Source organism: Melanostigma gelatinosum (assembly GCF_949748355.1).
Source record: "Melanostigma gelatinosum genome assembly, chromosome: 1".
Lineage (NCBI taxonomy): Eukaryota > Metazoa > Chordata > Actinopteri > Perciformes > Zoarcidae > Melanostigma > Melanostigma gelatinosum.
This window is the reverse complement of record NC_136634.1, coordinates 10,879,020-10,951,108: the sequence shown is the minus strand read 5'-3', so window position 1 is coordinate 10,951,108 and position 72,089 is coordinate 10,879,020. Positions and strand designations below refer to the sequence as shown.

The 72,089-nt window shown below is 40.3% G+C and overlaps 4 protein-coding genes across 6 annotated transcripts; 1 reads left to right on the top strand and 3 right to left on the bottom strand.

Moving 5' to 3' along the window:
• Positions 1–11,326: 11,326 nt before the first annotated feature.
• On the bottom strand, positions 11,327–13,159 carry foxb1a (forkhead box B1a). Its single transcript, XM_079277298.1, has one exon. It carries the CDS (start codon positions 12,973–12,975, stop codon positions 12,034–12,036), a length of 942 nt encoding a protein of 313 aa, XP_079133424.1. The 5' UTR covers positions 12,976–13,159; the 3' UTR covers positions 11,327–12,033.
• A 30,090-nt stretch (positions 13,160–43,249) lies between these two features.
• On the top strand, positions 43,250–52,465 carry bnip2 (BCL2 interacting protein 2; the record flags this gene model as incomplete). 3 transcript variants are annotated; one of them, XM_079280696.1, is made up of 11 exons in its annotated part: positions 43,250–44,256; positions 45,900–45,995; positions 46,132–46,199; positions 46,512–46,688; positions 48,114–48,296; positions 48,518–48,620; positions 48,703–48,834; positions 48,971–49,057; positions 49,141–49,239; positions 50,203–50,238; positions 51,824–52,465. In XM_079280696.1, the coding sequence occupies exons 1-11, from the start codon at positions 43,898–43,900 to the stop codon at positions 51,879–51,881; spliced, it is 1,398 nt and encodes a 465-aa protein (XP_079136822.1). In that variant the 5' UTR covers positions 43,250–43,897. The 3 variants fall into 3 exon arrangements, with proteins under 3 accessions (XP_079136822.1, XP_079136823.1, XP_079136824.1); XM_079280697.1 differs by lacking the exon at positions 50,203–50,238; XM_079280698.1 differs by lacking the exons at positions 50,203–50,238; positions 51,824–52,465 and having other exon boundaries at positions 49,141–49,243.
• Positions 52,466–52,951: 486 nt separating this feature from the next.
• gcnt3 (glucosaminyl (N-acetyl) transferase 3, mucin type) lies at positions 52,952–53,857 on the bottom strand (the record flags this gene model as incomplete). The annotated part of the gene is made up of 1 exon (XM_079277757.1): positions 52,952–53,857. The coding sequence occupies one exon, from the start codon at positions 53,855–53,857 to the stop codon at positions 52,952–52,954; it is 906 nt and encodes a 301-aa protein (XP_079133883.1).
• Positions 53,858–55,518: 1,661 nt separating this feature from the next.
• LOC306783954 (uncharacterized protein) lies at positions 55,519–58,544 on the bottom strand (the record flags this gene model as incomplete). The annotated part of the gene is made up of 4 exons (XM_079277756.1): positions 55,519–56,374; positions 56,451–56,622; positions 57,103–57,203; positions 58,325–58,544. 4 exons carry the CDS (start codon positions 58,542–58,544, stop codon positions 55,992–55,994), a joined length of 876 nt encoding a protein of 291 aa, XP_079133882.1. The 3' UTR covers positions 55,519–55,991.
• Positions 58,545–72,089: the final 13,545 nt, after the last annotated feature.

The window sequence follows — 72,089 nt, the reverse complement described above, 5'->3', positions numbered from 1 at the left end:
CTCTTATATTTGGCACTTACAACAATCATTTTGTAATACCACATTTTTCAGACATTTTATAAGATTTAGTGCTGAGTTGTATTAGTACTGTATATTCTGTGCTGCAAAAATGAAACAGAGTCTAAATTCAATATTTGATGAATCTCTGTTTGTTATGAACTTAGCTATTAACAAGATCTAATAAAGTATACTCAAGGTCCTCAGGAAATCCGTATCAACATACGCATGGATATCATCCGAAAAGAAAGATTGACGGTTGAAGCTTGCTTTCAGAGAGCCATAGAGTAACGTTAAAGAGTGGCACAATTGGATGAGCTGCAAACAGTATCAGAAAGGCCTGGAAAGGAATGAGCATGCAGGGAAGCTTCAAATCCCCTCTCAACCCTAAGTGGGTGGTCCTTTCACTGTGGGTAACTGTGCAGTCGCCAGGCATTCGCACGGAGGTTTTGAAGAGGACCGGCTCTCCAGACGCAACATTCACCGTCCCAGGCCCATACATCCACAGAATTAGATTCATGCTACACTGACTTTATTTAAGCTAGGAGTCCTGGCAGTGGCAGCATTAAATGACAGCCAGTTCTCGGGGTCTTTTCTCTGGATTAAAGGATGATTCAGGGGAGGAAGGCAGAATGGCTTAAGAAAGAATTCATTCAGGGAGAAAGAAGTCCATAGTTTATCTGAAAAAAGTAACTGAGACCTGCAGAGGTTGCCAAAGTGTATTGAACACTGTGGACATGTGTGAAGATTGACAGAGAAATATGCCACAGCACTCACTCCTCCCATCCAGCACTACAGAACACATACGTCTCACACACACATGTGCGCCAGTTTTAGTTGTGTGAAAGTATAGAAATTCACACAAACGTTGAAATATTCCAAAGTAAAATACAATGAGTGAAAGATCAGAGATGGCAATGCTTAAAAAAATACAGTTTTATCCCGAATGTTAAGTTTGTTTGGTTCAAAAATATAATTTATTGTTGATATTACATTTGTCATCCAGTCATATGATATTATAAGTAATTTCATTTTTTAGTCAAACGTCTTTTATTGCCTCTAAACCTTAACAGATGGTTAGCATCGACACAATTTATAAGAGGTTTACGCAAACAAATGGATCAATCAAAAGGTCAAAATATACAAATAATTGTACATTTGCTTTACTTCCTATCAATAATCACCAAAACATTTATGTCAGAAATGCACCTAACTGAGATATTCTAATGACGATGATAAACAACAAACATTATATTTAGATCACTTTTACTCGAATAGCCAATATCTGAGAGCCACCCAGGCCTGGGAATGAAAGCCAGCCACCCTCCAAGCCAAGAACTGTTTAAGTTGGCCCCACAAGTCATACATTTCAATGATTTCAAAGAGGCCTCCAATTAAAAGCTACAAACATGTCTTTGGAATGCGAACTAACACAATTAAAAGTGCTTCATGAGTGTATTAGAGGAATAAGTTGTGAATTAGCACTTTGAATACACAAGGCTGTTTTCATTCCCGAACTCCTTTCACTCATTCACGAAGCAGAGGTAAAGAGGTCTTTTTGAAGTCAGCCGGTTCCCTTTCTCTTTTTTCTCTCTCTCTCCGAGCAAAAGAAGATTGAGTCAGCCTAATCTGCTCCTTGTACATTTGAATGTCTTCTGCAAAGAGCTCATCCTGGCTGCTTGATAAAGGCCCAGGTGCAGAGACAGTGGCCGTGCCTAACTTTGTCTCAGTGGGGGCTGTAAATCACGGGGGGAGCCCACCCTTTGAAGATACAAGCTTGCCTCCCCGGCTGATTTGTGGCCAGAAGGGCAAGCTCTTTCTCCAGGCACTGCACAACGCTCTCGCCAAACCGGAGAGAGTGTCAGAAGGAGGTCGACTCATAATTTGCTGATATGCTTGAGGACTTTCAATCAAGCTGCACAACCCACACTTGATGCGGTTAAGAAGGACTCCTGACTGTCAAAGGTCAAGTGGAAGGAGACTAGGGATTAGGTCGCAGTCGGAAAATCATATGTGTTGTATTGACTGGGAAAGGACTGTATATTTTTACTGTGGTTCATTAAAAGTTGTGGCCACCAGGGGGCATCGATCAGAATGCACTCCAGACAAGATGTTCCCTTTGAGAGGTTTACTGACAATAGTCAAACAAGCAATTGTGTGTGGTTCTGAAACAGACATACATGAAATAATAATTAGTAAATGCCTCGATACAACATTGGTTTCTAATTAGGACATACAGGGACAGAATACAGGCCGTGATAAACAGGTCCGGGACTCCTACAGCCACCAATTAGCAAACAAGGAACGAGCTACTAACGTAACGATGGCCTGCCTCGGTCGGCGCTAGCTGCTCTTGGCCTGTCTCGAACGATTCCGTCGTGACGCCCTTGCCGGTCATTACGCTGTCATTTTCTTCGGCGATCGCCAACCAAACGTAAATAATATTAATTCATACATATCAAATAATCTATGTGTCAAATTTCATGAATATATATGGACGTTTATATGTCTAAATACTATAGGAAAGTGACTTTGATGAGAGAAAGCAGAAAGAACGCTCGGGCGACACTAAAACAGCTCAAACGGAAATTAAGGAGCTTTTATTGCATCATTTGGAGTTGTTGAAGCGTGATATCTTATTGTAAAGGACAGAACTACGGTCCCGGATGTGTTGACAGCATTGATGGTAATTTTTGCGACCCTGGAACAAGCGAATATCCCCGAAAAACCAGCAGCAGCCAGTGTTTACAACGAGGATAGATGTTTGTACGGATTAGGCCAAGAGCAGTGCACGGCTAATTCACCGGTGTTAGCATCGTTTTAACGACTCTGGTAAAGGCAAAGCTAACTGTAATAATTACAACAACATTTCGTTTGAAAGGTATGAAGTTTAACTTCAGTTTAACACCATTAAATCAACTGAAAACATTACACGATCATTTTTATCAACATTGTAAGTGAATTGTATTGAAACATTAGCTAAAAACTGTCCGGTTTGGGGTACAACTCCGTTAACTATCAGAATAGCTTGCCGTGCAAATGACACAATATAACACTTACATCTACTTACTGGTTGTTTGCACGCACACGGTCTTGAGAGTCAAACTCCGAACAGCAACATAAACTAATCTATTTACAGACACGGCCGTCATTTCGCGCCGCCTAGCTCGTTCAAGCCTTTTCACTTCCTTCACGCCGTTAATATTAGTCCGCGAGCAGCTGACTACCGTCCTCTTCCGCAACGGGCGTAGTGCGGTTCCTGCTCCGCTGCTTCTCCGAAACCCGTCTGAGGTCGTCCTTCCTCACAATATGCAAACAAAATAGTTTACTTTGCCCTCATTTGAAACATTAATAACGACTATTTACAAAGTTCCAGGTGTTGAGTGCTGCTGATGGCAGCAAGAAGAGCTTTTTGGACATGTCAAACACATGTCATAACTTCATTTTTGCAAGTCCTCAATTAAAGAATGAAACAAAAGACAAAGCTGTGAATCTTGCATGACCTTAACAAAACAAAAACAAAAGGCTTATAATTCATTCACTGCCGCAGGGCCCAGACATAGTGTCAGTCATTCTGAACTGAGGCATTCTTCACAAGATGTTCTTCATCAAACTGAAACAACATTGTTGGGGTGTGTTGGAAGGAAGGTGTTGAAATGACTTGCACGTTGCGAAATCAAGTTTGATTTACATTCACACTGTGAAACCACATGTAAGACACGACATCACTTTTAAACAACGTTACTTGAGCTCGTTTTCATTTCCAGCTCCTTGGTCTTTACAACAAGGCCAAAGCCAGTAATCCATGACACACACACACCCACACACACACGCACACATTGGCCATGCTTTTCATTTGTCCACTACAGTGCCATCTAATGATGCCAAAGAAAAGAAATTAGCCGACCATTGCACGCTCCCTTTGACCAAGTCATTAAGGTGGCCAGTGTGGAGCTAAAGCGGAGCCCTGTGAAGCTCACTGTGACACACTGGCTTGCATTCCTCTGTTTGTTATTTAGATCCTTATTTACACTTGTTGTCAGAGACAGGCTGGAAGCACAGCAGTGGCTTCCTCTATGGGCTGGATAACAATAAGCTGTAGGGAGCAGCCCAGCGAGGCATTTAGTCCAGCCCTGTCCCGTCTCGAGAAGAAGGGGAGAGGAAAGTTTACTGCCTGTGAATCAGATGCTTTCCCTCCCCACACACCGAGCCTTCCCGTCCTGCTGATCTCTGCCCGACAGCTCGGAGATCATACCGTCAAGTGGAAGAGACTGCAGTTGGAGTTCAGCTCTAAAATGTACCTTCAAGTAATTCTCTTGAAATTATTCCAAAATCAGAGATACGGGGACACAAAGCATAACTAAAATGGCTCATTCTTCTCATTTGCTCTACTTCTAAAGAATGATGTGTGCAGCAAGCAAGTGATGTTCATTTGTGGTTCTTAAAGTGCTGCCTGGCTCTTTCATCATATTTCATCACTCTACGCTTTAGCGAATGAATTTATTGACCCAAAAAAAGAAAATGAGAGGAACAATTTTCTCAGCGCATCATCACAAAAACGGACACAAAAACTTAGGCTTCTTTGCACAGAATTATGGAAAACTCAACTCTGTATGAAGATACAACATCAACTATTTGGGGAAACTAAGACCGTGTCAAGTTAAATCAGAGTTCAGTCCAATGGAAAATAGTCCGTAGCATGTTTTCTTTATTTTAATTTCAAGAAAAAACGATTCAACGCTGGATGAAATAATTGTAGCTAGAGGGACCACAGCACCTTGAAAGCTTATTTAAAGACAGTACATTGCATCATTCATAAAGAACCCATTTCCTAAGAGTATTGGCGACTTTATCGTCGCTACAATTTTGATGAATGAAGTGTGCGCCGCATGACGAGAGTACACAAAAATCACAGTTTAAAGCGAGTGTTATCTTGGCCTTGTATGGGTGTGTGCGCCCATTGTGACCTTTTTGTTTGGCGACTTCCTGAGAAGACAAGCAGTGAGAATGTGTTGGTTCGGAGGTATCAGCAGCTGTGTGCTACGTGCCTCTGATCCAGGCAGCTATTGACTTCCTGAGATTTGAATTAATTACTTGCTTCACAAGAGAAACTGGATTGCAGTGGAACCCCCTAAGAAGTCCACTCATTCTTAGGAAACTGCCCCATGGACTTGCAGATGGTTTCACTGAGATGTGCTTTCCCATAGAGAACAATTATACAGGGGATTGTGGCGCTGGCATAAACCTGGAGCACACAGTCTCCATTCTGAACATTTCAAAACAGCCATAGGGGAGGTTTGTGACTTAACATAAATTAGACCACCAGGGAATGGGGAGATCTGAAGTGGCGGAAGGGCAATATTACAGATAAATGCACTGTGCTGAGAGCTTCTGCACCATGCAGAAGAAACAGAAAATGACACTGTGACACATTGGAATCAGATAATAACCACATTAAATGCCTTTTAATGTTTGACAAATGTGATCACTGCAACCCTTTTCTGCAAATATAACTTGACGCAATGCTGGTTTAGTCAATTCCTCCTCTGTGTGTTTTCAGTCCAAGAAAGGAAACAATGATGAGAGCAATTAATGACATGGAAAAACCAATTACAGTTGATATTTTTGGGGCCTGTGTTTTAGTCTGAAAGGGATTAAGTTGCTGCTGCGTTTGTACTCTGCTTACTTTGAATTGGCTCAAGGCCTTGTGTTTGGTCTTGTTAGTGCCAGCGGCTCCAGTGAAGAGTACACTTCAGCTGTGATGAAGGATGCAGGAACGCAGCGGTTACCAGTGGCTGCTAATTAACCTCACATTGTGTTCGCTAACAAAGAAACAATGGAACAAAGTGGAATTTCAATGCAGGAGATTATCACAATCACAATGAGCGTAGTGCTGGATCATGCACTTGATAGGGATTTTCACACTGGCCATGACAACATGAGATTAGATCAAAGACAGATGAAGTTACATTAACAAAACAATGCAGCCTTGTTATGCAATAAGCAGCCGTGTGGGCCTTCCTCCGGTGTAGGAGATGACTCCAATTGCGCCGCTACGCCCGAATGATGCGTCCTCCTCTGCAACTTCTGCAAGATTGTGTTTGATTGTGGGAACTTTATTGCGGCTTTGTTCTGTCCGAGAGGAGGTAGCATCCTTCCTCAAACACATCAAGACAAAGAGGAAACAGGCTGTGTGTTCTTCGCTGGTTATTGTTGCCCCTGCTTCTGTCCCACTGGCTGAATGGCAATTACTGCTGACTTCCTATCCAGTGCAGAGCCCGGGCCTGCTGAGGGTGCCCCGACCCTGCAGTATCCAGAGGGGAGAGACAGAAGCTGTCAAATCTCGCACCTCTCCCTTCTCCCGTGGGGAGCGGTCCTCCAGCTGCTGCCCCCACGGGGCTTCACTGCACACTCCTGCTAATCAGCTCCATCTCATCTCTGGGAGGAACTAGCCCCAAGTGGATGTAGGCCTCTTTCTCACCTCTGCTACCTAGCGCACCTTTGAAGTCCTGTGCAAGTGTTAGTTTATGGCTGGAGATGGTACGACAAGATCCCAAGGAAAGGTGATAAATTAGCTTTTCGTCCCACGTTTAAAAGGGGGAAATAGCAGGCTGCTACAAATACACAGAATCTGTTACAGTTCTAACACTTAACAGCTAAAGCACTTGACAAGCAAAAACATTATAGCGTCAAATCTGTTAAGTACCTTCATTAAAGCAGCGTGTTTGTATTTAGCTTGCTTCCCACACTGAGGTTCTGCATCAACAAGCATTTGGTCAAACTGTAGCTGTGGGACTTCTTTGAATTGAATCGCAGAAGTATATTATCTAATACGGTGCAAGTGCAACAGATTTAGACAGGACAAGCTGGGACAGAGCACCTTTTGCTCTGAGAACACACCCTTCACAGGCATGCCAAATAAAACTCTGCGGAACACAAATAGATTCATCAGCAATAATATAATTCAACATTATCAACCATGTGGACACGACAACAACAAAAAGTCCAAGCCATTGTGATTTTCGCCCGACTTTATTGATGATGAAATGAAGAAGAGACGTGAGTCAGATCTCAGATGTAATGGCCCGAGGTGGACAGGGTTGGAGCCTGAAGTTTGATGAATGAGTTTCTGTTGGTTGTCTGTCTCACCTTGTCTCAACCCGTCCAACACTTGCACACATTCAGGAGCGAATAACAAGAGATCCATCTGTACACTTGCACAAGGATGGCGATGTGTTGCATCACATATTGTAAACTGAAATATATGTCAGCAACTGTGCCCTACTGAATTAATACCACATATAATGTTATTAGTAGCCTAAAATCAAGTTAAGTCAGTTTATTTATACAGCTGAAAATCACAAATTTGCCTCTAAATGTTTTACAATCTGCACAACATGTATTCTCTGTTCAAAGACGCTCTATTCAGTTTGGGAAACAGCCACAGAAACAGTGAATAAAAGGATTAAGAGCATCAGAGGAAGGATTACTGTTTGCAAAATGTATTTCCACTTAACATTACATTTCAAAGAATTGTAATGTTTCCTGCATTTGGAGTTATATGAGCCTTGTTTTTCTGCTGACACTGGTAGAGTAGGAGCTCTTTCATTACACCTCACACGCTGCCTGCAACAATGTGAATCCTTATCTTGTAGAAAATTATCACCCCATTTCCTGGAACCAGGCTTCTTTACGACGCCCACTTCCATCAGATAACTTCAATTTCACCGTCTGCAGCTCAATAATCCATTGAAAACACATTAAAAGAGATTAAAAAATATATTTTTTGATGAGCTGGAGCGTTGAGCTGAGAGCCTTGAACTTTATCACGTAAAAAAGTTCCATCACAGTTTATGAAATAGAATCCACGTAGCCACCGTCAGTGGAATTTCGCCGCAGCCACCCGCTGACATAATTTGTTTCACAGTCACCACCCAGCAGCATGAATCAGATGTTGACACTCTAATTTCATGCACACATGGGTGTTTGGCTGAGCCAGCCCTGAATGCTGCTGCATCCCCCTGCCTCTCCCTCCAGCCCGCTATACCTGCCCTTTGCCCTCTGACACGGCCATGTAACCTGGGGGTCACACATTATGACTGATGATTAAACCATGTAGTCTCATAATGATGATGTGCACCGTGAGGATTTCACTTGTGGAATATTATTCCCACACTGTACCATTTTTTTGTGATATCAAGTAAAACAGAGTTATGATCTCTGACGAAACCTTACAATGGTAAGATTTACTGGTATGATTATATTGTGTATGGTTTGTATGAACAGACTTAAAAGAATGATAGTATCTCAGAAGATAGCTCCTCTCCCACCTGTCAGGAGAGCACCAAGCTGCTCTATTTACCACTAAGATAAATCTGTTTACCATGGTCCACAGCTCCATCTGAAAATATTTGTTTTACTTTGTTGTTTTTGTAAAAAAAGAAAAGAAAAAAGTACTTGCAACAAATAATAAAATACAGCCACGGGCCATGTTTCAAAATGTCAAAAGGCTTGTCAAGGATTGACACATTTGCGGAGCATAATTAATGCAAGTTTTGTCTATCACTGATTATTTTGCTTCCTCTAAAAGTCAGCGTTGACAGTCTGTCTGCTTGTGGTGTTTGTCCATGTCCTCATTCTGTCAGCTCAAAACGCCAGCATAAACTGTTGTTCCACACTACAGTGACCAGCAGGTTAACCGTAAACATAGACGTCAGACAGAGTGAAAAAGTGAGGGCAATGCTCAATATCTCTCCCTCACAACAAACCTGACAACTTCTCTCATGAGTGACCATAAATCCACAAGATAAACTCATAAACAAATAACTTGTTTGTGTGCCGTGGAAGCCAGATAACGGCCAGGGTTTTATGAAACACTTGCTTCCTCTTGACAAATATCCAAACAATAAACACATAGTAAATAACAGCACCCTGTCCGTATCAGCTCCCTACTTGAGGTTAAGTTGAGTTTATTGCGGAGGCCACTGCCTGCATGCATTAAGCAAATCATAAATTATACATGCTAATTACCTTGGGCCTCCACTTTAATGAATTATTTTAATTAAACTACAACATTGGGGTTTTGCATGTGGTCTATATTTCATCCCCTGCCTACGATGACCTTCTTCTTTGTCTTAGTGGAACTTGAGAGAACAAGGACAAGGCAGACTTGCTTTATAAAGCTGAGTATACCGATGCTGCCGAAAATATGGAACACATCTGTTGCTGCTGGATTAGCGAGAACAGATTTAAATTGTAATATGAAAAGAAATGAATGCTAGAGGAGGTAAAACTCTGAGATAATGTTTGGAGACAAATAAATCTATTGGTGTCAGGAACAGTTATTGTTTTAAGGTTGTATTCAGAAAATAATGATGTTTGCCAATTCAGGTGTCAGATGGGTTTCCTATGGTGAGGTCAGATATGTGTTTCCTCTCTCTCCCACCTGTAACCTGTGGTTTCACACGTTCTCTTGTAGGTTAAATTCATTGGCTCATTTGAACATGTTGTGGTGGAAAAGCTAAAGGTGTTTATTTATGAATGAACAGCCAAATAATGCCCTTTTTCTAGACGGACTTCATTGCATTGAAGGGCAACATTTTAAATATTTTCATGGCACATCTGCCCAATACACTGCATCTTGAAACAGAATTAAAGGCAGGATGTTGCAATTTAAATGTTGCCTTTCTGCTCCAGAGTAGAACATAATACATCAAATGAACACTTTTTGTTATTTTTATACATTTCACATTCTGGGATAAACGTACAATGAATGACTTCTCGTTCACAAAAGTTCTTTCCAGACATTTATCAACATATATTACATTAACATTTTATTTATAACAGTGCAATGTATACCAAATAAGACAAAGTACACTGAAATCCAACCTAATGGAAAGTTTAAATGTGAAGTAAATATATATTGTTGTGACATATTTTTTTTCAGTGGCTGAATTCATTGCTTTAATGTGCTTTAAAAAAAGTTCCATATGTTAATGTGGTTTAAATGTAATTGTAATGACCAGCCAGAAAAATTCTATCTGATCCAAAATGAAAGCTTGTAATCTGCCGTTGCATTGTCAATACATTTAATCACCCAGAGTCAGAATGAACGTTACACACACAAATGCACAAAGTGAGGAGAAAAAAAAGAACTAACACTGTTGTCCAAACAGTCCATGGGGGAGGGGTGGATTTAAATTCCAAAAGAGTCTTGCAGCTCGTTTCCTAGTTCCCCAGTCAGCAATGTGTTTGTGAAAAATCAGTCTTTTTGTCTTGCTGAAAAAAGGCTAAATCTACATCGGTGGCCCAGTCTAAGTTTGCTATTCTTTGCACTTTCAATTCAAGTGAATGAGGGAGAATGAAGTGGCCCGAGACCCTTTATTTGATCTACTCGATTGTATAAAGTGACGGAATTCTAATGTATTTGTTTAATACCCCGAAATAGGCTGCTGCTTTCTATAGGGGAGGCGGTTAAAGCGCGTTATTTTTTTTATCCTGAAAAGAAATCGAATAATAGAATGAAAAATATATTTTGCAGATATTTCTCCCTCTTTATTTAGAAACCTGTTGAATTAAGTCTGCCCGAGATGTAGGAAAACATTATAAGGTCGAAACATAAAATAAATCTGCCTGGCACTTTTTTAATTGCGCTCTGTGACTTTTGGAGGCAAAAGCAACAACATTGATTTGGACACTGTGTGCAGCTTTACTAAATGTTTATTGTTGGGCTTAATTGTGTTTAGCCCACAGCTTGATGAATGAGCCCAGTTGTCTGCGCTGTGACCATGGCATCGCAACTCCATGCATCCTAATCGACTGCACGATTCATTTCTCTCCCCACCGCTTCTCTTCAACACTCTCAAATCATATCGGCCTGAATACACGACAAATCAAAGTATTACTACTACTATTATTAGTAGTAATAATAATAATAATAATATTACTATTAATAATATTATTATTATTTGACGATATTATTCTTGTGTGAAAATGTATGTATGATATCCTAAAAGTTATTTTTTCCAATTTAATGATAATAATAATAATGACATTAAGCATCGTCTTAGATTAAATCTTCAGAAACATTTTTGATTGTTTACTTCACTTTTAATGAGAAAATATTTCGATGACCATTTTTTTCCAACTCATCGCAGACAGTTTGCACACTTTTCGAAAGCACGCATGCTTGCAAAAAAGAATCAAACACAACAACAACAACAACAACAACAACAATAACAACAACAGTACCAACACAAATGTTTTTGAATGCATGCTTTTACCTAAAAAACAAAAGTACAAATTTACAGCATCTGATACACATGGTCACCACAGCCTTTTAAATTAAATGCTTCACAGAACATTTTCTGGAAAATAGATATCTAAAACATAAAACTAAAAAGTGCATTTTACAACATTTCAGTGTCAGTTATTTGCAATATTCACATCTTGCATTTTGAGGACGTCTCATACTACTTTTCCAGTTTGAAAAGATATGACAACTCATTTTGCTTTCTTTTTTACAGGGATGGTAAGAACAAATCTAAATCCTATTCCTATTTGGTATACCCATCATTCCAGTATTAAAAAGCAAACAAAAACACAGAGCCATTGCCTCGCAATTTCATTGACATTACAGTGGTCACACAGAAACGGTGCAAAAGTTTTGCTATTTGATACAACTGAAAAACGGCCACGGAAATTGCAAGCAATTTAAATCAGAGTTGATGGTGCCAAAACGAACGTCCCCTGGATCCCCATCTGTGGCACCACTTCCAACACTCACATTTCACAATAAACTGAAAAATAGAACTATCAAATAATTTATATTTTCAAGAGCAATACTTCGCTGTGCGATTCTGTGCTGGACTTCTATGACACAATTTAAAGCGACACATTCGACACATACACAAATAATTCGATATGCAACTGCAACTCGCCTTGATAGTTTCCGACGACAGAAAATATAAACTTTGGGATTGATAAAGGGGCCTGGGAGCCGGCCAGCAGTTCGTTTACGTGGGAAAGTTCAGCTGGTCAGTGCACAGCCACAGACTGCAGTGTGGAGGGGCTCGTCAGAGTCTCGCTCGGGGTTGCAGGGCTGCTTTGGCTCGTTGCTGTCTGTGGGGATGTCGGGCTCAGCGACTGTGGAGAGTTTGATAGAAACGCGGGAATGTGTGGAGGTAACGCCGAGAAACCGGCCATGGAAGTCGGGGTGGGCTTGATTGGCATAGGGATAGCCGGTAGGGACTGTCCCCCGTGACACAGGGACTTGATGGGCATGCCATAAGCACTGTAGTCGCTACTTGCCATGGAGATCGGGGCCACCGTGTCAATCATGCTGGTGTTGTACATGTGGGGCCAGGCTGTCGTCAGCTGGTTGTGGAGCGGGTACCCGGCAGACATGGACTGCATGGTGGAGAACGCCAGACTCCCCGGGACCTTGTACTCTCTGGCGATGATGTTCTCGATGGCGAACGGATGCTTAAAAGTTGAGGACTGAGACACTCCGAGGTTGTAAGTTGACATTTGGGGAAGGTGTGTGCCAGTGGCTGCCAGGGCGCTCAGTCTCAGTTTGGCTTGCTGCTGGAGGTAATGGGCAGCATCCGACTGCTTACTCTGGACCAAATGATCAGTTGACATCAACAGTTTGAACCTTTTGCGTCGTCTCAAGAAACTTCCATTCTCAAACATGTCCCCGCAGCTGGGGTGCAGAGCCCAGAAACTGCCCTTGCCCGGCTGATCTGGGCGCCGGGGGATTTTAATGAAACAGTCGTTGAAGGACAGGTTGTGTCGCAGAGAGTTTTGCCACCGCTGAGTGTTTTCTCTATAATAAGGGAATCTATCCATGATGAACTTGTAAATTTCACTGAGAGGCAGCATCTTCTCTGAGCAGCTCTGGATCGCCATGGCGGTGAGGGAGATGTAGGAGTAAGGTGGCTTCTGGTCGCTGTACGTGTTTCTCCCTGGGCGAGGCATCCTCGATATTTTCAGAAAAGCAATACAAAAGTAGTCTCCCTTAATTCCTTGACGAAAGCTTGCCGCTCTTCATGAAAAAAAAACCCGCCGAGGAAAGTTTCAACACCGACAATGCTGGAGTTGCGTTGTGCGTAAAACAGCCAGATTGAGCGCCTCTGCAGTGTGCAGGCGGGCGGGCGGTGCACATTTATGGAGTGACGGCTGCTGTAAGTCTTTCTGCCAAAGTAAGTCAGATCGTCCCACTAGCAGAGCTGAATAGATTTCATTTGGCGTCCTTGATAAGACGAGCTAAGTGGATGCCTCCATGGCCTTCCTCTAACCATCTGATAGTTTTATGTAGTGACATGAGCAGAAAAGACCCCTGTAGAGGCGCTCCATTAATGTGCCACCTCTTTGCTATCACATGACAATTGCCATGGGAGGAGGGGGCTGGGAGGACGGCATAATCTGGTTTCATTTACACCTATTTACATGGACACCTTGGGCCAATGGAAATCATTTCCATTTGAAGACAGAAAAAGGGGTGAAAAGGCTCGGCAACCGGAATTGAACTGCGATGACACTCAGTGTGTGAAGGTATGCGCTAATACTTATTCAGTGGACTGTACAGTTACAATTCACGAGTGTAGATATTTGGAATTTGAACGGACACGTTATATTGTAATTTAATGATATATTGTAATGAAACTGGCTTTTAACGCATGTGCTGTTGTTGTTGAGGCAGGTGTATATTGTATTTGATTTAGACGTGGATTAATTAAAAAAATACTCCTGTTTGTGCAGTGGTGTGTGTAATGGGTGCAGTTTTCCATAAGGTGTTTTATGCACGCTAATAATACTTTTTTTATGGTGTGGATTTGAATTAAAACTTGTTTTACAGATAAAATGTTGCAAAAACACATTTCGCTTCCCCTAATTAAAGCCTAATATTGTTTACGAAATGCCATACAAAATAATTTGCCATGAGCAAATTTGTTCATGAGCCGACTATTAGTTTTTCTCAGCTAATTTCGCCCTGAGCTGCGCAGAGGAAGTAGACGATATGAAAACATCAACACAATGTAAACAACGCTGTTCAAACTGAAACTTCATGAGGCAGTCAGGTCTATTGTATTCATGTAAATACGATTGAAAAGTACTTCAGAAATGCAAATAAACCCTTCAGGATGGTGTGGTGAAAACTGTATAAAATATCCATAAGTCAATTATATGAATGTGAAAACCAAATGGGAAGCCTATTTTGAGCTATTGCTATTCAAGCTTTTGGCCAGGGCCACCTTTCCGCTTGGAGGGTTTGCAATGCAGGGACCACACACACGCACACGCAGATTTGCTCATAATTTATGCTAATTTCCCCCCATAAATCCACAATGCACCCCATCACCAGTCTGACGGATTACGAAAAGAATCGCATTGCGGGGGACACCGAGCTATTTTCACCCAGAAACCAGGAGCGTCCTCCCTGCACTGTTTAACAATCTGAAACCCCGAATCAATGCAAAAAAAGAGGAAAAGGTAGAAAGCTATTTCATAGATATTGGCTAACTATAATATTATATTTTAAACATCATACTATGAGAGTTCGAAAAAAATATGTAAATTGGAAAAAGTCCATTTCTTTACTGTCAAGTCTAAAACTTCCATCGTGCAGTTTCATGACTTTTTCCCCCCTGCAGAGTGCCTTTTAACACCTGTCATTTCCCATTAATGTTCAGCTGAAAAGGTTTTGTCCAAAAGGAAGTGGCCAATTCGACCCATCTCAAACACCGCGAATATACAACACACTGCCAAGTAACATCTTCTGACATCCAGCCCATTCATTCATTCATTTAAAAATAAATATAGCCTATTATTGGGATTCGCTGAGATTAATATGCCGTGGGCAAAACAGTCAGACTGCCTTTGTTACGTGCAAAAATTGTGATTGTGAAATGTGATTATGAGCTCTTAAAATTGAACTGCAAACACTAAAGCATGCAGCAATTCCTTTGAATGTCACAGAATATTTACAATTTTTACGCATGATTCTTAACTTCTGATATCGCTCATCTTTCTCACTTTTATTTGTTCATGTTTGCCCTGCCACGACAAGTTAGTGCTTTGCAAGTTAACCCACAACACTCACATTAACCAGCCGAGCCACAGAGGAGCAGTAAGAGTTTTTTCCCCTTTCCTCTCACACACAGACGGAGTGGCTTTTTGAGCTTCAGGGTTATGGGATATTGGTAGACCTTTTGTCCCCGTCGAATGCACACACTGAAAATACCACCATGACTCTGAATCTGAATAGGGTTTTTAGCTGCTCCCAAACTCCTGAGTTCAAGCAGCAGTAGATCAAGTCTGCACTATGTTTGGTCATTTGTAGAAACCCGAACAAAGGTTGGGATAAGCCAAATTGCATTGCACTTGTGAACCATGCCTCAGCCTGAAGTATCCTTTATAGCAGGAGGGGGACCAAGAACAATTTTGTGTGAGCTTTCAAAAAAAAGAGGAGCGAAAACAAAGGGCACTTTCTGAAACATCTTAAAGTAGAGTAGTGAGGCGTGACATTCCCAGGGTGACGAGACACAAAAGCTGAGGTCATGGGGATGAAAAAGAGAATCAAACAGCCACTTTCACACGTCTGCCCTCCTCTGCTGCACCCCCGAACACAATAGGAAACAAATGTTGTTAAAAGAGGATCGATGCCATTCACCCTAAAGCAGCGAATGATAGCCAAACAATATTGTCACACTGAATCGAGTTGAGATATGCTGCCACCCAGACCTACGGAGAGGGGGAAAAAAAATCTGCCTTTCAGGGAACAATTAAGAGAAATTTAAAGATGAAGGTTATTACAAAGGAAAATGTTTATTCAAGGGTTGAGCCAAAGTTGGACAATTAATATGAAATAATAAAAAAAGAATAACATTTCATTTCCAACTTTTATTTAAGCTCTTTGTACATGTAGTTCTAGAATTTATGGACGCATAATACATTATTTTGTGGTGATATCTGTTTTTTTTTTATATACTTTCCCATTTCAAGTTCTACAGAGCGTGATTGTTGCTGACTGCAGGCAATATTTATCTAGGCCACTAATCAACCTATAAATAGACAAATCATCGCTAGACGTGAACAAATTCGCATCTATAAAACAAACATTTATACTACCACTGAATTACGAGTTGAAATTACCGCAATTTTCTATTTTTGTCATGCGCATTATCACGAGCAAGCCTGTAGATTTAGAGGGATTTGCTACCTGGCCTCGTCTTTAAAACACACGTTCAGTGAAAGCAGGTGTAGTTTGGTGTCTGCTGCGAACTGTGACTCTCCAACCCAACCAATAGGCCTGTGTTGCTAATTAAGTCCGTGGTGATTTCAGCCCCCAGAGATGTTTTACGGTGCAATTAAGGACGCGCTGATGATAAGGTATGAATATTCAGCAGAATGACAATTAATTAGCAGACAGAGGGCTCTCACAATAACCTCCTCAATAGCGAATTTAGCCCATATAACGGAATATTCACTCTAATTAAAGGCCATCTTCACACGCTGCCCTGTTGGATATTCATTTTTGACCAGAAAAAAATCAGAAGAAAAGCATGATCTCAATGTTGAAAATCATAATATGGTGAATGTATTCCTTTTGATTGTTTATTTTATCAAACAGCGGGATTATAGTCCCCGCAGCAGCCCGCCCCATTAGTTGTTTGGGTGACATCAGAGGGAGTACCTGGAAGAAGACCTCAGGGCATTTACAACATATGCTCGGATTATGCTTAATGGTCTAATTACATAAATTAGGCATTCATTATACGGCACATCATCTGTAACAGATATCTCAATTGCACAGAGGCGGGAACATCTAATTCAATTTGTCTGTGAATAGTTTCATCCAATTAAACACTGAACGGCGTGAAAAAAGGAAGAAATGGAAGAAATGTTGATCACCGTATATTTGTGCTTTTATTTTATTGTTGTATCAAGGTTTCTAAATATTTAGTTTTTTGGTCTTTTTTTCTCAGGCAGCAGTTTCACTTTGTGACCATAAGATGGGGACATGCTCTGGAGTCTGTGTTCCTCGGTTATTCTATTATGGTAATGATTCATATATCTATATATCATCTATATAATCATACTGCACATGCAAACATGCCCATCCATCTATCTATCTATCTATCTATCTATCCATCTATTGGTCTGTCTGTCTGTCTGTCTATCTATCTATCTATCTATCTATCTATCTATCTATCTATCTATCTATCTATCTATCTATCTATCTATCTATCTATCTATCTATCTATCTATCTATCTATCTATCTATCTATCTATCTATCTATCTATCTATCTATCTATCTATCTATCTATCTATCTATCTATCTATCTATCTATCTATCTATCTATCTATCTATCTATCTATCTATCTATCTATCTATCTATCTATCTATCTATCTATCTATCTATCTATCTATCTATGATTTTACAAGAATAATTAAATGAGTCACTGTTATTATGAAGAGTCAATATGACAATTTTGGACAATATAAAACGCATCTATTCATCGTTGTACTGTACTTCTATGAATTTGTATCTGCAGGCACATGTGAAGTGTGCGTGTGTGTGTGTGTGTGTGTGTGTGTGTGTGTGTGTGTGTGTGTGTGTGTGTGTGTGTGCGTGTGTGTGTGTGTGTGTGTGTGTGTAGGAGGGGTGTCCCAGTTCATTGACTCCATATGGTGAGAAACAGCAGGACTGATGAGTGTACTACCTGAGGTCCGTGTTTGTGCTGTGGACTGTAACCAAAACAGCGACCCCTGACCCACTGCATAATTCATAAAAGACAAGACAGTGCCGCTCACACTCATCATTTAGTTTTGGTGACAGATGACTCCGTAACAACAAATCATCCGATTAAACTACATATGATACTTATCCAGCTGACAGATATAAAAGGGAAGGAGCAAAAAGCGAGAAGAAAGTCGCTTCGATGGTGTAAGATAGGGAAAAAAATGTAAATGGGCAAAAAGATAAGAGGAGAAAGCAGAATAACAATATGACAGAGACCATTTCAATATTGAGAAGAACGTGCAGAAGCCCTCACTATACGATATATCACTGTATAATGAACTAGATTCGTATGAACAATAATTCTCAGTTACTGTATATATTGTTGAAAATGAGAGAAAAATGCAATATTAAACAATGTGAGATCATAATATATTAACAACAAACTCAACAAAGAAGGAAATTTCACTGTGAAGCAGGAAGATAAAAGGGCTATTCTGCAAAAAGAAGGTATGAATTAACATAGTTCAATCACATACAAAGAGTTACCTTTCAGAGGATGAGGTGGAAGGCTTTGAGGCGGATGAGCATATCTGTGCAGCAAGGATCACAGGATGAAGTCATATTATTGGAGGTGTAGAGAGGGAGATTTTCAAAGCTTCCCTGAACTGTGTTGTGCTATTAAAATGCTGATGTACAACACACCCGAATGACAGGTGACATGAAATATTGGTGACATACATGAAATATTGGGTCACTTTAAGTGAAATTCGATCCCGTTGAGGTCCATGTAAGAGGTTTAACCTTAAAGCCTTCACCTCTTCTTTTGTGTTTACATTTCTATTGTTTTTCACTGTGGAGAAATGGTGGAAAACTGTTGTAAACTTTGACTGCTTGCCTCAAACAACGTACAAGTTTGCAAGCTATACGGGATAGTGAGGGATGAAAAGCTTTGAACTCTGGGATCAATGCAGAGAAAGTTGATATTGTTGTTTGTTAGAGATGTCCTCGGCAACGCCACCAACACGTCTCTCCGTTGGGGGTTAGTGTGTAAGACATTGAACTGAGGCAAATCCTTTTTTTATGGTGAGCTCGTGTGGTTGGAAGGCACGGTCCTTTGTGTGGCTTATGTTCATCCAGACCTTGGCAGTGATCAGAACACGCTTAACCAACTGGGACCTATGAGGGGCATTTTGTTCTATCTTTCATCTTATACATCAGGGAAATGCCTGGTCTCCAAGGATGTGGCTAACAGAGCCAAAGACCAGAACAACACAATAACAATACAGGAGTGTTTACCACACACGTAAACAAAAACACACGGCTGATGCTGGGAACACCCACGGGGAAGGTAACGGAATGAAAAGATATCACGGGACATTTTGATTAAAAAAAGTTTGCAAATGTAAACCATTGTGTGGAAGTCCAGTTGTCAAAGCAGAAGAGAAACAAATTCGAACACTTAAATTTCTCTTTCTGACCTACATCTCCGAGGTGACTCTTACTTTGGAGACAAGGGCCTGCACTTTCTTTTAATGTCACTTAGTATTTGTATTTTATGAGACAGGACTGCAGTCACCAAGGCAATGCTTATAGTCCTTTGCTCCTGGGTGACTAACACAATGACCAATCACCAAGTGCCACTTCTATTGATATATTTTAATTGGTGTGTGATATATGCTGCTGTAAGACTCACATTTGCATTGCTAAGCATAAACAAGCCTCACAGTAAATCACAAAGAGCTTTAAAGAGAAACGCAAACAAGCGATATTGCATGATACGCTTTGCACTGCTCCTTTATGGCTGACCAGCTCAATGTGCCTCCTGCTGAAAGGTAATATGCATGACACATTTCCAGGCACTAATTCATTTGTTTAGTAATAGGGGAGCTAACCTGTGCTGAAAACACGGGTGCAGTGAGGAAAACATGAAGGTCCTGTTAATCCACGGCTAATCAAAAGGGCACAGGAAACAACCCTGCAGGAGGATTTTGTATCATGTTAATTAAGGCGAAGCTTGAATAATTGTGCATCTGTAAAAGCATGGAAGGGCACGACGCCGAATCGGCATCATCATTCCACCAGACTGCTTTGACACTGTCAATGTAAGAATGCAACCCCTAGCTGACGGCCAAGGACCTTGGAAAGCATGGCTAATATCTAGAGAGAACTATGTATTTACGTGTCTGAAATCCTGTTGATTAAGGGTTCTTGAAGCAACATTGTAAGGTGTGTTTTTGAAGGATAGTACTGATAGAAGTGATGAACTGTGGTGTTGATTACGAAACCCTTAAGGGGCTACACTTGAAAATAATGTTGTTGACTCTGACCTGTTCAGGAGCAAGCACTCCAGATGTGACAAAGCATTTGAATTACATGTGGGAAATACACACAGACTGCATGCACACAAACGTATGCAATTACATTTTTATCAAACAAGTTGAATCTAGAGTCGAGGTTTATTATAATGCACTGATGGAAAAAAGCACAGGAAGAATCCTATGAAATGTCAAGTACTGCTGCACGGCAGGAGAAATTATTATCGGTCACAGCTACTGTAGGCACCGACAGAGTATTAACAGCCTTATCAGCTGGGGAAATGTTCAGTTCCCCTGCCTAAACCAAAGCTATTACAATCCCAAATAATTAACTTTCAACTGGATAGCCAGTTGTCGTGACAACTAAAATGAGAGGATCTGCATGTCGAAGAATTTTGATCAAAAGTATCTGTTTCTCACTACGTCTCGGAGCCTTTTCATACTCGGTACAGATACCAGATGATGAGGACACGATACACTTTTACACGCTGTTATCTGGATTTGATCTCAAGAAGTCCACAACAACAAATTCAGAGCTTTGGTGGAAATATGACAAGTTTGTATATCGTTGACAGATATGGCATATCTCATATGATTATAATTGGCGCAGTCTTCACACTTAACTACAACCGCTACAAAGCTTTCCACAATGTGTGTCCTGACTCACCACTCACAAAAAAAAGCAGAATGCAAAAATGAACAAAATTGTATTCATTTCCATGTGAACTGTAGGTGGGTGTTGTGTCAAAATGCAGTGAATAATCATCCTTCGTCAAACAGCAAAATGACAGACCTGAGACAAAACCTGAGCCTGACCTTTTCATGCATTCACTCAGTGGTGTGTTCTGACTGGAGAAGTGGGACAACAAGTGGGAGGTAATGAGAGCAATTCTACCCCCAAAATTGACAAACCAAAAATGTAACAGAAAAATGCAAAAAAAAGAGCAATAAATCAAAAACAGGAAACAAAGGTCAACATGGTCTTTGACTCAAATGAACATTTTCACAAAAAGTTCTGAACTTAATTTCTTCATTGAGCAATTTGCAGCCGTCGTATTTGTTTTTCCTTGTTTTTTCGGTTTACAAAGTTTTCCGTAAGTTGTAGGTCATGTAGTCTTGTACAAACACAGTACGGAAGTATTTCAGCAAACCTCCGAATGCTGAAAGTTATCAGCCATTCCTGGGAGGGAGAGACAGCCTTTTTTAAAGTTAGTATTCTCTTGGCACAATTATTAATGTGCTGAAAGTCCGCTCCAGTTCTGAGCTGCTCTCAAAGCAGCACCGTTATTCAATCATCACTCTGTTTATGTCCTCATCTCACTGACAGACTTCAACGGGCGTTAAACCAACTCAGGTAATATGGCCTAATAAATTGGGACCAATAAAAAGCATTTAATCGTGAATGTCAACATGATTAATTGTGCACTAAAATCCATGTGAGACCTCCCAGTCATGGGTGCAGTGAAAAGGCATTTTGCATTTCAGCATAACTGGCACCAAGACAAGCAGTTGTGTGAGTCTTATTCATGGTTGGTATGAATATCAAATTAATAATTAGTCATGTAATTTCTCCTCAGGAATAACTACGCCTCAAACTGGCTGGTGAATTTAAATATTAGCAGCCTTTTTGTTTCCATGTCCCTCTCATTACTGTCAGGATTGATGTAACATAAAGTTCATTAAAAATTAAAGCAAGAGTCTTAATTATGAGGCTACACTGACTGAAGTTAGAATTAGCCAACTCAGTGATGTGCAAATGAGAGCATTATTTAAGAAACATGCTGGAAGTAGTTATGCTAATTCCAAGAGTTCACAGTAGCAGACCTTTTCACTTGCAGTTGCATATTCATTAAACACACTATGCAAATTTAATGTAGCAGTCTTAGTAATGCCTTGTTAATTTATTCAGATTTATTGAGTACGACTTGTAAAAAGTACCAATTTAATTACCCTATCTCCTTGGAAGGTAAGGGCTGCGGCCAAGGTTTTAAACGGTGTAAATCAGGATTAGTGTGGTTTGATGGAGAAAAAGGGGATGAAAAGACATTGCTGTTAATGGCCATGGAAGACATATTGATTTACCTAATACATGACCCAAGTGAAAATCTGTAAAGCACATGCTACAAGACAAAAAAAGCATGTGGTGAGGTGGAATTCATCATGCATAGTCTTAATTTCATGTATGATGAGCTTGCTGTCTTCTGAGGTTGAGTTTGCTGTTTTTGGAGAATTCATTTTGAACTTTGTGAGGGTTACAGTGCTGACAACATCACAAAGTCTGGGATTTAGTGCTGGTGAATCCATTTAAGCATGACATAAAAGCATGACTCACACCTTAGAGGCAGCGAATTGAGAACTACTCATATCCTTCACTTCAGTAAAAGTAATGGTACCACAATCCAAAAATAAAGTGAAAGTCCTGCGTTCAAAATGTTGTATATTCTAATTTGGTTTGTTATAATGTACTTCAAGTGTCAAGAGTAAAAAAAAAAATATATATATATATATACAGCTTTGAAATGAATCCTAAAATAAATAAATGAGGATATATATATAAATTAATAAATAAATAAATAATCTAAAAATGCCCCCTACACATTTTCAGAAGTCAGTATTAGATCACTTCACTTTTCGACCGTCTGACAACTAACTATATAAAAAAATTAAACACGAATGCTGCAAGCTAAGGACCACACGAAAACAATGCCAATCCCCCCATTCCCCATCCCTCTCGTGCTGTTAGTCAAACCGGTTTAAAGAGACGCTCAGCAGACACGTTAACTGGAGTTTCTTGTGAATTATGAGGTATGTCAGAAGCTAAACGACCAAACAAACAAACACCAACACGGTCCGTTGGTAGCTATCTTACAGTTTAATTATGATAAGGTATTTGTCTGTTCAGAGCGGATAAACGAACCACCCAGCAGTGTTCAGAAAAATAATCGGCAGAAGTAGAAAGCTAACATTAGGCTACAACCGAAGTAGACCAAGGTCACATGATCGTCGGAAGGCTCAACAAGGCTATGAAGGCGGACTCGTCGGCGTGATGACCTTTTGTAGTCACATTTAACCACATATTAGCAACACTTTATAGCTTCAACATTCATTCAACGACTGAAGTATATTATATCGTAGAAAAAAGTGTTAAAATATCGTAAGATTGTGTTAACACAGACCTTATTTCAGGCATCTAACCAAAACCCCATTAAGAAAACCCATTGGCTTAGACACAAAGGAACCACAAGCGCAAAAATGCTAACTCATATCAGGCCCTTGCTCTGCCTCTGTTTGGCTGCAGGTTGCTGCAGGTTGCTAAACGCTGTAGTTCGCTTGATGCTTCAACCTAGACAGGCCCAGGAGGAGCGACTCAGCCACGGCAGCTCACGTTTTTGTTTCCGTAGCCCGAAAGGAGGCAAGCCGGTCTGAATAACCATACGTTTTTTAGATGTATTGATTTTTAAAATTTTTGTATGCTTTTCATCAGTCAATTGACTTTTGATGATTTTGCAAAAGAACCTGTAACAAACAGCGAAAGACATCACTGACTTGACTTTTGGGTGTCTTTCAAAAGACGTATTTTCAACTGATTTCGACTGTCTTGATATGAAAAATGACCTTTTTAAATTGACAAACATCTTATGTGTAATTCGTGGCAAGATTCAAATGGAATCAAGAAATAATATTTCCCTCGCTGTTGGCTACCTAACATATTTCTTTCCGAAGTAAGGTCCCATCGTGGCCCACCGGACGAGGCGGGACTTCGCCTCTCTACGGGTCTTGAGCAATGGGGTATGATACATGTGCAGTGTAAAAAAGAGTACAAAGGGATGGTGTCCGCTCTTTGCTTGACTTTTGCCAGCTAGTGCAGCCGTATTTTACTCTGCTGCATTTTCAATAAAAAAACATTAAAATTTGTGTTTTTTTGTTCCATAACCCTTCATTCTATTTTTTAGATACACCCTTGTCCACCTCCGTGGTGGTGCTCTGGACAATGTTGTTCTCACAACGGTAAGGACTCGAATGGGGTACTTGGTTATCTCTCTTCAACTTAACTCAAACACACAAAACCTCTGGAAAAACTCAACTTGATCTTTTCACTACAGACTTTCTTGCTATCAGCCGTTCTTGCTGTTGTTGAAGCAACCAGACTGTAGAATGCTCAACCTGCTAAGAGCAGACGTTTCTTCAGCATTTTATTCTATTGTTTTTGTTTAAAATCTCTTTTCTGATCTCTTTTCTCTTTTCTCTTCTCTGAAAATCTCTTTGGAACTGTGTTTTAAAAAAGAGCTGAAGTCGTTTATTATAGTTGCTGCAACCTGAGGTCCCCATCAGAAAAGCAAAACCTCAATGCATCTTCCGTCACAGACTGAAAACTCATCTGTCTGACACCACCTTGGTCCATAAAATAATATAAAAGAAATGTTCCCTGTCTCTTGTTGCTAAAAGTAGCACTTCAATATATTTGTTGAAGTTGATGTACTTCCACGATTCTTGTAATTTTTGATTTGTATCCACCTGATTGAATGCACTTATTGGAATAAAGTGTCAGCTAAATGAACATTGCGGTAACAGATTTCTTGAAAATGTGTTTGAGGAAATTTGAGTAAAATGTGAGTAAGAAGATATTGTAGAAAGTCAATTTATTAACTGTGCCAAATAATTACATTTTTTAACTTCAAGGTATTCTACTGTCCTAATTTCCTCTGCAAACTATTTATTCATACAGAATTGTATAAAAGAAGCTATAAAAAATTTTAGGAATTAAAACACTGGATCACAACATGAGTTGACATAAAAGGAACTGGTGCACTCCGCCGAGAAATCTTTCCGTGAAAAAAGATATTGTAGACTTTAGCATTAGGTGTCTGACAGGATTATTTCAACACTTAGATGAACACGAAACAGAGTTAAATCCGTGTTACTGAGTTCATACATTAGAAACTTTTGGACGTGGACAAAGTGAAAAAACTCCATTGTCTTCAGTTTTTGTTCGGAACTCTGCCCTCTGGGGGAAAAGAGAAGAGAATGGGGGATAAGAATTTGCATCACATTTACATACTATACATACATTTACCACAACTTCTACAAAATCAAATAAAACCTTTACAATACCTACTTTAATAAGAACTACTTCAACTAGAAAGAAGGTTCTCAAAGTATTGGTGACTGCATGCCAATTTAAGGAGCCAGGTTATGATTGAGGGCCGGACAAGAACAATGTTGACAGAAACATTTGTCTGGCATACTACTGTATACTATGACTGTAATGTTTTCTTTCATTATATACTATGTTATAACTTATTAGGGACATTCTTATAGCAAACTATACTATGATATGTTATGGTATTCTTTGATAAGATTTATTGATAGTATACTATACTATGACTTCTTGTAGCATCCTACACTATGACATGACATTTGAGATGAGAGACTGCGGACAGAGCCAATTTAATTTGGTTTCTCTTCGGTTTGGTTTGTCTCTTCTGGGCTGCTGTAGAAACATGGCGATGCAAGATGGCGGACTCCGTGGAAGAAGACCCACTTCCTATGTAAATATAAATGTCTCTTTCTAAGCTCACAAAAACAATGATTCTTAGTTTCAGGCGATTACACACCACTGAATACATAGTTATGAATATTATATTTCAATTCTGCCAATAATTCCCCCTTAATGTTACAGTGTGCCTTTTCACTTCCTATATTTTAAGTTAAAATATTCCTAATTTACAATCTATAACTGTCATAGCATGTACAATGCTGTTCCAATGAAAGGTGACTATTACAAACAACACAGCATCTGAGAGCATTCTTGGACCAAATCCACATATAAAACATGACTGCACAAGGAAAGGGATGAATATGCACTTTTAATTGAATACATAAACCTACACAGACATGTCTGCACACATCTGGGCACAGCCTGTTTATTATAATAAACCTTTATTTTACAGACATATTGAGCAGGTTTTGATCTGTATTCTACAAAACAATACATTTTCAGATAATGGAGACATCAAAAAGAAAGCTACATATTGTGCAACCAAATCATCATCTTAGTTTCAAGTGGTATGGTCACTTTTCAGCAACTCTGTGTTAGTCCTCAGGGGCACAGTTGAAAGGCTGAACTGGAGAAAAACATCCTCGGGTCTTTTGGAGGGGAAAAAACCCAATCATTTTGATGGTTAAAAACAACCTGAAGACGAGAAGACTGAGGGCCAAACAGCTCTGACCGTGGCAGAGCAGAACTCACTACAACACTCCAGGAGACAATTACACTGGCTGGGTGTCTATTTCTTGTGTCTGGTCACCCCTTCCTGTTGTCCCGTGGGAGTCCCTTGGGGATGTGAATGGAAATGTATGTGTGTGCTGGGGAACCCTATACAAACAGGAATCACTTCTTACTGCTTTGCTGAACAAAAATTAGTAATTTGTGTGTTTGACACATGCCATCAAAACAAAAATGAAATAAAAACACAAACCCTGTTAAAACACACTGCAATTAAGCTGTTTGGCTTATATTTATTTTTGAACTAAAAGGGAAAAGCCTGACTTGTTATTTCACTTTTTATTATTTTAAGTTGCAATAAATAAAAAAAGTCTCTCAGATGAAGCAAATTTAAGTGCCTGAAAAGATTGCACAGTATAAACTACTGATGTGTGTAGGCATTAGCGCTGTTCCACAAACACCTCTGAGTTGGTTACATAAATATTGCATTTCTCAATTATTTCTGCGTTATTAATTTTAAAACATTTTACTTGAAAATGAAAATGTTTGTAAGGAGAATCACAGGACATTTGTTAAATATATGATGTTATATAGTATATGCTTTAGCAGCATAAACACAGATAGCGTCATTCTCCATGCGTTGAGTCAAAAATCACCCCAAATAAACTAAATAAATGTTGTGTTTCAATGCAGACTTAAGAGTTTTAGTATTAAGTATTGGAGAAAACTGGAATACTTGCATGAATAGGGTAAATGTTGAAAGAGTTGTATTAGCTGCAATACAATACATCCATAACAATCAACCCATCCAACCATATGGGGAATATGATTTATGTCACTGCGTTTTTCAGAGGACTGATTTGTGAGTGGAAACACTGCGATAAAATACATTTCAAATCTGTCTGAATACTGTTTTCATTTGTCCAAATATACCAATGTAGATGTGTCATTCTTAAATGAAATTTACTGACATCTAACCTCATAAAGCACTGTAGATAATTCACACACACAGGAACACAGAGTATGCTCAGGTGTAGATGAGCAGAACATATTTAGAGTCAATTGTCATTATCTCTGTATACTTTCGTTTTAGGAGGCAGCGTTGTGAGTTGTCTGGTACAATGGCAGTAAACATCGACATTATCATGTTTACTGATGCAGTTTTTTCACATTATTCTGACAATCATGGCGCTGATGTCAAAATCGAAATGCTGATTGTATTTATCCACATTGGACCTCCAACCAGCAGATGACTTAATATACATCCTCTATCATCTTGAGGGCGATCATTTCCATTTTTCCTCACTAAGAGTGACAGATGTGAACCAACCCATTGACCATAATTAATCTGTGTTTAAAATGAACAGGCCACATAGTAGTGGAGGCATAGCCCAGGGTCTGAGGGCCCGAGTCACAGTGCTGTCTGTCTGGCCCCATGCATCTCGCTGTAATTATCCCATTGCCATGAATAATGGGACAAGGGGGATCAGAGTGATGCTTTGATAGAGATGAGATTAGTTTAATCAAGTTCATTGCTTGGGCTAGGCCACCGAATCTCATCATCCTTCCTCTCAAATCACCAGACCCTCACCCCACCCGCCGAAGCTCCCTTTACGCCTGCCATATTAGCCAGAAAAATTTATGACATCGTTAGTTTTAAGTGCTACCTCTGTTAGCACAATGCATGCTTAAAGCAGAACCCTTTCTGACTGCAGGATTCATATTCAACGGGGCAAAAGCAGGAGGCCCGAATCTGTGGGTAGACTCATATCATATGCTGTGAAGCACATTTACAGCGCAGGGGAAAAAAATACATATCACAATAATATTATATTACAGTTGTGCCTATGATAGTAAAATTGTTCAATAGAAGTCCACTTTTAAGTCAGACAGGGCATATCTGAGGTACCTTGAACTATAACCTTGATCAAACAACTGAACAATTTAGGGTCACATTATAAAGAAAAGATTCATTATGAGGTAAAAGTGTTGGTTTTCTAAAGTTTAGGCACCTCTCATTAGAAAGTCAAACATGGATTTATCATCGTGATGTTTTTCCCCCCTGAGGCAGATATTCATGGAGAACAGAAAGAACGTCACAGGCCACTGTGTGTATTTACAGAAAACAAATCATCTTTGTCTCACGCTGGGTTTGTCAGTTTTGACAAAGGCGGAGTCCTAAAGTGATCTTAGCCAGGAGAGATCCATAAACACATGTTCCCTGCAGCGTACCATCACTCTCTGCAGCTGTCCTGACGTCAGAGGACAGGGCTTAAACTGTCCACAGAGGACTACAACTTTGCAAACAAAGCCCCAAGTCCAGCCTCTCGGAGTCCCGACTTTGACTTTCTCCCAGCTTCGTGTCAACACTCTGCTCCCCTTCACACAAAAAAAATACCACTATTACAGCACAATTTGGGAGCCATTCATCAAATAAGACATAGGATTAATTAAGCCTGAGGACTGAATTAGCCTCCCGCTTCACTCATCAAGGTGTACCCTTGGCCTGATGGGGGTGGGGGCCCCACGCTGGTGGCGAGGGGTGGTTGGCGGGGGGTGGGTGCAAGGACTTCATATTACGAGCATGTCTTTGGTACACAATACATTCATGCTGGCACAAGAAAAAAATGAAAATCCCTTTATCCCCAATTTGCATATGATGTATGACAATAAAAAAAAAGAATCTCCAGAGGGGAATGCTACCACAGCGCTGTTCATTACATATTAGCTTAATGGCAATACATCTACCAAGCTGAAAGGCCTTCTATGAAAAAAGTTGCAAAATATTGAATGACAAAATGTCTGTCCCTGCAGGTGATTTTTCCCACAAAAACATAAACAACCATCTGTTTTGCATGTATATCGGCTGTTGAGACCAATGAGCATCACACCTGATACATCTCAATGACTTTCATTCTTTTCAATGTTGTTTTTAGTGGCGTAGTTTCACATCAAAAACAAGGACACGCACACCAGACAGAGGTGGACTGTCCTCTTCACATTGAAATATGATACAGTTGTTTTTTTATGTTTTGTGATGGCCTGTAACAATAAAGATCCCCTCCCTTATGTACAGAGATACGACACACATGCGTTCATACCATGCACTGAGTTCATTAGTCCCTATAGCATCCTGTCCCTCACTGGAGAGGGTCATGCTTTTGATGAATGGACTGTGGCTTGTAGCTTCAGGCAACGATTCAGCACCTCAAGAGGCAGAGAGGACCCGACTCTGGTTAGAGCGAAGAAATAGAAGAAAGAAAGGAGGAAATGAGGGAGAGAAGCCGAGCGAAAGAGAGAAAGATGAATTTGGATTACCCTGGAGTTCTGTCTCCCCCGAGTCCTGCATCAGAGAGACATTAGGAATCTAATGTGCTATTATTCTCCATCACCCCCCTAAGCCTAAAACATCTGTCCTTGGGGTGTCTCCAGTAATAGACAAGGGCTTTCGGACCCTTCGATAAGACAAGACAGCAGCTTCTACAAGGGCCCTTGACGTCCTGCCGACTTAATCTGCAAGTACTTTCACAAAATTGACATTGCCTAGAGAGTAAAGCAATCAGCAGACACGGTGTTGCAGAGCATTTATATTTCAGCGGTGCTTCCTGAGACAGCGGAACCTGACCTTTAGGAGGCCCGGCAAAGATAACATTTCATTCCACTTGGTTTTCTAACTTTCTTTTCTGTCATTGAGTTTCTTCGAGGGTAGTGGTAGGTGGATGAGTTAGGTCAGAACATGGGAGGGGGTGTTACTTCAAGATATGTTGTACTTAGTGTGTACATCAACAATATTAGTAACAATATCCTAAATGTTTATTTATAAGAGCTACTGTGTACAATATTGCATGATTTTGATGACTTTTGAAGATGGATACAAAAGTAACTGGCTTTTTATTGATATCTTAATCACTGATGAATTAAATCAGTTGATTATTATTTTAATAAGGAAAATCATGTGAGCTCTTTCCCCTCCTCCCTTCCTCACACTTGACTTTCTTTTACCTGTGGATGTTTTATGCTCCAATTCCAAAAAAACACCGTAAATTCAAATCTTTACATGCGACGATATTGTTGTTTTAGATTCTGTGCTTAAACGATGATATTCTGTTTTCATCCTATTGGCAACGAATCCCATGAAAAGACAAACCTACAATGAAGAAGTATTATCTATGAAAAACACACCCGTGAAAGTTATTGCTTCGATGGATAAAACGTTCCTTTAATACTGACTGTGGTTTCTTTGAGCAATAGCTCACGACAGGCCGAGGTATGTCGTAATTATATCACAGCTGAGGGGTGTGGGGCAGCACCACGACCCTTAGCTGTGACTAGGGGCTATGGGGTGGTTGTCAAACAATCCCACAAACACTGTTCTGGTGTTGTAAATAACTCACTCGCTCATGACACAATCTATTTCCATTGAAGTAATGTTTGCTGAACAAATACAGTGCCAAGCTGTTTTAGTTATGTTTAACCTTTTAAAAAAAGGTAAATATTTGTGACCTGTTGTTAACATGTACTTACTATAAATGAATAGGCTTGAGGCCGAGGGAAAGTTGGAAAGCACTGAGATATAAACTAACACATCGTTGAATTTGGTCTTTTGAGAGATTTGGTGACAATAACAACAACATATAATATCGATGTGCCAAAAGGTGATCTAGACATTAAACATTTCCCACCAAAATGTGAATGTAAAATGCTGTTTTCACTGCCAATTGATCCTTTGGATTGTAATCATTTTAAATCATGTGTTTTAAGACGAGTCATTTCATATTAAAACAGACTGCGATGAGGTGAACATTACAGCCCGGAGTTAACATCTGTCAGATCTACAACTCACCACTACCTGTACAATATAGGGAAATGACATACGCATTTTTTTTCATGAGAGAATAATGGTTTTCATATGCCCAGATGTAAAATTCATGATACTCATTTTTAACATGAAAGATCTGTTAATGGAGGCATAGTATTTGATGTGTACTAATTGAATTAAATCTAGTCAAAGAGCAGAAATATTTGTCTTAAAGGCTTTCGAACCCCCAAGCTATGATTATAAATGCATCCCATTAAATGAAAAGAATATATCTTGATTCATTCATTATTCATGAGAACGAGAAAAAATACTATGGGTACTCATTAATTTAACAGAAATAATGTATCATCGTTACGTAGGACGGCATAGCAACAACTCTGCTAGTAAGACCCCAACAGAGCCACGGGATAGTTGAAACCATCCAACCTGTTTAAATATGAAGTTTCTTTGCTAAAGAGATGGTGTTGGCTGAACAGATGGCCAACCTGTGCTTTTCACTCCTGTTTCTGTTGAGCAATTAAAAGTTTCTTGCTGTTTTTCTCCCTTCCCCCCAAAGTACAGATTGCAAACATGACAGAAGGTCAAATATCTGCAAGGGAAAAAGGAGTGGAACAACTGTTCCACCGAGCTGCTCTGGCCTCAGCTGGTGTGCAAGCGGACGTGTATTCACCTGAACGAGGACTGGTAATCACCCCACACCGAAGTGAATAATTAGTGTAATAATTACCAGGAGTAAAATGAATCTGTTAGCTGCCCCCGCTCACAATGCCATCAAGAATAACAGGTGTTGAAAGTGCCTAGAAGGGACAGAGATTAAAGATTATTTCGTTATCCCGAGTCTCCTTCAGGCACAACTGTCTTGTGTTTCATCCCGTCATCCACAGCGAGGGTCGTGTGGGGGCTCATTTTCCTCCGGCTTGGCAGTTTTGGGAGCTAGGCATTTGACAGAGAGTGAATGTTGTTTAATCTGGGAGTGTGAGCCGTCCTTGAGATCCTGGACACTCCCTGTCCACATAACCTCCAGCTACATGGAGCTAGGTTGTACTAATGGTTATTAGCTGCCACATTGTCTTTTCCTTTAAATAAAGAACTCATAGATATACTGAAATAACATTTGTTTGGTGTGTGGTCATACCATGTAAACAAAATTGTGAAAGGAGCGTCAAGATTACAATCCCAGTAATAAATCAAAAAAAATGACACAATTATGCTTTCCTAAATTGAGCTCACTTGCCAACAACACAATAGCCCATGTTTTTTCTTAGTGATGACCATTTAATCATTTAAATGTACTCTTATTAAAAGAGTGGGCACTACTTATCTGATTTCCGTGGCAGCCTGGCTGTATGTACTCTCTGTTTTGACTTAAGCAATGAAGCAAGTGAGCCTCGGGGTGTTTGTTCTTGAAAGAATTACTTAAAGACTTGTCAAGATGCCACAACTCGTGCTTTGGTTCCCAGGCTCTTTCTGTGTTTGTTATTCACACTTCCTGTGTGTTTTTGAAATTGCTACAGCAGGTGCAACAGATCTCTGACAAGACGAATTAAATATTTGTTTCTAATGCTAAACAAAGTGGATTTTGTGTTTTAATTACAGGGTACCTGGAACAGTCCCGATAGTATAACAGGGAAACTGGATATAAAGGGTCATTATATTTCCAGCTATAATACCTTAGCCACGAACCGCAATGTTACATTTTCATGCCACACATTTGTATTGGATTCCTGTGTTTCCATTCAGAAATGACTAGAATATGTGAATGTCTATGCAAAATCAAGATGAATGTGCCGTTGAAATAGACATTGGTTGATTATAGTATCAGCATGACATCCTGCACTTTATCTTTCACCGTGCCCTGTTGTCTTATAATGTTGTGTCATTAGTTTCTCTGACAATGATTTAGTATTCAGCCATCTGCCCCATTGACCTGTGCTGTGTTTAAATGTAACCTTCTTTTAGCCCTCGTCGTCATTTGTCACCTCTGAGCTGTCAAATACACATAAATTGGAGACGATACAACATGGCCGGTGACGGGGAGACAAAACAGAAGCAGGGCAATCAGCTGCATCTATTGTATTTACATGGTCCGGGAAGGTTAGCAAGTTGTTCCTGAAAGATTACCACCTCTAATTTCTTTGGGGAGGGTGGGACCTTGGTTCTGCTGCCAAGCCTGCTTTTCAGGTCAGGGCCTCCTGAATGTTAACTAAGACCCAGGAGCAGGTCAGCAGGCAGGCCAAGGGACCAGAGGAAAGCCTGCGCCCTGCTCGTACACTGGCGGCCAGCAAGTCGAGCAGAAAGTTGCCATCCATCTTTGGCAGAATGTTAATGATCCATTCGGGGAGAGGTCTGTGGTTAGGAAAAGGCTATCCAGGTAGTTCCCCACTGGTGCCTCCCTGCTGATAAGTGCAACACCCACTCTGAAATCCCTGCCAGCCAAAAAGACAGGCTCACTTCCCAAAAATTCTTCACTATTCCTTCAATAGGAGGCAGAATTGTTTGATGTCCTCACAACTGCTCGTCAACCCTCTGGTTGTCTTCTTTAAGCTATATGCTGCAGGAAATGTTCATGTGGAGCCACAAAGGGCACCTTCTGCTTTCAGTTTTATAAACTTTTACTTTGATCTAAATGATTCTACCAGTTTCAACTCCATCTCAAACTGTGATAAGAGCTGCATCTATGTTTCTACATCTGTCAGAGCACTACATCATGTTCTGAACGCCACAATTGCAGGCAGCTAGACTGCATTGAATGAAGTAGAACACGTCCACTTTAGTTCTAAAGCACTATATACTATTACGATACTAAGAGTACTGCATTTGCATCTATGTGAAATCAAACTGTCACAGACAAGCACACAACAATAATAAGTGGTGGAAACACGAATTACGGTATATTTACTACTGTAAATAGACATGCCCAACTCCCTAATACGCTCATTATGAAATACATATAAAAATGTAAAATAAATTACGTTAGCTCCAACTATATACTAATATGAGATCATATTCTTTATTTCTGATGAGGAAAATATAATTCATCATGACCAAATAAATACAAAAGGTAAAGAAGACAATATACTCGATTCGTCAGAAAGGTGCGCCCATGTCATTTTATCTCATTTGGATTACAATGAAACGGCCAATTAAAAATGACTGCATTACTTTGTTAATAAAGCAGAAGACTGACTCGAGGGAACACTTCATTGGCAGTTAATTATGCCGGCTGGTATTCTCAGATGTTCTGGGAAAATGTACAGTGAGACCATAAAGCTGTTATTGTGGTCTGGTTCCATTTCATATTTGCATAACAGAAAGCGCACCATGTGTTTTGTTGCTGCGGCCATTTGCAAAGGCTCAGCATCTTTAGAAAAATGCTAGCGTTACTTGTATCTGTACGTCATAACTCACTGGATTCAGTTCCTGTGACATAAGGTGGTAATCCCTAATGTTTGATTTTCATAACAGGAGTATAATCATATATTTATAATGTTGATGTTCTGTAATCCATAAGTACACACACACACAATACACTGAATAATTAGTATCTACTGTGTGGAAGAGCTATAGTCCATATACAGACAACGTATGAAGCATGTATACAATTTATGTTTCATCTAAATTTCTTCTATGATCTGAATTCTTCAATGCTTGTACCCATCTTCATTGAGTTATGTTGTGACACTCTGTTTTTGTCTTTCTGAGGTAAATGATGCTTGAACAGCAGGGAGATCGCTCACCGTTAACCATATGGTTTGGTGCAAAAGGTCACCAGTGTTTCTGAGGGTTAATATCAAACGCCTGAACATAGACAAGAGGGACCCATGCATATTAATGACAGTCTATATTCCCTTGTGCAAAGCAGGTAGATAGCGAATCATTGTTTTTTATAAGACGACAGTGAACGTGCAGTGTTTTCAGTGTACTTTCATCACAATGTATTCTACCTACCAGACTAACGAGATAAATAAAGAATATAATAAAAAGAATCGGTCATTCTTCATCAACTGTTTGCTCAAATGAATGGCAATCATGGGGATGTATTTCAGTCAGACAGCTATCATGTCACAGAATAGACTGAAAAGAACTGAACGTTTAAATATATAAACTTCACAAAGGGTTAATTAATAAGTGATTTTTCTCCTCGGTATGATTTTTCCCACTTTCCTTTGTTGAAATTTCTCTTTACATTGACAGTGAGCGGGACCGTTCTCCCCTCAGCGATATTAAGAAATATTGGCTTTTAACAGCCACTTTAAAGCATATGGACGCTCAGGGCCATTCCAACATTGTGTGAAAGCCTGAAGGGATTCATACAGTGTGTAGCTTCCCCCACAAATCTGAATACGCACCAAAACAGCTATCACTTCATGTGAGAATTAGCAAATAGTTATCATTTCTGTGACATAAACGGGTCCGTGCTAACATGCACTGAAATAATAAAATATTGAAAGGTCTATGAAACATAAATGTGAATCCTTGCTACATCTGTCTCTTGCTAATTGAGTTGCTACCAAGAATGTTAGTACTCTGGAGAATAATTTGTCAGTGCAAAACATCGAATGGACCAATTTATTGGTTGCTGCAGGCTGTAGAGTTCCAACAGTCTTTGATCAACCTTTTTAGGTCAGTATCTCTCGAAATACAGAGAGGAGAATTACATAGCAGAGAAAATATTTCATCTTTTTAAAAGACAAGGGAAGCATTTCTGTAGTTACACTGTTTGGCTTTAATGGTGAATAAATTCTTTAGAGGGCTTGAAGCCAGATTGGGAAGAATAGCAGCTTTTCTGCACAATATTTATTGTTTTGTGTGGATGGTAACTTCAACATTTATCATGAAAAAGTGGCAGAAAGAGTAATTATAAGTTTTGCTTTTTCTCATCACTCACACTGGAGGATGCCTGCACTGACAGTTACCGGTAGGCTTTTCAGACTCACTACATGAAAAGGATGCTTCAAAGAGTTTTGTGTTGGCTGAGGGCTTGATCAATCTTTGACTTTGAAACATTCTTGGCATTTTGACAATGGATGCACTAAAGTTGTTTGATAGATCAGTCAAGTGTCAAAAATTCTATCTTGCCTAAATAACACAAGAACTCTTTGCTGAATTAAGATTTGTGTCCTCAGTGAACCTGATGTCATGGAAAATGTCCTGTTATTGTATCAATAGTGCTGTACCTTAATGTATACGATACTACATCAAACTGATGTTAACAGTTACAACATTTTGCTCTTACCTTAACTGACTGTAAACTTACTCTGAATAACATGATCTAAATACTATAAACCATAAATCTATACAGTAGTTATGCTGCAAATCTGAATGTATTCAGTTATAATAAGATGTGAAAATAAAAGTTATGCCTATCAAATAAGGTATACGGTATAAGATAACGATCAAATAATCATATCTTACATCTGCAGTCCAATGGACAACTGTAAACTAATTGATTCATTTGCATTTAAATATTTTTCCTGAATGTTTCTGGATGATCTGAATAAAAGTCAATACAATACTCATTATGTTGAATTCAACGCTCTCACTGACCACCCAAGAACCTGAGCTGTTCCACCCTAACAACCTTTGCTCTGGATGTGTACAAAGAACATGTTTACTATTTGTAAAGACTCCGCTTTAGCACCAGGCACCCTGGGTCTTGTTACCATAGAAATAGACAACAAATCCTGTCGTGACTTTTTAAAGCCATTTTCCCTGTTCAGCCACAATGTTACATTTAACACAATAACAGGTGACAGCGATATAAATCAGACATTGGAGTGTCTGACATACTTTTATTGCAATGAATAGCATGGTGTGTTTTAAAAACACAACATTTTATAGACTGTATGCAACTATTTTATTGTAATAACTTAAAGCGTTCAGCTGGCCTTTCTCTCATTAAGCACCTTTAAATGGAGTGTCTATGCTGATCACCACCTTACCCCATTCATTATACATATGAATGGTCCCTTGGTCACATGACTGGAAACTGCAGCCATGCTGGCAGTGAGAGGAAACATTGAGTGGTACATTTAAAAATGCTGAATTGGTTTAATTCATTTGGAAAAAGGTAGACTTACCTGGTGGAGGCCTATCCTCCAGTGTCCCTTCAGAAATGCTGCCTCAACACCGAGCCATCTCTTCATGGTCTGAGCACATGAACGTAGCTTTGTTTGATTTCATCTTCCCCATTGCTTTTAAAATAATGTAAAGCGTTGCAGTCTGGTACAAATGAACAAACACTATCAACTGTAATATGGCAACAAACACTTGAGACCACTATGAGAAGCTAATCACAAAGCTAAATATTGTGTTTGTACCACAACCAACGCTCTGAATTCACGAGGCAATCAAACTAAAAAAAGTCAGAATTATCAGTTAAGAACCGTCACAATAAACTAAAACATGTTTGCTTGGAATATATCCACACTCCATACGAGTGAGGTCATGTAATTAATATCTTCTCAAAACATTTCAACAAGGCCCTGAAGATAAGATAGCAGGTTGTACAGCGCACACTACATCATTAGCTCACACATATACAGCGTCTCAGAGGACCTTTAATTTGAGGAGGAAAAGTCTGTTCCTCCAGTATGAGGTTAAAGAGTGGGTGACAAGTGAAGAAAATCACAGCGGAATGCATTAATTAGACAGACCTAAAAGCATATTTATCAAAGGCTAAGCCATATGGGAATTATCTGAGAAAGGATCCAATAAAGACGGGACAGGTTAATAGAATAAAAGGCCTTGAATAGAAGATGTGCTTATACATAAAATATCAACCTGATCTCACATGTAAACGAATCATTAGGATGTAACTATTAAATGCTCTGGCAAGCAGATCCTTAACAACGGAAATTACCTTCATGTGGTTTGACAGTGACAATTGGCTTCTTATGTTCACTCTGATTAAAATGTCAAAGCCTTAATTCATCTCGCCATTTGAAAGATTCCACATTAAAATTGGACCAATATTTGCTCAGTGTGAAAAGACTCACTGCATGGAGTTGAATGTACCGATATCAAGAATAAATATTTCATGAACTCCCCCGGATCAGAAAACAGCACACTGGTGCACAGAGGAAATAAACAGCCCAGTGATTCTAACTGAATCATCTAAACGGTGTCAATCACAAGTGAATATAGAGAGGGCTCCCGTCCCACCCAGTGATGACTGATGGCCCTTCAGCGCGACTGAGACAGACGGAGCCGATTGAGAGAGCTTATCTTTATGGTGGAGCCATTGAATTGTTAACAGGATGTGATGGCCTGCGTCCGTTGAGTTGAGCTGGGAAATAAAGCTGTTGGGCTCGGGCTACCTCGCCATCATTCACAGAGGTAATGATCTCTGTCTGGCTCAGAAGTAAGTAATAGTCTGCCCAGGGGTTAGTAAGGGCATGACACAGCCACACTGGCAAAGTTGAACTTGGACAGACCAAACTCTGGTGAGTACACGGCCAAATCTTAAAAAGATTAATAAAGATCAGAACATATTGTAAAACCTAGGGTCTATGAAGTTCAAGTAAGAGATGAATATCCCTTCATTTCTAATATCTTCGGACATTTTTAGATTGTTTCTCCGAAGGATGCAGGAACAATGTGGAGTAATGCAGAGAATGCAAAATTTAAAAGGAGCCCTTTAAGAGTCCCACATGTCATCATACCGTGGCAAGTGTTCACGATGACCACATGTGATAATTGATGGTGGAAATGATCAAGATGGAGGCGAGGGTATGTTGAAAGGAAGCAGTCAAAGATCTAGCTCCACTCAATTATCTTTAGCAGGATAATTAATCAATTCAGTATGCACATCCAAGTCTCAGAGGCGTCTTTGAGATAATTGTTCTCATTGACTTGAATAATTATTTGTTTGCTGATTTAATCATTTTCGCATTTGGAAAACAAATGAACTGAGCTGGCGCATACTCCAGATTGTTTTCCTTTTTTTCATGTCGGTGAAGATTTACAAAATGTACTGCGAGTATCATAACGCAACACTAATGTTATTATAAAACCCAATGCAGAATGTCTCTCTCAAGCGAAATGAACTGCAACCATATTCAGAACTTTTGTCATTATGTGTTTCTTTCAGAACCCTAACCTCAACTTGAAGGTCAATAAAACATGAATTGTTTCTGCCTCGTGGCGTCAATACAAACGCCACTGAATCAAAGGCTAATATGTCTCAGCTACGAGGTCATCCCTGGGTTACAGACACAATGTCCTAATATAATGAGTGGCATGTTGGAAACAATTGTCGGAGTCTTCAGTTCGCACAGTTTTGAGTATGAATGAGACCTCATGGCTACTGCGCCAAACAGCACAAATTAAGAGGGTCATTTTAGTGGCACACTACTATTTATCGTGCCGTTTTAAATGTTTTGCTCATTTGTTTCCATTAAATATTTCATCTTTCCTTAAATATTCATTTAACTTCCTCTGTAAATTTTTTACTAGTCTCTTTGCAGTTGCTATCTTTTTGCCTCCCTTTTAGGCTTTGCAATCATAAATAATTATTCATCGACACCCAGAAAGAGATTGCATAAAACATGCACATGAATCCTTTTTGTCTTTTCTCATTAGTGATATACTTCGAGTAGCCTAAATACATCTCGCTACCCCACTTATGGAAATTGGTTGGAGAACCCTCCTAATGATTGTGCTTCACAAATAGGTTACAAGCTTCCATCTCTGATCCCAACATTCATCCCTCCTTTCATCATGAAAGGAAGGGTCTGCTACAGCATCTGTGTTGAGATCTGGAATTCTTGTATTACTTTGAAAGGCGACACATCCCGCATCAGACAATGCTACTTTATCGTTTAAACCAACTGCTAGGCTACAGTCAAACTGTAAAAAATAGTGTTCTTTCACTAAGGTTATTTGCACTGGCCTTTTTGGTCTTAACGATTCTGGTCGGATCTTTGCTGAAAAAAAAAGAGTTTTTAAAGCTTTCTTATTGTCATTTATCATTTGACAATTTGACATACAATGTCATAACATTATAAAAATATATTTTATTAAGTAAGGTAAAAAAAAAGAAGCTTACATCAAATGGCATGATTAATCATACCATTTGGTATTCTCTGTGACATTTTGAGTATAAATGTGAAATGAATTCACAAGGAACCTCATTCTTCTAACAGTGTTATACAGGTTAACGCTATAGCCATGGCTCAACACATTTATCTTGGCTAAACAGGCAACATTTGTCTTAATTTGTTGGATAATTGCAACACGACTCATGCGCAAACAGCACCATGGTGGAAGGGAAGCATAAACTCTCAATTTGACTGGATTATCCTTTTGTGATGAGGCCTAATGATCCAACAGAGTAAATAGCAACGTGTTAATTAGAAATTACACTGAATGATCCGCTGCACACAGAGGAGGTATTAACCAGGCAGCATCATTATATTATATCTATAGCTGTCTTTGCTTCTTCTTTTTTTTCCAACCATGAGGTAGTTATAGCAATTATAACCAAAAGAGAAATTATACCACATTTGTTGCAATTGACTCCTTTTAGTTTGGAAGTGAGTGTTGCTGAAAGCTCTGAAAATGAAATAGAATGACATTCCCTATACTCTCAAGAAGTATCGATTGATAAGGCCACAACTAACCATATTAAATTGACAATGTGTCATTGCTCAATTCAGATAAATCTGGAACCATCTGTAAATGTAACTTAAGTTTGCTTAAGTAATTAAAAATTGCACTTTTTTCCTCATTGCATCTCCGAATTTGGTTCAGTTTGCTCTTCGAGAGGGTTTGAGCTATGGCGGATCTTAATCAATAAATGCATCCCCCCAGACTGCAGCGTTTGAACAAGCATCTGCCTCCACCTGGTGGAAAATATTAGTCACTGAGGAAGAAGCGAAGACTTACTGAAGTGACGAAAGTAACTGTTCCAAAATCTGATTTTGACCCAGTACAATAAACCAAACACAACATGTAGCCTTACCAAACAATTTAAAAATGAATGAAGGTTATTTAATCTCATGGGATGATGTGGTTTTTAATAATTTCAATATACTGTATCGGGCATGTTTATTCAAACTACCTAAGAGGGAAAACTTATATTGTTAATAAATCATATAATGCAGATAATTGTATACTTAATTCCTTCTTTGTTTATTTATTTTGTATTTTATTTATTTTTACAGAATTAGCATTGCATATTTCTTTATTGTTACATCTGATAATCCCTTCGCATGGGAGCTGAATTGCTGAAAGTTACTGAAGAGAGGCCAAGTTATAGCTATACTGTCATTGTGAGCTTAGACCCCCATGCATTCATAAACACCACTATAGGCATTATTTGACCATATGAATCGCATTAATATCATCAGACATGCAATTAACATCAAACCACAACTGAATGCATGAACATAAAATGATATGGTGACCCAAAGAAAAGAAAACAAAGTAATACACTTTCAAAATGTATCGTCTTGTACAAAGATTTTTCTTTTCTTTTTTAACATTTTATATTTGGATAATTTACTTGTTGACATTTTAAGACAGGGGCATATATCACAAATGTATTGATTATTATTGTCAAATTCTATTTACAGAAATCTAAATTTACAAGTCGACCTCATTTTTATGTTTTTTACAAATATTTTGAACTGTGCATAAAATGTATTAAATGCTGTAGAGTCAAAAAAGACATAATAACTGTAACAGCATTACCTCTGATCTATGTATAATACTATACAATTAGAATGTGCGCATTAGCTATCCCATTTTTCTTCTTCTGCGGTTGCACCCTGGTTTGAATGTATATATTTAGCTGTTTCGTTGTCAGTTTGTGAAATTGTACATGTGCAATTTGTTCAATAAAAAAACATTGTTGGGGCTCATTTGAAAACCTCAAGGAAAACACTGTCTGTACTCACTGTTCCTTAAGAATCAGCAGGCTGTTTACAAACCACCTGTTCAGCAGTGAGCTGCAGGAGAGAAACCCTAATGAGCAATCTATATGGCGCTTGCGCCCATTTTTTTTGAATTGCTGTATGAAAACAGTTCCAACACACTACTGACTCTGACATTTATACATGATATGCACTGATTTAAAACTTCCGGCTCCTAACTTTGATTATTCACTGTGAATTAACAGATTATACAGCACGCGCAACCAGCGCTTAACGTTGCATATTTCTGTTTCAATGCAAACTTTATATACAGTCTATTATTACACACCAGAGGTATTCGAGCTGGCCCATATTTCAACACACTGTAACTTTATATTTGTGAACAGAAATACATACAAAACATGCAGGGTACTACATATTACATATTTCATAGAACATATTACTTATTGTTATTGATGGCTTGTTCGATCAACAACAATGTAATTTATTTTATAACGTGATAATCCATTAAATTTAGTAAAATGTCTAAATAAATAGGTCTAAAAAGCGGTAAAGATGTATTCAAAATATTCAAGTCAAATTGTATTTTACAAGAATATTTTCATATTGTGTTTTTTTAGCATTTTACATGAATACTATGAATACAAAGTATTCTTTGTATTTACTTGAGTAAATGTACTTAGTTAGCCTACCACTTAAACATATACTACACTTTACAGTAAGTAAAATAAAAACGTTATTAATAATTGTGCAGTCAAATAATTTTTTTCACAGATAAAAAATTGAAACTTTTAGGAGATTTGATGGAAAGCACTGTTTCCCTAAAAGCCCAAAGGAAAACCAAGGTCTACTCTAGAACACAAAGCAGATCAACAGATTCTGACTCCATAGACTGTGAGTGACACCTACAAGTCAAGCAACGACCAAATAGGGCAGGGATGCCAGGTTTGATTTTTTTCCACAGAGCAATAGTCAGAAACATTAAGACTAATATATCGTCTAACATTAAGCTATATCAACGACTCGAACTCGAATTATATGATGTATTTTAAAGTTGGAGATAAATACACTTTATCAACTTTGCTCAGATCGTTTTAACTTGTGAGAAACAGAAAAGTAGTGACATTTTAATATTGTAATTTAGTATGATTTTTCTGTCCTTTGCGCTTGATTGATGAACGTAGAAAGTTCAGATAAGAACCTGCAAGAAAACACAACTGGCAACTCAACCGCTAGCTGGAAACGTCACAACAGAACGCTAGCTAGAGCTAACGGTATAGCATTGTGCAGCACAACGGAAACTGATGTTGGTGGACCCGGCTAGTGAAATCAGCGGATACTGACTCTATACTGAACATGGATCGGTTTTCCTTATGTTATGTCGTAGTTGACAACTGGGTCGATTTTATAAATGAACGCCGGCGTTAAGTGGACAACATTAGCTTGTATTTTGCTGTGGCTAAGTTAGTTAGCTAACTGTAGCACACACGCTAGCGTGACTAACGTTACGTCCACAGGATAACATTCTGACTCGAAGGAAGGGAGGAAATTCATAAGTAGGATCACTGCGTGCTGCTGCTTATGCAAAGCTAGCATTCTTTTTGGTCTCCCGAGTTCCTGCACTGTGACGCATTTAGGAAAGGTGACTATCTGTCCACCCTGTGTGACATTTAACGCTATTCGGTTAATGCGATTGCTGTTAGTTGGCATAGCTAAAGTTAGCTGTCAACAACAACTCTCCTCCTGGCTTAGCGGTACAGCGAACGAGAGCTAGCACGCTAGCTAATAACTTTTAAAGAAGTTGCGTGTCTGACTTATTTAAATTAACTAGCAAACCGGTGTTTTTAACTTTTCCCCGTCGAACGTTTTTCACTCTGATCCGCTCCAGCATTATAGGGCGACAGGAAAACAAAGCATGGCATCGGATGTGATTGAGAGTGAAGCGGTGCTGAAGGGTATGAATTTGAACAATAGGAGCCCAGATTGTGTCACACCCAGGAGGACTCACGAGGAGCTGGGAGACAGACAGGCGTCTACTCCCTCATCTTCTGGAGTGTCGGGAGAAGGTGATGAGGAGGAATTAGACGAATTAGAAAATAGCACCGATTCTACAGTGGAAAATGGCGAAGAGGCACTTCAAGAGAGTCTGACCCAAACAAGAGGTACGCCACAGGAAAGGACAACTCCAGACAATGAGCAGGAACAGCCGGGAGCCAGAAGCTCTACCCCAGTGAGCCTCCCGCAGCCACGCTCACCACCTGGGCCCATTGGAAGGTCTGTAATGTTATATGTACTATTTTATGTTTGGCCCAACGATACATGTTGACAACTTAAACAAAAAAAAGATAAGGTTTCATCTTTCCCTTGCAATAATGCTGTTCTTTCAGACTCACCTAAGACTAGGTTCAAGCTTTTGTGAATGTTTGTTTGTTTCCTGAGCATTTTAGAGGGGGTGGACACAATAATAGGAATACGTATACGATCTCATCTTATTATTTTGTCCAGCCTAGGATGTCAGAAATTACGGTTGAGTTAAATCAGCACTTCTCTGGCACAATCTAAACAAAAACTAGGAATATAAGCTCTGCAAATGTAGTATACTGCACGGATATATGATAAAACATGATATTGTACAGGTATAACTGTCATTCTCTCAAATCTTTAGCATCTGTAGCGTTTCCACCTCGCTCATGTGGCTTTCAAATGTAATGTGGCGATTAGCACTATACATGAGCAAACAGCTAAACTTTTTGAAATGTTGAGTACCAAATGCCCAGAATGTTTTTGTGTCTGGGAGCACAAATACAGTTTTATATGTGCTTACTTCATCAAAGAGAGCTCTGTACAGCAAAGATACAGATGCCATGATCAGCATTAGTAAGTAGCCTTTATAAACTAAGCGCTTAACATAAGCGTGTAAGCTTTTCAAAAAGCCAGTGATCTGATTATTAGGCCAGTTGCAAGCTGAAACTCTTTAGGAGCCTGCCGAACAACTTTCCAGGACTGTGAACTATGTATTAATTTGAGCACGGCATCACAAAGCACCTGTCTATATCAAATCAAATTACTTGGTTTATTGGAAATAGGCGACAAGCATATCTCGCCTCACCTTGGAGGACTGTTGTGATAGTAAAGAAGCACATGCAGCTGAACATAAACAGGGTTTTAATTGACTTGATGTAATGCTAAGGTGGTAATTAACAGGTGGGGTTAACTACATCACATGAAAAGTGGTCATCACCATTTTTTTATATATCCTAAAAGCCAAAGGGACCCTTTCCTAAACACTTTGGTTATGTTTTCACAATTGTACGCCATACACAGTATGTCAATTTGTGAAGCTAAAAATGGCCTTTTTAAACTTAAAACAGTGCCCGAATGCAGCATTGACATGGACCATGGTTCATTCCAGATTACTCGTCCACCTGTCATGTCGTGTGCAATGTGACTAAAATCTTTGGCAATGCAAACTGCGGAGTAAGCTGTTTTGATTTTGGGTGACAATACATGGCACACAATCTCTTACTTACATAAACACATCCCCACCCTTGTTTGCAGAGTGTAAAATAGTGCTTTTGTGCAGCTTTATTCAAGTGTATTCATTCTATTGTAGCCGTTAATCACTGTCACCATTACTATCCACTCATTTTGTTTTTGTTGCTGACGTATTAACCCAAGAAAAAAAGGAAAGAAAAGCCTTTGACTCCTGTTCTTTATTTTCCCATAATCCTTTGAGGATTGTACAAGTCACAAGCAGCCGTCGTCAGACAACTAGTTATGTGTTTGGGTTTGTCGCGGATGATCTGTGTAGGCCCTGCTCTTGATCTCAGTATATTTGTAGTGCAAGAGGGCCTTTTAGCAATTAGAGCTCATTAAACGTAAAAGATGGTATAACCATTTTGTGTTTCCATTCTCAGCCTGGAGCGCCAAGAGTCAGTCGCCACAACAGACGCTCGCCTAAGAATGGAAGGAGTTGAGCTGAAGGAAGAGTGGCAGGATGAGGACTTTCCACGGTATTGTCAATCACTCATAATGTTGTAAATCCCGTATAAATCATGGTTCAGAGCTTTGTATCACATGTTGTGCTTTAGAAAGTCACGTGAAACATAATCCTTCTGAAGGCATGATCCCCTGCTGTTTGATTGTTAGGCCCCTCCCGGAGGAAGAGGAGCTTGAAGACGAGCTTTTTGCAGGAACGTCTGAAGAGATAGTCCCTGGTAAGGAAAACACAATCCTGAAAAGAATACTGAATGACTCTTTTTCTAGTCTTAGTTAAAACCCACACGCCTATATGTATGTTGAGAGAGTTATTAGTCACTGGAATCATTCCTGTTCCTTCTTGTTCAGCCGAAATCAATGACCCACCAGTTGAGAATCACTGATCTACACCACTTCATTTTTCAGACTCTTCATCATATCTCTGTATGAACTACAGAATCGTATTATAATAATTTTGACACATCAGAACCTGTCCTTTTTTAATTGTCATACAAACATGATAACCACTGATGATTTGGCATCTACCTCAGGCTATGCAAAGGACCACGGCAAGAAGGCAAAGAAGAAGCTCGCAGCTCCTGACATCAGTCTTACACTCGACCGCAGTGAAGGCTCTCTTCTCTCTGATGAGCTGGATGAAAGTACAGAGCTGGACCTCGATGACATAGACACACCTTCAGACAACAGCAATGAGTTTGAGTGGGAAGGTAAGACCTTTATATCATGCGATGATAACAGTTTCCATACAGATGCAAAGATGCTTTCAAATTGGACTCGGATTAGAAGTCCACGGTTGTGTAATTTAGTCCTGAAAACATTTCCCTTTTTGGGTTTATTTGTTGGTTTGTAACACAAGCAAACACTTTATCAAACTAGTCTTTTATATCCTGGGTCTTGGATCTGTTTGTATTCGCCTCCCTTGATTGTACAGGTTTGTTGTTCTTGTGTTTCCACACTGCCTTCCTCTTTTTCACATGGAAGAATTGTTTCCGTTCTCACCCTGGAAATAGGCTGCAGGCCTGCAACAGGTTTCTCTCTTCCTCGTGGTAAGGTCTCTTGGACAGCCCCCATTTTGTTCTGCCAGCCTCCTCCTCAATCACCTCCTGTTGTCCAGATTATATTCCGTCTTCAGTTGTTTGACCAAATCACAGGGAGGTTTTGTGTTTCATACGTTTCATTTTCAGTTACTGTTTTTTGTGCATGTCATTTTTTCTTCCTTTGACATTTCCCTGCGTTTGAGGAAACAATCAATCCTGCAACTTGTCCATTAAGGCAACGAAGAAGTGGTTCGATCTGCACAGCAATGCTGCAGTTATCAGATATTAGCCATTTGCTAACCTGGGCTGTTTTACAAGATAACGCACAGCTCAGGAAATGATACAGCATAAGGAATTTAGCCTCCAATTAGAGACTCATTACTTTTGGCATTTTACCACTTAAATCTCATATTTTGGGATTTCAAATTGATGATTTGGTAGATGATTTCATAAACATCTGACCAGTCATTTCCATTCTAATTCCGTATATTTGAATCATACAGATGGAGAAACACAGATCAATGTGGATTGTAATTGTACAGAAATTGGCCGCTCAGAGAGGAAAAACTCCTGAAAGTGTGTTGATGTGATTTGGCTGCACTATTCACTGATATTTGATTCTACTTGGCATGCTTGATAGATGATCACTTTAACATTTAACTTGATGTTGAGCAGAACATTGTGCACATCATGCAGCTAGCTATACATCCTACAAAAGATGCACAGAAGTCCTCCGGGACTTCAGCAGTGTTTGTTCGACACATTTATTTCTCATGCAGGGAACAATGGCAGGTTTCCCCCAGGAAATTGTATCGGGTAATTGTTAATGCTGACCTCAAGTGAAAGGGAGTCATTGTTGGTGTTGATTCAAAGAGAGAGCATGCCATCCAGATGCAAAAGATGAAAGCAAAACAATGTAATGTCCATTGATTCAAATGTATGTGTTTGAAAAGTTCAGTTATGAGTTATTGAGTGATCTAATCGTTTGATATATGATTTGATCAAAATGGATCTGATGGATAAGATCAGACATCCCTCACATCCAGGGGGTGTAGCGTCCTAGCTGTGTGTTTATAATGCCTCCTCTCCTTTAAGACGATCTCCCCAAGCCGAAGACCACGGAACTACTTCAGAAGGGGGTGGAGTCAGTGCAGGAGTACTCCGTCTCGGAGGAGCGGGAGGAGGGTCGACGCTGGAGGGCGTTCCGTATCGGAGACCAGGAGCACAGAGTGGACATGAAGGCCATCGAACCTTACAAGAGGGTCATCAGCCATGGAGGTCAGCTGCATTACATTGTGAAATTTGGCAAAAAAAATGTAAACACAGTCATTTTAAGTTTGTCTATGTTCGTGGATTAACAAGCTGTATCACATTTGTGTTTGACTTGAGTTGATCAGTCTGTGTTTATTCAAAATATGAAAGAAAATGTTTTTTGTGATGCTGCAAATACTGTTCTGATACTGAAACATCAATTTTTCATGTTTGATTTTACACTGCAGGCTACTATGGAGACGGTTTGAATGCCATAATTGTGTTCGCTGTGTGCTTTATGCCTGAAAGCAATCAACCAAATTACAAATACATCATGGACAATTTATTCAAGTAAGTGTTTATTTGATTTCCTCTGGCCTTGTGAGTGAATATGTTAGGACCAGTGCTAATGGCGGTTTCCCGGTTCCTGCAGGTATGTCATTGGCACGCTGGAGCTTTTGGTTGCTGAGAACTATATGATCGTGTATTTGAATGGGGCAACCTCTCGGAAAAAGATGCCAACTGTTGGCTGGCTCAGAAAATGTTATCAGCAGATTGATAGGAGGTGAGTCTGAGTGGCAATCACGCTCAAAAACAAGTATTGTTCTCGCTATAAATGCAGAGGCATTAGGCCAAACCCAGGAACCGCATCATCATATGTGACTACATTGTTGACAGCCTCTCTCACTCTTTTTGTACAGGTTACGGAAGAACTTGAAGTCTTTGATAATTGTCCATCCCTCCTGGTTTATTCGCACCCTGCTGGCTCTCACAAAACCTTTCATAAGGTAACGTTAATGTTTACGGTGGCTACAATGATGAAATGAAGATCTTCTCCGGTAACATTTAGATTTCTTGCTTCTTTTCACAGCACCAAATTTAGTCAGAAAGTCAAGTATGTGTTCAGCTTGACAGACCTTGCAGAGCTGGTTCCAATGGAGTACGTGTCCATACCAGATTGTATCAAACAGTAAGTATGCTCCACTCGAACACATCAGCAATGTTCAAGACAAAGGTCCTGTCAAAAGACAAAATATTAAGGTGTCTGCAAGCTAATGGATATAAATCCAAGGCCATGAAATGTGGTGGTTTGACGCTCTGGTTTTAATACTAAAAGGTGTTCCTGAACGCTTGAGTAAGCATTTCCATGTCTTATGTTTACATATCCGATCAGGGTGGATCAAGACTGTTTCTGTTTCCATATGAACTTCAGATTTGCACTGCAGCTGTGCAGTGGAGCAATACATGGCTTCTCATTTGAATTAGTAAATAAAAAGAACTACATCAGTAGAGATCACTTTCCATTTCTTCCTTTCTACAGATTTCATCCAATCCCCACCATGGGACATGGTACAAAATATAATTAAACAAAAGTAACTCCTTTTGACGTGCCTTCATGTTTTCCCTTTAACTGGTTCCCAAAGACGAGCAGGTATTCTAGTAATGTTTTGTGCTTACGCAGTATCAGCTCTGACTGGTCCAGCAGAACGTGTCACATTTCATCTGTCGGTGATGCTACAGCAACGTTCTGCTGTTCCTGCGAGGCCACTGTGTACAATTAATCTTCGTTCAAAGCCCTAAAATTACCAGACAGGATTCAGGCATTTTCCAAAATGGACACTTTCTGCCCATAAGCAATATTGTCGTATATGGAGGTAGAGATCCAAATGCAACAAAATACAAATCTCTAAACATTTTCTTTTCGAGAATAGTACAGCCTTGTGCACCTGAGTTCATTGTAACATTTCAACAAGTGTTAACCTTTGCTGATATGGATGACTATTGAGCTCATGCTGTATTTGTCCTTGATGTGTCTTCTATCCACATGACATTTATCTTATCTAATCAAATGTTTTTGCTCTTTTGGATGTCTGGTTGCTGTTGGCTGTGTAATTCTCCTTTCCTTAACTCCATTTCCCTGCCCCCTCTTAAGGTTTGATGACGAAAAAAATAGGAAAAGCCGTAAAAGGTATATGCACTTGCACCCAGAGTCGGTCTCAGCCTTCTTTTGCATTTCACAAAACTAACAGCGAAATGATCCGTTGGCTTTCAGAATTGCACCAATACACCTCATTCTGTCCCACGGGTTTGTAGTGGGATGAATTGCCGTTACCTTCTGGCCAAAACCAACATTTGTCCTCCCCAAATGTCCCACATCTCTCTCACAGTAGATTTCCCTTTAAAAGCCGACTGAGAAGCTGTTTGATTGGTTTCCAAAAATAGGTGGCTTGGTGATTGCTTAACCAGCTAAATCCTTTTTCTGAGCCAGTTCTGTGATGTTCATTTCAAAGTCCTTTCTTGTTAACGTTGTTCTCTATTTATTGCCTCAAAATAATATCAGCTATATATGCATGGTTTGAATCGTACCATGTACTGTGAAGACCATTTTGTACCTAAAGCACCGTTTCTACTGGGATGCTGAATTATCGATTTTATGTCAATAACAAGTTGGAATGGTTTGAAAGGTAAATGCTTGAATTGCTTCTTTCTGATATTAAAGTTGGGGCATCAAGTAGCACTTACTTGCATGTGTCTTTTAAAAAAACAAAAACAGGTTTTGAATTTGATGTGGTTGATGTTTGGCAAGTTTATTCTTGTTTTTACAACTGAATGCGGTGGGACTACAAGGAAGTAGCTGGTCTTAGGCACGGTGGTTTTTACGGTTGCCCTGTTATGTCCTCACATCATGGTTCCCTTCAGTAACTCGTCCTCACCGAACACCTGTCCACTCTCACAGTTCTCTGCATGACTCACTGCATACCCACTTCCTGCTGATATTTAGTTATTGCAACAAAACCTGCTCAAGCACACAGAAATATTCTGCTCAGTACGGCTGAGTCAGTGTGAGGTTATTCATCTGCAGATATGTCGTGTCATGCTCGGAAATTAGAAACGGAACAACTGTTGGGTTGTGGAAGAGACTCTGTATTGTGTATGCAAGGCTGTCACAATTAGTAACACTTCTGTTATAAGGTGCATGAGTTGTTAAGTTAAAGATGAATATTAATATTTAGCCACACTAAAACCTCACACGTTGCCATGTAGCTGCTTATGAAGCACACAGGTTGAACTTATTATTTGGAGCTTGGCACAGATTGCATAACTGCACATTGTCTTATTGTACGACTGTTTGCAGTGTGTGCTGGAGATAAAGCAGTCTGTGCCCTAACATGGATTCTTAGTATACATTTGTCTTGCAGGGTTTCAAGGGAAGTAAGAACCTCATCATCATAATAATAATAATAATAATAATAATAATAATAATACAAACGATATCTGTGCCCAGATATTTAAAGTGCATTCAGTAGAAACATGGACAATATTCGGCATTCATGTGTACGCTGAGAGCATACGTCTGGTCCAAAAATAGAAATATTCTGTCAAACACAAATAATTCCCTTTTTAATGGTATAAGAGCAATGATCATACAAACGTGTGTTTGTGGGCAGTATAGTAGCCTGTCGTCACTTTGATTATCACTGATCTTAGCCCTGTTGGAAGACATGCCGTCCCCTGGCACACAGACGTCTGATGCCTGTTGAATTTGTCTGCAGAATCGACCAGGACATGCGCGGCAACGTGGAGATCGCAGCGGCTGCTGTTCCAGAGTGACCCTGCTCGCTCTGCGAGATGTGGAGGAGGAGAACGCTTCGACTGCCGTGACTCAAGAAAGTGCCTTTTTGAAACTCTGCTGCCTGTCACACCGTGGAACCTTTTACAGCTCGATCTTCAGTGTTTTTTCTACATGCTGTCTGAAACATTTTTAATCTTTATTTTTTATTTACTGCTGAATTATTACGTCATATTTAGCTTATTGGTGTTCCCTAGTTACTGGTGTATCTACACGTTATTTAAGGCACTCTGTTACAAGTGGTTGATGCATGTTCTGCTTTATTACATTTAAATATATATTTATATTCAAAAGGTGACAACGGAGAGAAATTAATATATTTTTATGGTTGCTCTGATTTTTACAATGCATTCTAGGTCTCTGACCCGTTGACTGGCATTTCATAGAACAAGTTATGACAGCACCTTTTTCAATGTTCACTGCTGATGTTCTCTATCAAAATCTTGCCTCGGGAAAATAAAGTTGTTATTTTGCCACTCGCTTGAAAACAATTGTGAGCAACAATCTGAAGCAAAGATGTAATTCTTAATTTAGCATTTTCTTCAAGTAAACTCACTGATCCACATTGTGTATTGTTTTATTTCATTTAGTAACAGTTTTGCCGTCGTAACAAGATAGATGTCATTTGTATAAAACACTGATTACGTTTCACAGGATTAAATTAATCTCCAAATTGCGATAGGTAATGTAGTTTTTTTTGCTTTGTACATCTCTTCCACTGACGGTCCACTAAAAGGCATCACAAATACAGATTTAATTAAAATCATATAAATAATTTGATTACAATAAAGAAGCAAAATCCATAATATCTTTACAATATAAGAATGAATATTATAGATGATGGATAACAATATACTGATAACGTTAACAGCCACAGAATAGAATAATCCCATTACACGATAATAAAAAAATACAAAATATATGACATTTCAGCAGAAAATCTTTGACAATATAGAATAAGTTGTGGCTTATATAATATTTACCTGTCCAAACTGAGATGTAAAATATATTTCAATAACACGCTTTACACAATGATGGAATACTGATCTGTTTAAAGTGGGTCATAGCCTAAAGCTTTCAAATGCAGAACTGACTCGATACATCTAATAGCAACATCATCAACCTCAGGATCAAACTTATTTGCAAAGAGTTGATATTGTTTCAGGAGCCACGGGAGGTCACCACCTCCGTACACACAAACTGCTCTTCTGTAAACACCCGTGCAAGGATAGTACGGGGCTCCATTTTTCACATCTCCTGCTAAATAGCTCCACTTCACCACACGAGCGAGGGCTTGCATGTCTGACATGTCATACTTTATGTGGGCAGGCACTGATCCAGGAACAGAGGGCATTCGCTGTAGAGTGGCCCACAAGTGCTCATCAGGGCTGTATGTGTCCCTCTCCCACTCCAGCAGTTGCTGAACTTCTCTGTCCTGCATCACATGTTTCACAAAGTCTCTGGTGACCACAAAGTAAGCATTTCCTGTGAACATGGGGCTGCTGATGGGTGGGGGACTTTTCTTCACACCTGTCATGATGACCTCAGTAGTTACATTGTAGTGATATAGCCAACGGTTTTTCTTGTTGTCATTGGTCACCTCAGTCTCCATGCTGTTTCTCCCTTTGAGGGCCTTCATTGCCTGAATCATTTCTCCATTGGTTTTGATGGGGAAGTCTGTCCCACAGGTGTTAAGCAGGTACCTCCACTGGACCTGCGAGTTCAGCAGATCTTTCATGCAGTTCGAATCGGCCTGCCTTCGGGACCATGAGGCATATACAACTCTTTCTAATCTACTGGCTATAAACACATTAGGAAAGCAGGAAATAATTGCCTCCACAGCCTTGTGATATTCTTTAGAGGCTTTCTGGTCCACATGCACACAGTAGATATTCTGAGGAGCATAGACAGCTCGTAGAAGTCGCTCAAACATCTCAATCTTCTCATGGATCACCATGGAGTAGGCAATGGGAAAATCATTTTCCTCTTCACTGAGAGGTGCTGTAATAAAACCTCTATTTTCAATGTAAGACAGACAGTCCTTTGTCACATTACGGTAAAAGTCCTCGGATAAAAGAGTTTGTCTTCTCCTGGATGCCAGAAGCCCTTTTAATTCGTCTTTCTTCCCCTCTGTGTCTCCACTGATGATAGCCAAGCAGCCATGCAGGTCTGAAGAGAACTGCTGTGGTATTTTGAGATCAGGCAATGACTGCCTGTTTAAGGCAGTTTCCCAAAGGATTAAAGACAGTAACGTACCGATGACGATTAGTAAGATGGTCCTCAACATCCGGCGCTTCAACAACCTTGTACAAGACATGTCCTGGCTTGAGCTAACCACAACACACCTTGTCTCTTCAGTGCGAGTTCGAGTTTGACCAGGCCTGTTGTCATGAACACAAGCTGAATCGGCCCCCTGAGTAGGTGTGTCAAACTAAGGTATGGAAGGAGCTTGTTAAGTATCGTCCAATAGTTCTGGACTAGGATGTGGATGTATTGCATGTCGTTATGGATGTTACAGTGGAAATTCCATATTGGCAACAGTGACAAGGGAGAAGATGTATGAACAAAGTATTATAGTTGTAAAGACTTGTTTAAACACATAAGATTAACGTAACCTACATCTGTTGCTGATATATTGTTGCTCAATATTTTATGATACTCTGGTTTGAAATCAGACTCCCTACAGCCATCAAAATAGTCAATTTTCAAAATGCACTAACAGCATCAAGTAGAAAAGATTTAATTTCATTTAAATTTATAACATATCATTTAGGTTTCAATTATTATACATGATCATTTCACTGTTCAGCAAATATCTCTTTAATATCAAGTACAAAAGTAATACACACTGTTAAGTATACACCTAAACAGCCCACACAGATCTATTTATTTCGCTGTCAAGTTCATCTAATTGATCTATTAACTAACTAATTGTAAATTAAGCGAATACTTAGAAACATTGTTCTAACATTGTGAAACTGTAGTTCTGTGATGAACTGCAGGTGAGTCTGCTACAGGATTGAAGACAGCTGAAAGCACGAGCCCATACGCACTTTATAATTACATCATTACATATGTCTTACCTCTCCTGATGCAGTCAAACCACATTTCTGTTGCCTGACTTTGGGCTTATCAAACCTACCTACATATCTTTTCAGCATTTCTTTCATCTGTGTCTCTGATCAAATGTAGACTGTTTCTGGGGTTTACTGTTTGTTGTTGGATGTCCCTGTTCAGTAATTCAAAAATTCAGTAAACGTGTTATTCAACATGACCAAAGACAGTTTGTTTAAAGACGAGGCTTGAAAAACCTTTTAAGTTTCCTGAAAAAACATTTTTTAAGGATGAAAGGAAAAAACCAACTGTAACAAACACGCCTGCAAATGTCCCTCAGTCACCGTCTCTGAGGAAGATAGATAACTGTGTTCTTGGTAGGACTTTGAGGAAGACGCATCAATCACAAAAAGAAGAACTTGATCACAAAACACACACACACACGCACGCACATTTCGTTGGGTGAAATTCAGCTCTATTGTGACTCTGCAGACACATTTGAACATTAGTTACTTTACAGATCCAGAGTAATACAAATAAATATAATCAACACATTCTGTCGCTATCCCGCTGTCAGGGAGGCCAACGTGAAAAGCCTGAAAGAAGTGATACGACGACAGCTAGTGTTTCATCTATGCTGAACTTTCACCTCCAAAAAGCAGGATGAGACTGTCTGCGTGTAGATTTTGGGAGCTACGTTAGATACCTCGGTCAGAGGTGACAGAACAGCAGTGTTTCAGCGACTTACCCCTCCCAGTGTGGGTATCGGTTATACTAAGCTGTTTACCATTTTAATACATACACATATGTATTTCTTTCACCGTTTACTCACAAATGCCTCAACTTAGAATGCATTACACAGGTGCAGGCACTTTGTAGAGTAGAATAAACACAATAACTCATAAAGCAACATACCAAAGCAAAATATCACTAAAAGGCAAAATACATTGACTAAACTATTTTGAATTCACCTGTGTTGATATTGTGAGAATTCACAATACATTCCTCAGACACTTCAAGATCTGGTACGTATGTATCTAAAATTGATTGAGACAAGTGCTCTCATCCACATCCTGGTCTGCGGCGGTGTCCGGCTCATGGATAAAGCTGTAGCGTCGATATACTGATCCACCTCTACTGGTGTACACCACGTCCACCTCGTCTCCACTGTCCGGCTCGGGAACACCGTGGGGCATATTGATGGTGGCGCTGCCACTGAGTCTCTCATAGCTTTGGCCCCAGCAAAGCCTCTTCCTGGCATGGGCCTTGACCAAGGCAAACACGGCCAGAGCCAACCCCAGTGCCAGCAGCAGGGCAATAGGAAGGCCAGCTGAGGTGTGCTTCAGAGTTCTAGAAGACATATTCAGGTCCGTTGCCTGATCCTCTCCTGACTTGGGTTGGGGAGCCTCCACACACAGAGCTAGAACAAAGAAACTGCCTTTAGTAGATGGTCAAATAAAGACAATTGTGTTTGTTGCGATAGGCAGCGTCTCTACCTGAGCGGCTGTCACAAACACAACAATCTGTGTCATTCCCTCCAGTCTGGCAGCAGTGGGCACAGCGGTTCTCCACAGCATGAAGAGCAGAATCCCGGTGACAAGTCAGACACTGGTCGGGTCTAGGGCCAGTGCAATGCCCACAGGAGCTGTCGCATGGCTCACAGGTTTCCTACAAAAGGTACAATTTCAGAAATGATATGTTCTCTGGACTGGGCACATCAAAGAAAAACATGGCAGTTGTCGACAGATCAGTCAGTAATGTGGACTGTTAAGAACAGAGACTAGAAACCAATTTGTACAGATGTGCTTTCTATTGATATCTGAGTTGTAGTATCTGTCTGCACTTAAATGCTCCATATATTTAAAAACAATTAGGGCTAAACAATTATTCAAAATGTTGTCAAAATTGCAATATGGCCAGGAGGCAAAATATTTGTTAAAGGCAAAATGTGTGTGGAAAAAAACTTAAGGACATCAGCAGTATCTCATTTATGGATACAACAACCAAAGTACATCCACTATTCCAATGTAGCAGTGCACTGATTTTAAGGGAGAAATGAATGTGACCGCTTTGCTCTTTGCGTGAGATATAAATCAGACGTAGGCATTTATCTTGTGCCTCGAAATATTATGATGATAATAATTATACCTTTTTCGAAAAGTATTGCCCCTCCTCACAGTGTGGATAGCAGACTTTGTCCTTTAAAGTGCTGCCCCAGTCGCACGTCACACATCCGTGAGGCGAGGCATCTGCAGACACATATACGTACTCATGACACGGAAACGGATAAGACAATGTTCAACATTGACAATAGGTGGAGAAGACATAAATGTTTGATAGCTTAAGTCAATACAGGGGTCGGCAACCTTTTCTATCCAAAGAGCCATTTTGCCCTATTTTCCACCAAATACAATTTGTCTGGAGCCGCAAAAGCTATTTGATATCACAGCTTATAAAGTTGTATATGTAGTTATATTATATATACAAAAACTGTAGTTTGTTGTATTTAGGAAAATACAGAACAAGAATAAAGACAATTCTTGACATTGTTTTGCAATTTTACCTGATATAACAATATCAAACTCTTATGAAGAGGAGAGTTTTCTGCAGCAGCGTGACACTTTTCAGCACATGCTGTGTGCTTGTTGTGGAAGCATACAGGTAAGCCAGCATCGTTGGCAGTGAAAGCAAATGAATACGTCCACGCAGAGTTAAACTCTCTATTTTCCTCCGTGACTTTTCTTTTTTTGGATATATCCATTGATAGTTTACCGAGGGCGGGGGTCTGAAAATCATGATTAGCCACCTGCAGGGAAAAGCGCTTGACAGGGGTTGAGGATTTAACTGCCTGTGGGAATAATTAACATATACAATTCTGTTCATTCTTGCTTATGAAATATATTCTCTCTGAACACATTTCTCTTTTTGGAGAGTCATGCGAGATAACTTCTTTGATTAGCGCAATTTCCCTGCTCTTCTTTCTATTTCCTCGTCTCAGCCCCATGTGTCACGTGTGTGTAAACCTCGCTCGAGTCAGGAAACTTGTCAGAATACCCATATTTGATTGGCTGAGCTGCATCACGTGATGCGATTTGCAATGCATTGGTCGGTGTGTTTCCTGCACCGCCGAACAAGTGCCGTAACGGCTGAATCAGAGGCGCCGGCTAAAGTTTAAACTCTGTGCCCAACATGTATAATTCCGAATTATCTGTTTATTATTATTATCGAATTATTATCCGAAACTATCGGTTTTTAGTTCCTGGGTCCGGATCCGGTGCGCTAGTTGGGGACCTCAGGGAGCCACAACAGAGAGGCTCGCGAGCCGCAGGTTGCCGACCCCTGAGTTAATGTATAGCTTCATCGTCTTTACCTGTGCAGGTCTGACAACTGGTGTGGCACTGTTTGCAGATGTCATTGAGCCGATAGAAGTGGTGTGGGCAGCGCTCAACACACAGCTTGGTGCCTTGCAGCTCCAGAAGAGGAGGCGAACAGGCCCTGCAGGACTCAGGTCCTGGTCCTGTACACTGCTCACAGGACTGGTCACATGTCTCACAGTGGGAGCCCTCTCTGTAATACCTGAAGAAATGCATCATCAATAAACAAGTCAGACATGTACTTTGATTTTTGGATTCTGCCAGACATAATTTAGGATTGAAAAGGTAGTCTATATCTGTGGAATTGAGAATAAAAGTTTCCAGAGGAAGTTGTTCTACTGTTGAAGAAATTGCATAGAAATGGAACTGTCTCTGTTAGGTCATTTTGTTGTTCATTTACAGACATGTTCTTTGTTTTGTTGGATCAATTAAATAGGGTGGGGAGAAAGTCAACAGACCAATTTGTTTCATTGCAAAGTAAATATTTTCAAGACAAATATGGAGGCTTAGGTTGTGTACCTTGTGGGACAATGGGTGACACAGAGTTGAAGGAGACGCAGGTGTCCTGCAGAGCAAGTGAGGCAATCTTTCGGGGATGCTCCCGAGCAGGTGGAACAGGCGTTCTCACAAGGCAGACAGAGGCCCAGCTCTGTTCCGTCAGCATCCTGCCTTGTGTCGTATGTACCAGCCGGACACTCACTCACACAAGTGCTGTCTGGAAAAAAGCAGACAGACCCAAAGTCCCATACCCAATTTATTAGTACACACTCATGCATCCTTTTTACTGCTTTATTTTTCTGTCCTGTTTATCTGGACACTTTTTTTGGCGCCTAACTAGTCACTTTTTAAAAATCAGCTTCTCTGCTGATTTCTGTTTATTTTACACCCGAAACCCCCTCAGTATGCAGTTAAAAATTGGTGGAACATGCTCACTGTAAAGGTATTTGGGGACGGCACAGGTCTGGCATTCATCGTTGCCTGGACCCTCACAAGAGTAACAGTGCTGATGGCAACGCATGCAGGTGAACTGGTCGCCGTGTAGGTAGGTCCTCGGTGGGCAGTCGGTGTCACCGGTCACGCCACACAACAATGTGTTTGGGTCCAGCACAAGTCCCTTCTCACACTGGGTGCACTGGTTTGCGTCTGAGCCGGAGCAGCTCATACAGGTCTGGTGGCACTCTGCCCGTGGTGTAACAAAAGAGACTGCGTCAGGTGAATGTCATACGACTGTATTTGCAAAAGGGGATGAGATCACCAAGGTAAATGTATTGTCATCTGAAGTAAAGAACAGACATGGTAGTGTTGTGGTTTTACATACTGTGGATTTAGTGCTTTCCACATAAGCAGAAGCAAACGTCTATACAATTGTCAATTGTGTCTTTGTCAAACGTGTCCAGTGATTTTTCTGATCAACCATTGTCATATTATAGAATGCCATACAAAGTATCATAAAATAGTCACAGTATAGTTTGTCATAACTAGCATTAGGGCCTTGCAGTTGTATGCCTCAGCAGATCATCAAGTTTCAGTTTATATCCATGTCGTACACAATGTCATCGCTTCGTCTTATGAGTTTTGGCCAAAAATGTGTGTCTTTTGATGTCACAGGGACCTTGACCTTTGACCACCAAAATCGAATCAGTTCCTCCTCGTGTCCAAGTGAACATTGTTACACCAAATTTGAAGAAATTTGCATATTTACTGACTTAAATTGTGTTTCAGAGATATCACAGAAACGCTGTTGCCGGTGCAGAGGCCTTACAAGGTGATACATTTGACTATTTTAGTTTCCATAGGTGAGCTGCCCTTGTGCATAAACAATGAGACCTGCATAACAATTTTAAAAAGGGCAGGGCCAGATAATACATAGTCAGAAAACTATGTTGGCCTGCATATTCAACGCTGCTTAAGAATTGAATTCAGTCATGTTGTATCAAGAGGCTTACCTTGACATTCCAGAGCTTCAATTTCATAGTAGGTACCAGTGGGACAGTCTTTGGAGCATGTACCCTTATAGAGTTTGGGGCTAAATGTTGAGCAGGTCTCACAGTCATCTGCCATGGGCCCTGAACAGCTGACACACGTTGGGTGGCACTGACCACAGCGGCCCTCCTCCATGTCCTCATAATAGCCCATGGGACAACTTGCCTTACACACACCGTTCAGCATCAGGTAAAGGAAACTGCATTCTGAAATGATATTGAGGAGGGGTGGTAAAGATGTATGAAGAGATTTCAGGATGTGATACAATGTCTTACAATTCACTGTAAAATGTAATCCACTTGGAACATTTTTCCTCTTCAAGAAAGCCGCCCAAACAGCCAAAAACTCACTGAAACAGGTCCTGTCATCTGAGCAAACGTCACAGTGGGGAGAACAGCGTCTGCAGGTACCATCATCTGCAGGATATGCCCGCAGTGAACAGTTGAGTCTACACATACCACTCTCCAAGTAGTGGCCATCAGCACAGGATAGACACTGGGACTTGATCCCATCACATGACAAACAGGAGCTATCACAGGCTTCACATGATCCCTCTGCTGTCTCAAAGAAACCTCTGAAATTAGTCAGTAGATTTGTTCAGGCATAAAGAGTGAAATCAAGAACACACCATCATTAACAAAGGTTTTTTTTTTTCATTTTACTGCTTAGCTCATCCAACTGCTTACTCTGGGCAATTTGACCAGCACCTCCCCTGGTGGAGAAAAAGTTTATAGCTGCCTTTGGAACAGCTGACGCAGTTATCACTGGTATCCACGCAGGCCTCACAGCTTGGCGAGCAGTCCTCACACAACTGAGTGGCAGTGTTTGCGTAGGAGCCAGCTGGACATTGCACTACACAAGAGCTGTCCTGACCCAAGAAATATCCTGTGACACACAAATGCACACACAATGCATCAAAGGAACTGGGATAATGTTTCAATTCATAGTCATAAGTGAAGATAGTATATACTTGTACCTTTGAAACAAGAAGAGCAATCCAGCGCTTGTGAGCCAAAACAGGTCTTACATGAAGCATCACATGCGTGGCATTCACTGTATTTCCCTGAAAAATAAAGTAATAAACAGAGTAACCATATCTCACAATATAATGAAACATCACATTTGACAGAACACAGAGAAGTATTTGTTGATCTGAGCACAGAAACTTGACAATCTTCTGCATGACCCACTTTTACCACGAGAGGGAAGCATAACACACTATTTCAAGAACAAGTGCTGTGTTGCTTAGGCACAAATGGTGGATGCAGTTGGGGTGTTACCGGGTATTCACAATAGGAAAGCCACTAAATTATCCATTATTGCATGTATGTATGTAAACTATTGATGTTTACATGCAATTCTTACACCCTTTATATGTATACACAACTGAATACAAGGTATAAGGATTGCATGTAAGGAATAACCAATCTTTTATATAATACTGTGTATTACAAAAATAAAAATCAGTTATACTTGTAATGCAACACATTGGTATGAGGTCACTTATGACAAGTGCTCTTTACAATGAACGTCAGACCGACGATAAATAATCAGCCCGATTACCCTGCATGGTTGATGACAGTGGAGTGCGATAGTCCAATGTTGTTGACACAGACACCACAGGGGAAGCAGATGAAGAGCCCTGTGCTTGAGGCCGAGAAGCCTTTTGAAATAGCTCTACTAAAATGGCTTTTGAATGAAAGGTGAGGCAGTGCATGTGCGGCAGGGTGACATAGTGAGTTGGAGAGCGTCCTTCAACCTAGAGGTCCTTCAGCGGGGTTCAAGCTACCGTCTCGGGGGCAAGCATCCACCATGCTAACGTGTCCTTGAGCAATCCCTCCAAATTCCTAGGATACTGCTCTGACCTCCCACAGGAGAACAACCATTATTTCCACCAGGGAATCAAACTAGTCAAGTATCATGTTATGCAGTACAATCTCTGATTTAACCGTCACCTGATGTCATAATCACTTTGCTTTCATGTCGTCTTGTCTCTGATAAGTCAGAAACAGTTACCTTTTGAGAAAGATCACATTAACTGTTCAAAAATAGGCCTGATTTGGTTGTTCCTCTTACCTTCAAAGTACTGTCCCAAGGGGCAGTTAGCCAGAGGGCACTGCCCATGTAGAGGAGGGTTTCCACCAAGGCACAGGTCACAGTTGGTTGACCGAGGTCCATGGCATGTCTGGCAGGAGTTGTGGCAAGACTGGCAGAGCCACCCACTGGAGTCACTGAAGGTTTGCTGGGGGCACTGCTTTATACAGTCACCTCCTGACGGGGCAGTAAGAGAAGAAGTTACACTCGTTTTTGGTACAGCACTTCATCTGAATCAGCAAATAGTAATCATGAAAAACCTAGCAGAGACAATGCTTTAGATAATAAATAATTTACTATTTCAACCAATATCTATTGAGGGAAGTTTCAAAGACAGTCTTACCATCGTATGCAGGAGTGCCCAATCACTTTGTGATATGGTAACATAAAACATTTCAGGAGGGCAACACTAAAGCATTCCAATTTGCACAACACTGTTTAGAATCAGTACAATCCAAAATTTTGTATTGAAACATAGCAGAAAAACTAGCAATGTGGCTCTGATGTAGTCTCAGATTAAAATCGCATCAAAAGATCTTCATTTACTTCTGTCTGCCCTTTCAGGATCCCTCTCTCTGTCTCTCTCTACCCAGGTACATACTATTACTGAAATAGTTCTTAAACTAGAACTTGTGGCTATAGAAGAGCGAATAAGCTGACCTTCTGTGATAGATGCTGTCTGACACAATGTATAACCACATGCCCATGAAATATGTACATGTTAAAATCACATTGATAGAGTGGATGTATGCTCGCTGATCTGTTATTAAATCGCTACAGGCTTTACTTACAATCTCAAAGCAATTGTTGTCTTTAGATGCCCATAGAGAACACAACCTAAGAACAAAATCATAATTCCTTGTTTGCATAAACCATTCATTTGCATATCTCATGCTCCTGATTTGCAATCCAAATGAAGACGCCAGAGTGCCATTATTTGACTTTAGCAAGAATGATCACTCTCTCATACACAGGGATTAAAGAGTATATTACACCCAAACGCTACTAGTACAGTGTAGGACAAAGAGGTCACCTGACTCCTTTAGTGTGCTAGTAGTAAACAAAATATACACGGAAATTCTCATTCTTTGTGACCGGTACCATTGAGGAAGTAACCAGGCTGGCAGGCAAGACAGCGTGTGATACTCCTGCAATCTGTGCATGGTGCTGGACAGGGCAGACACAAACCCCTGCCCCAGTCTTCATAGGTGCTCTGGGGGCAATGCCTGCGACACTGGTGTCTGAAACTGCAAAAGAAAAGGTTGATTCACAACTAAAATCAAATACTATCCATAAATAATCCATAACAGTTAACAAACCATACGTCTAAATCGAGGGTTGGTGTATGCGTGTGTGAAATCTGTCAATAAATTGTTGACTAAAACTGTCCGTCATAGCTATTAACCAAAAAGAAGCTCCTTTTTCGAAAGCAAACATGCAGAACAAAGCTATTGAAATATGAAAGACCTGATGAAAACCATTGTGATTGTATTGTATGATGTCAAAGCTTTACAGTGAATGAAGAATGGCTTTGCCCACATGGATGAGTCTGAGGCCGTGAACTGAAACCAGGGAAAAGACAAAACAAACCGCATGCAAGAGGAAATCATGCACTGTGTCAGTCCACAGCACACCTGCAGCTCTATTGTTGACTTCAATTCAGTCCTTAACCAAAAGGTGCACTCAGTGAAACATCAGTAAGGGCAGCAAACAGACACCAAAACATAATGTAGGCTGCTTTACTTGAAGCTTATCATGGTTCTATTCTCTTCTTAAGGCAGAAAGTTAATTGGTGTTTTATTTGTAGCCCAGAGGCATGGGGAGATTTCTATCATGAACCTGTCCTATTAGTCCTTCGGAGCTTAACTGAGCTATTAAACATGAGACAGCTGTCCTAAAAAAAAAAAGAAAATCTAGCCCGAAGGAGCCGAGATATTGAGTTGCAAAAATGACACACATAAAACATTTAAACAAGAATGACTCCTAATTTAGAGACTTAACACTCTAAATGAAACGAGCTAAACGGCAATAATAAGCCACTAACTTATATAGTACAACATGCTCTGCAGACATCCAACATGAGAGAATTTTACCACCGACAGTCTAGACGCAATTCCCGCTGCGTTGCCATGGATTTGGTGGTAAGATGCGGTGGTTGTTTGAGAAGGAACAGCTGGAGGCGCCACACTGCATCCGTCAACTCACTCCCAATAGCAACTGGTGCAGACCAGGCCCTGTCTCTGGCCTGGAAACAGTACACCGCTCAACAATCTGCGGGATGTTTAAGAATCCCTCTGTGCAAATATTAGACTATCCATTCCAGGAGAGCACATCAGCATTTCCAAAGGAACTTTTGTTTAGGGCTTTTACTCCTTGAATCGGTTAGGAAAAGGTGATAATATGCTGTATGCAGTCCCTAAAGTTAAGAAAGCTGAAGTAAATAAACTGTAAAAACTATATTGAGAGTGAATCCCAACTATTTATTGGTTTAGCTGCACAGATAATCCATAGAGATGAAGATAAATGTCAAGCATCAATCATGCTGTGACTCTTTTCAATAGCCAGTGTTTTATAGGAGAATAACATTGGCTCCACAGATTCACAGTTGTGCCAAAACTGTCTGGCTTAAACATTTTTCATTACTACCAGCAAAACCTCGGTAGTGGAATTTCTTTAAGTGCTGGAAACTGTCTCAATCTATCACAGTGAGGCGCTTCCTGCAGTTGATGATCGCCCCATGCTCTATGGGGGGTTTCTTTCATTGGTGTTTGCCTCACATGGTAGATGTCATAAGTACTGCTGCCACAGAAATGACTGAGAGGACCTGCTGTTTTAAATCTCTAAACTATTACTGTTGAAGTAAAACTTACACAATTAGATTCACGGAAGAAGACTGAGCATCTCACTGAACCGATGTAAAGTCAGTACGAGTAGGTGAGTGCAGTGAAGCGGGGCATTTTCCTTCAACCCTCCTCCGCTGTGATTCACAAGAGCAGTCAGTGAAGTCAAGATGGTACACCCTACATAGTCACACCCGATACTGGCTACGCTTTCCACTTTTACTTGTTCTCTTTACTCCTCTCCTTTACACACATAACACAAAAACACACACCGTTAAGCATCTCTGTGAAGCAAACTACTCTTCTGTGCCCAAACCAAGGCTCAGGTAACAGTGTACGACTCCGAATGGAAGGTAACCCGACCAACACAATACCAGGAGGCCTAAACTCGGGGGGAGAGGTAAACAATTGAAGGTCTGTTCTACCTCTGCAACCTCCAAGTGATAATGTGGCGTAAACAGATATACAGATGAAATGCAGTTTCTTGTGAATAAAAAGGAACAGAATTGAATGAAAGGTAGGGTGTATCAACTCACAAACTGCATATTGATTTACTCTTCATGTATCATGGCAAAGGCAATGCTAATAAAAACAATTCCGAGGTCACTTCGTTGTTTAGAATTACAGCCTAACAGTTGTTTGCCTCCGCCAACAAGTCATGTTGCAGTTTACATCCATGTCTGTCAAAAATGTCATCATTTTATCCTACTAGAAAGAAATTGTAAAATTGTCATAATTGTCATATTAATTATTGAGTTATGGCCAAAAACATGTTTTGTGAGGTCACAGTGACCTTTGACTACAAAAAACTGACAATCAAGACCAAAAACTCGTGTTTACGATGTTTACTGAAGTAATAAATCAATAAAAAGTAAGGTAATTTTCTCATAGACTTCAATACAATCCGACTTCCTTTTGCTGGCTATTAGAAATAATGCAAGTTGAAGGCACTTCCACGTTGGCTTCAGTTTTCAAACCGGAAGGGTGCCGCACTGGAAGGTACAAACGTACGGACAACCCAAAAACGTAATAACCAGCAACAATTTTGAGGATAGATAAATATTGTATGTATTGCAGAAGGCATTTCTTCTACTATTTTTGGACATTTTATTAATCACGCTTCATCATACAATGAATTAAATTGTTGGATTAATCTAAACTAATCTTTAGTAGCAGCCTTAACAATATAAAATGTTAGCTATATATAATAATACCTAAGAAAGCATTTGATATCATTGCAGAAAATATGTGACGATAGAAAAGTGCACTTATTATTAAAAGACAATTATAGAAAGAGGAAAAAAACCTCACAGAAAGTAACCTTCCACGCAGCTGTTGCAGATATCAGGGTCCTCTGTGCAAAAATGAGAAAAAAGGTGATTAATTAGAACTCATATGGAAAAGCAGCCTTCATTGTGCACCATTATTATTACCAGGGTTATACAAACAGCCAATGAACCTTACATTAGGGAGGGAATAGTATGGCGTTGTATGGTGACTTGCCTGTGGAACATGCTTTGCAGCCCATCTCACAGTCGATGCACTCGCCTGTATCCGGGTCCTGCACCTGCCCTGAAACCCAGACGTCCAGCATAATAACATTGAATGACTTTCTCTTAAGCTACAGCCAACACAGAACCTATGCTTTACATTTACCTATGACACAGGACGCAGTTTGGCAGACTCCATTTTGGAGTTTGTAGTGTTCCCGACATTTGGCACATATGTTGCCATCTGTGCAGAGTTCACAATTGGCTGTGCAGGGCAGACAGGCATAGTGGCCCCTGTCAGGATAGAGTCCCCGGGGGCAGTGTGTCCGACAGCGACCTTGGTGAAGGAAACGTTCCTGTCCATCTTCATCTGAGGAGGAGGAGGAGGAGGAGGAGGACACAGGGGATTTGAATATAAAGCCTACTGTATTTTCTCTTCTGATGAAGATGCCATTAGCCACACGGAACTCCTGCCAGGAAACGCCATTTCCAAAAATCTAGATTCTTCTGAAAGTGGAAATCAATGATCTTCTCATAATAAATGTAGAAGTAGAGCCAAACGGGCCCGACAATTACATGGAAAGAAAGAAAGACAAAATGACAAGCTGCCAACTGTGTTAAAGTTCGGTGTCTTCAGCACTTAAGACATATTGCAGAAACCGAAAATAGAATATAGTAGCCGAACAAATGGATGTCAAAGCCATGAGCAACATCATGAACTGATGGCTGCAGCACAGGATGTTGACTGTATAGGCCTGCAAATAACAGATCACAGTTTGAGATCACTTCAAGACTGATGTCGCTCCAACTAATGTAAACAACGGCAATCAGAGGCCGAAGAGAGATCAGAGCTGTGGGCAGAGACAGAGGCTTCTGTTGGCTCTAATGATTCATTCTCTGCCACCTGCCATAGCTGTGGCACCTGAGGCCTCTCTGGAAGAATCCCAGTGACAGCATTGTCTCCTCTGCTCGTTGCTGCACTTGAGATGTGCGCGACAGGGAGGAAAGGGGCCTTTCTGACCCTTCCACTTCCCAGAGATTCAACCTCAGCGAGCACAGAGAAATGTGACTTCTATACGACAACGTGCAACAGAGCATGAGGAAAGCGGTAGAGTCCTTTGGCTTTCGAAGTGGGTTCAGAAAGAACGACAAAACGTATAATATAATCAATGTACATTGAAATGCTGTTCGTAAAATCAGAACGGCATCATTGTGACGAAGTCAAAATGCATGTATTAAAATAATATATGAAAGAAAGGGGTATGTGTGAGGGAAAGAGAGACTTGCAGGTTTGTCAGGTTACGCCCAGTGAACTGAGACAGTATAATACTTCTAGCCCGAGGGGATATTTTTTCCTTTCCCTCTGATTAACAAAGGCCCCATTCTAACATGATCAGATTACACCGTGAAAGCTCGGGAGAAAAATGATCACACCTTCGTTTCTTACCTATTTCAAAAGGCGCCCCTGTGACAGGAAAATCCGACCCCAAAAGTTCTACTCAATCTCTGACTGTTTACCAATGGGTACGTGGTAAACCAGAGCTGAATGCGCCTCTTCTCATGCAAAAGCATTCAAACAACTTCGCTCTGGTAATCATTAAATAGAGCTGCAGCCCTCTCTTTCAGATGGATTAATGAGTCTGTGACATGGCTTTGTTTTTAATCATCCATCTGTGGAGCCCCAACTAAATAAATTAAAATAAAATAAAAACAGAGGAATTATATCGGTTAATGGCCAGCAATTCACGGATCACATGTGCGCAGCTCATAGAGAAATAATGAGAAATGTGAAATTTGTCATTTGATGAAGGATATTGTCTAACTTCGATGAAGCCTTTGTTTAGCTGGTGGTGATTTATTTGTTGTCCTTGCATAACTAGGGTATACAAACCATCACTTATTTGAAACCCCTGTTAAAGTAAATCAAGGGCATCGTATTATGAGGGAAATAAAAGATTTCATTCATATATAATTCGCCTTTTCCTTTGGAAAAGCCATCCGTGATTTTATGCTGCGTTGAAAGAACATTTTACTCACCAACTCCACAGGTAGTGCATTCAAACAGCTCGTGCCCGTCGCACTCGGAGCAGGTGGGGTGGCAGAGGACACACTGGTTCTTCAGCATAAACTCTCCGCTCAAACAGGGCGATGAGGGTTTACATCCAATAAATCCCACACAGTGGAGAAAGATCACAAACGCGACGTCGGACCGCATGGCTGCTGTTCCGCGAGGACTTTCACTGGAAGTGAGGGGGGGGAAAAAACAACAGGCAACCAGTCAGGAGTGCCTCCACAGACGCAGTGTCCGTGCAGCAGGTACGCTGGCAAATCGATATGGGGCTCTGTGACACCAGCACAGAAACAATTCGCAGGACCAGTTCGCCCAAGTGAAGCTCTCGACAATGAGCGTGGAGTGCGGGCAGCATTTAGTAAAAGAAGAAGAAAAAAAAGAGAGCAACCCTTCTGTGTCACAATAGACTATTTACAGCCTTAACAAATCACACTATACTGTGTGGCTGGAGAACAACGTTAATTGAGATGAGTGTCTGTTTGCAAAGCGGTTGGTGCATGTTTATCCTTCTAATTAGAAACAGGGAAGCTTAGGTGATATACCTGCCAAACCAAATGCATTACAGACTATAATTAATTAGCTGTTGTCTAGCCTTCTAAAATGTATATTGCTATAACTAGGTCAACATATTTAGCATGTGTACCTTAAATTATAGGCCACTTTTTTAGCACTATCTTCTCGGAAGAATAATGTGAAACGTTAATTGCTATGATGGAACTGTTTTAATTGTAGCGTAAACCCCAGTGATGCATACAGCACGAGCAGCTGTCTTCTTTACATCATATTAATATAAAGTCCTAAACCACACAACGCCACTATATGCCTCGGACTTTGGTACAATATCAAATCCAAGTGACGACACAGCGGCCTCTCGCGGCTCCTACCCGGATGTGTGAATCCGAGTGCGTGAGTCAAGCGTCCTCACCGGCCGACGTCACGCGGCAGCGAGGCTGCTGGAGGAGGCGTGGCTTTGTTCTGCTGCAGCGGAGAAATATGACATGGGGATGAGCGAGAGAGAGAGGGAGAGACACAGCCTGACAGGAATTAACGGTTCGACAGAGGTCTGGACTGCAAACCGTAGGATGGGGAGGAATGACTGAAAACAGAACGGTAAGAGACAGACCTGCTTTTATTGCATTTTGCACACACACAGCGCCACAGGCCGATTCATGGCTCATTTGACAGGGAACACAATAGGCTACCACTGCAGACAGGTGCACCTGCCTTAATGCGAGTACGTGCTTCGATGCATTCAACTTCAGGTTCCGTGCGAATACCTTTTTATTTTAGGTCGAAGGCAAATGCATCCAGGCCACAAATCTCATCGACGGTTTTGGGATGAGCCGCTGTAGTCTGAGAGTGAAATGCTGTAAACATGGATGTGGTCTTCTATCTGTATGCTTAGTCACAGACCTTTGTGATGTAGAAACATACAGTATATGTAATACAAATATGAGAGAGATGAGAATATTATTTTGTGATGGTGGCATATCCTAAAAGAAAACAGCCAGGGCTATTAGCTTATTGGAGGCTTTGGTTCTTTTTACAGACATGCTATTTAAATCATCACAGTGTATTTTGGGCCAGATGGCTGAACATGTAGATGGTGATGGAATACATAACAGCTACATGTTTCATATAGTAAATCAAAGCAATCTCACTCTTGGTTATCTGTTCATCTTAGAAGGAAACCTTACAATAACTGCAAATACCACTGCATGCTTTAATTCTGGTGCACAATATCTACCACATACGGCTGCCTGTAAAGATGGTGAGGCCACTAATTCATTGCTATGTTATTTTTAAAAGACCTACATAATAAAACCTTTAATCTATCATTAATATCAGCTTATATTTGAGCTGGGTACAACACTAATGAAATGAACTCCACGGTTTCCTCCTTTGGAAGATGATGTACATCAAATCAACTGGTTTGCTGTCTTATACCCTTACAGCCTATTAACCCTGTCCCAATGCTTCACTTGGGCATGAGATGGGCAGCTGACCGTAGTGGAGTCTGATTTTGAGACAGCTTGTATAGATGGGCAGAGATACAAAGCAGGGCCCGTATCTGCCAGGCCATGCCAGCTCCACAGAGGGCTTTAGTGCAGCAGGGCGCTGGGGAGAGGGCGCTTGGCACCTGATCAGTTACCACAGTGAATTCTGTTCCTGTCACCGGCATTTAGCTACAGAAAAGCAGAGCAGAGATGACGGTTGTTGTTGAACCCAGTTGGGCTTTCATGTCACATGTGGCAGTGCCGCTTTATCAAAGTGCTTGTCGACTGATACAAGATGACATTCCGTTGCAAACATCTGTGCCAGATGCCCACACTACCTACTTCAAACACCTAAGAAGAAAACGTTACACTCATAAGCTTTTAATGTAAACAAATAAATACAACACTGGTTGCATTTTTGGAATGACTCTTTAAGTTTACATTTCTACATATTTTGCACCCAAAGGACCCAGCAGAAATGATGGTGTGTTCTTCTTCTGGTATCATGAGGGAGGAATCTAAAAAAAAACAATGAAGGTAAATGATCAGGTGAACCCTGAGAAGCACCTGGAAAAGGGGCTTAAATCTCTTGTTTCCTTTTGAAAAGAATCCCACATCTCCATGCCTGATTTCCTCCCCAATGTTTAGTCCTTCAGAGGACATGAAATGAGTCAAGTGCCCATGGCAATCACCGCCCAATCACTGCACGGCTCTGAAGTTGGCCCTGTTCTTCAGGCATCTCTACAGGTGGGATAGCGATGTCAAGTGTTCTGTCTGCAGGCAGCGGGAGGTCAGCTGGAGGCCATGGAGGCAGGCACAGGGGCTCCTCTCACACATCAGAACAGGGGAGGGTGGAGCTTTCCACAGCCACTGCCCCTGTGGTCACATGTGAGTCGGCACACTGGCCTTGATGTCGGACAGGTACTTCTGGAAAATGTGTCTCCAACCCTTCTCAAATGTGAATATGTGGCAACGTGAAATGCACCTCCAAATCTCAGACAAATTAAGTTGTAAGCCTTGTGTCATGAAGCTGTAATAAATCCTCACACCAGTATTCCCTTCTCTGCTGTGGTAAAGGCTTCAACCACAGAACACGTTTACTGCACAAACCATTTAACCGTGATTTATGAACACTTTTATAATGAATCCATATTTTACAGCGTTTGCGAGGTCAGGGTTTGGGTTTAACGTTTGTTTGTTTTCTCAAGAGGTGTACAGGGGATTCTACATGGCCTGTGACTATCGTCCGAAGGGACCCATACGCTTCTGAAAAGATGATCAGAGGC

Excerpts from the sequence above, each read along its gene's own strand:
- foxb1a (XM_079277298.1), bottom strand. The coding sequence starts at position 12,975 with ATGCCTCGCCCAGGGAGAAACACGTACAGCGACCAGAAGCCACCTTAC.